Consider the following 72,089-nt stretch of genomic DNA (forward strand, 5'->3'; position numbering starts at 1 on the left):
GAATGTATACTTGTGGGTGGTGACCTCAATGCCAGGTGTGGGGCATATACTCTGAATGTATACTTCTGGGTGGTGACCTCAATGCGAGGTGTGGGGAATATACTCTGATTCTATACTTCTCGGCGGTGACCTCAATGCGAGGTGTGGGGAATATACTATAAATGTATACTTCTGGGCAGTAACCTAAATGCGAGGTGTGGGGAATATACTATAAATGTATACTTCTGGGTGGTGACCTCAATGCGAGGTGTGGGGAATATACTCGGAATGTATACTTCTGGGTGGTGACCTCAATGCGAGGTGTGGGGAATATACTCTGATTGTATCCTTCCGGGTGGTGACCTCAATGCGAGGTGTGGGGAATATACTCTAATTGTATACTGCCGGGTGGTGACCTCAATGCGAGGTGTGGAGAATATACTCTGATTGTATCCTTCTGGGTAGTGGCCTCAATGCGAGGTGTGGGGAATATACTCTGATTGTATACTTCCGTGTGGTGACCTCAATGCGAGGTGTGGGGAATATACTCTGATTGTATACTTCCGTGTGGTGACCTCAATGCTAGGTGTGGAGAATATACTCTGATTGTATACTTCTGGGTGGTGACCTCAATGCGAGGTGTGGGGAATATACTCTGAATGTATACTTCTGGGTGGTGACCTCAATGTGAGGTGTGGGGAATATACTCTGATTGTATACTTCCGGGTGGTGACCTCAATGCGAGGTGTGGGGAATATACTCTGATTGCATACTTCTGGGTGGTGACCTCAATGCGAGGTGTGGAGAATATACTCTGATTGTATCCTTCTGGGTAGTGGCCTCAATGCGAGGTGTGGGGAATATACTCTGATTGTATACTTCCATGTGGTGACCTCAATGCGAGGTGTGGGGAATATATTCTGATTGTATACTTCCGTGTGGTGACCTCAATGCTAGGTGTGGAGAATATACTCTGATTGTATACTTCTGGGTGTTGACCTCAATGCGAGGTGTGGGGAATATCGTCTGAATGTATACTTCTGGGTGGTGACCTCAATGCGAGGTGTGGGGAATATACTCTGATTCTATACTTCTGGGTGGTGACCTCAATGCGAGGTGTGGTGAATATACTCTGTATATTTCTGGGTGGTGACCTCAATGCGAGGTGTGGGGAATATACTGATTCTATACTTCTCGGCGGTGACCTCAATGCGAGGTGTGGGGAATATACACTGAATGTATACTTCTGGGTGGTGACCTCAATGCGAGGTGTGGTGAATATACTCTGTATACTTCTGGGCAGTAACCTAAATGCGAGGTGTGGGGAATATACTCTAAATGTATACTTCTGGGTGGTGACCTCAATGTGAGGTGTGGGGAATATACTCTGAATGTATACTTCTGGGTGGTGACTTCAATGCAAGGTGTGGGGAATATACTCTGATTGTATACTTCTGGGTGGTGACCTCAATGAGAGGTGTGGTGAATATACTCTGTATACTTCTGGGTGGTGACCTCAATGCGAGGTGTGGGAATATTCTTTGATTCTATGCTTCTCGGCGGTGACCTCAATGAGAGGTGTGGGGAATATACTCTAAATGTATTCTTCTGGGTGGTGGCCTCAATGCGAGGTGTGGGAATATACTCTGATTCTATACTTCTCGGAGGTGACCTCAATGCGAGGTGTGGGGAATATACTCTGTATATTTCTGGGTGGTGACCTCAATGCGAGGTGTGGTGAATATACTCTGTATACTTCTGGGTGGTGACCTCAATGAGAGGTGTGGGGAATATACTCTGATTGTATACTTCTGGGTGGTGACCTCAATGAGAGGTGTGGGGAATATACTCTGTATACTTCTGGGTGGTGACCTCAATGCGAGGTGTGGAGAATATACTCTGATTGTATCCTTCTAGGTGGTGATCTCAATGCGAGGTGTGGTGAATATACTCTGTATACTTCTGGGTGGTGACCTCAATGTGAGGTGTGGGGAACATACTCTGTATACTTCTGGGTGATGATCTCAATGAGAGGTGTGGGGAATATACTCTGATTGTATACTTCTGGGTGGTAACCTAAATGCGAGGTGTGGGGAATATACTCTGATTGTATCCTTCTAGGTGGTGATCTCAATGCGAGGTGTGGTGAATATACTCTGTATACTTCTGGGTGGTGACCTCAATGCGAGGTGTGGTGAATATACTCTGTATACTTCTGGGTGGTGACCTCAATGCGAGGTGTGGGAATATTCTTTGATTCTATGCTTCTCGGCGGTGACCTCAATGCGAGGTGTGGGGAATATACTCTGAATGTATACTTCTGGGTGGTGGCCTCAATGCGAGGTGTGGGAATGTACTCTGATTCTATACTTCTCGGAGGTGACCTCAATGCGAGGTGTGGGGAATATACTCTGTATATTTCTGGGTGGTGACCTCAATGCGAGGTGTGGTGAATATACTCTGTATACTTCTGGGTGGTGACCTCAATGAGAGGTGTGGGGAATATACTCTGATTGTATACTTCTGGGTGGTGACCTCAATGCGAGGTGTGGAGAATATACTCTGATTGTATCCTTCTGGGTGGTGACCTCAATGCAAGGTGTAGGGAATATACTCTGATTATATACTTCTGGGTGGTGACCTCAATGCGAGGTGTGGGGAATATACTCCGTATGCTTCCGGGTGGTGACCTCAATGCGAGGTGTGGGGAATATACTGTGATTGTATCCTTCTGCGCGGTGGCCTCAATGCGAGGTGTGGTGAATATACTCTGATTGTATCCTTCTGGGTGGTGACCTCAATGCGAGGTGTGGGGAATATACTCTGATTGTATACTTCTGGGTGGTGACCTCAATGCGAGGTGTGGGGAATAAACTCTGATTGTATACTTCTGGGTGGTGACCTCAATGCGAGGTGTGGGGAATATACTCTGATTGTATACTTCTTGGTGATGACCTCAATGCGAGGTGTGGAGTATATACTCTGATTGTATCCTTCTGGGTGGTGGCCTCAATGCGAGGTGTGGAGAATATACTCTGATTGTATCCTTCTGGGTGGTGGCCTCAATGCGAGGTGTGGGGAATATACTCTGATTGTATACTTCCGTGTGGTGACCTCAATGCGAGGTGTGGGATATATACTCTGATTGTATACTTCTGGGTGGTGACCGCAATGCGAGGTGTGGGGAATATACTCTGAATGTATACTTCTGGGTGATGACCTCAATACGAGGTGTGGGGAATATACTCTGAATATATACTTCTGTGTGGTGACCTCAATGCGAGGTGTGGTGAATATACTTCTGATTGTATACTTCTGGGTGGTGACCTCAATGCAAGGAGTGGTGAATATACTCTGTATACTTCTGGGTGTTGACCACAATGCGAGGTGTGTGGAATATACTCTGATTCTATACTTCTCGGCAGTGACCTCAATGCGAGTTGTGGGTAATATACTCTGAATGTATACTTCTGTGTGGTGACCTCAATGCAAGGTGTCTGGAATATACTCTGAATGTATACTTCTGGGTGGTGACCTCAATGCCAGGTGTGGGGAATATACTCTGAATGTATACTTCTGGGTGGTAACCTCAATGTGAGGTGTGGGGAATATACTCTAATTCTATACTTCTGGGTGGTGACCTCAATGCGAGGTGTGGTGAATATACTCTTTATACTTCTGGGTGGTGACCGCAATGCGAGGTGTGGGGAATATACTCTGATTCTATACTTCTCTGCGGTGACCTCAATGCGAGGTGTGGGGAATATACTCTGAATGTATACTTCTGGATGGAAACCTCAATGCGAGGTGTGGGGAATATACTCTGTATACTTCTGGGCAGTAACCTAAATGCGAGGTGTGGGGAATATACTCTAAATGCATACTTCTGGGTGGTGACCTCAATGCGAGGTGTGGGGAATATACTCTGAATGTATACTTCTGGGTGGTGACCTCAATGCAAGGTGTGGGGAATATACTCTGATTGTATACTTCTGGGTGGTGACCTCAATGCGAGGTGTGGTGAATATACTCTGTATACTTCTGGGTGGTGACCTCAATGCCAGGTGTGGGAATATTCTTTGATTCTATACTTCTCGGCGGTGACCTCAATGCGAGGTGTGGGAAATATACTCTGAATGTATACTTCTGGGTGGTGGCCTCAATGCGAGGTGTGGGAATATACTCTGATTGTATACTTCTGGGTGGTGACCTCAATGCGAGGTGTGGTAATATACTCTGTATAGATCTGGGTGTTGACCTCAATGCGAGGTGTGGGGAATATACTCTGATTCTATACTTCTGGGTGGTGACCTCAATTCGAGGTGTGGGGAATATACTCTGTATACTTCCGGGTGGTGACCTCAATGCGAGGTGTGGGGAATATACTGTGATTGTATCCTTCTGGGCGGTGGCCTCAATGCAAGGTGTAGGGAATATACTCTGATTATATACTTCTGGGTGGTGACCTCAATGCGAGGTGTGGGGAATATACTCTGTATACTTCCGGGTGGTGACCTCAATGCGAGGTGTGGGGAATATACTGTGATTGTATCCTTCTGGGCGGTGGCCTCAATGCGAGGTGTGGTGAATATACTCTGATTGTATCCTTCTGGGTGGTGACCTCAATGCTAGGTGTGGGGAATATACTCTGATTGTATACTTCTGGGTGGTGACCTCAATGCGAGGTGTGGGGAATATACTCTGATTGTATACTTCTGGGTGGTGACCTCAATGCGAGGTGTGGGGAATATACTCTGATTGTATACTTCTGGGTGGTGACCTCAATGCGAGGTGTGGGGAATATACTCTGATTGTATACTTCTTGGTGATGACCTCAATGCGAGGTGTGGAGAATATACTCTGATTGTATCCTTCTGGGTGGTGGCCTCAATGCGAGGTGTGGAGAATATACTCTGATTGTATCCTTCTGGGTGGTGGCCTCAATGCGAGGTCTGGGGAATATACTCTGATTGTATACTTCCGGGTGGTGACCTCAATGCGAGGTGTGGGATATATACTCTGATTGTATACTTCTGGGTGGTGACCGCAATGCGAGGTGTGGGGAATATACTCTGAATGTATACTTCTGGGTGATGACCTCAATACGAGGTGTGGGGAATTTACTCTGATTGTATACTTCTGGGTGGTGACCTCAATGCGAGGTGTGGGGAATATACTCTGAATATATACTTCTGTGTGGTGACCTCAATGCGAGGTGTGGTGAATATACTTCTGATTGTATACTTCTTGGTGGTGACCTCAATGCAAGGAGTGGTGAATATACTCTGTATACTTCTGGGTGTTGACCACAATGCGAGGTGTGTGGAATATACTCTGATTCTATACTTCTCGGCAGTGACCTCAATGCGAGTTGTGGGTAATATACTCTGAATGTATACTTCTGTGTGGTGACCTCAATGCAAGGTGTGGGGAATATACTCTGAATGTATACTTCTGGGTGGTGACCTCAATGCCAGGTGTGGGGAATATACTCTGAATGTATACTTCTGGGTGGTAACCTCAATGTGAGGTGTGGGGAATATACTCTGATTCTATACTTCTGGGTGGTGACCTCAATGCGAGGTGTGGTGAATATACTCTTTATACTTCTGGGTGGTGACCGCAATGCGAGGTGTGGGGAATATACTCTGATTCTATACTTCTCTGCGGTGACCTCAATGCGAGGTGTGGGGAATATACTCTGAATGTATACTTCTGGATGGAGACCTCAATGCGAGGTGTGGGGAATATACTCTGTATACTTCTGGGCAGTAACCTAAATGCGAGGTGTGGGGAATATACTCTGATTGTATACTTCCGGGTGGTGGCCTCAATGCGAGGTGTGGAGAATATACTCTGATTGTATCCTTCTGGGTGGTGGCCTCAATGCGAGGTGTGGGGAATATACTCTGATTGTATACTTCCGTGTGGTGACCTCAATGCGAGGTGTGGGATATATACTCTGATTGTATACTTCTGGGTGGTGACCGCAATGCGAGGTGTGGGGAATATACTCTGAATGTATACTTCTGGGTGATGACCTCAATACGAGGTGTGGGGAATTTACTCTGATTGTATACTTCTGGGTGGTGACCTCAATGCGAGGTGTGGTGAATATACTCTGTATACTTCTGGGTGGTGACCTCAATGCGAGGTGTGGGAATATTCTTTGATTCTATAATTCTCGGCAGTGACCTCAATGCGAGTTGTGGGGAATATACTCTGAATGTATACTTCTGGGTGGTGACCTCAAAGAGAGGTGTGGGGAATGTACTCTGAATGTATACTTCTGGGTGGTGACCTCAATGCGAGGTGTGGAGAATATACTCTGATTGTATCCTTCTGGGTGGTGACCTCAATGCAAGGTGTAGGGAATATACTCTGATTATATACTTCTGGGTGGTGACCTCAATGCGAGGTGTGGGGAATATACTCTGTATACTTCCGGGTGGTGACCTCAATGCGAGGTGTGGGGAATATACTGTGATTGTATCCTTCTGAGTGGTGGCCTCAATGCGAGGTGTGGTGAATATACTCTGATTGTATTCTTCTGGGTGGTGACCTCAATGCGAGGTGTGGGGAATATACTCTGATTGTATACTTCTGGGTGGTGACCTCAATGCGAGGTGTGGGGAATATACTCTGATTGTATACGTCTGGGTGGTGACCTCAATGCGAGGTGTGGGGAATATACTCTGATTGTATACTTCTGGGTGATGACCTCAATGCGAGGTGTGGAGAATATACTCTGATTGTATCCTTCTGGGTGGTAGCCTCAATGCGAGGTGTGGTGAATATACTCTGATTGTATCCTTCTGGTTGGTGGCCTCAATGCGAGGTGTGGGGAATATACTCTGATTGTATACTTCCGGGTGGTGACCTCAATGCGAGGTGTGGGGAATATACTCTGATTGTATACTTCTGGGTGGTGACCTCAATGCGAGGTGTGGGGAATATACTCTGAATGTATACTTCTGGGTGGTGACCTCAATACTAGGTGTGGGGAATTTACTCTGATTGTATACTTCTGGGTGGTGACCTCAATTTGAGGTGTAATGAATATACTCTGTATACTTCTGGGTGGTGATCTCAATACGAGGTGTGGGGAATATACTCTGATTCTATACTTCTCGGCTGTGACCTCAATGCGAGGTGTGGGGAATGTACTCTGAATGTATACTTGTGGGTGATGACCTCAATGCCAGGTGTGGGGCATATACTCTGAATGTATACTTCTGGGTGGTGACCTCAATGCGAGGTGTGTGGAATATACTCTGATTCTATACTTCTCGGCGGTGACCTCAATGCGAGGTGTGGGGAATATACTATAAATGTATACTTCTGGGCAGTAACCTAAATGCGAGGTGTGGGGAATATACTATAAATGTATACTTCTGGGTGGTGACCTCAATGCGAGGTGTGGGGAATATACTCGGAATGTATACTTCTGGGTGGTGACCTCAATGCGAGGTGTGGGGAATATACTCTGATTGTATCCTTCCGGGTGGTGACCTCAATGCGAGGTGTGGGGAATATACTCTGATTGTATCCTTCTGGGTAGTGGCCTCAATGCGAGGTGTGGGGAATATACTCTGATTGTATACTTCCGTGTGGTGACCTCAATGCGAGGTGTGGGGAATATACTCTGATTGTATACTTCCGTGTGGTGACCTCAATGCTAGGTGTGGAGAATATACTCTGATTGTATACTTCTGGGTGGTGACCTCAATGCGAGGTGTGGGGAATATACTCTGAATGTATACTTCTGGGTGGTGACCTCAATGCGAGGTGTGGGGAATACACTCTGATTGTATACTTCCGGGTGGTGACCTCAATGCGAGGTGTGGGGAATATACTCTGATTGCATACTTCTGGGTGGTGACCTCAATGCGAGGTGTGGGGAATATACTCTGTATACTTCTGGGTGGTGGCGTCAATGCGAGGTGTGGGGAATAAACTTGATTGTATACTTCTGGGTGGTGACCTCAATGCGAGGTGTGGGGAATATACTCTGATTGTATCCTTCTGGGTAGTGGCTTCAATGCAAGGTGTGGGGAATATACTCTGATTGTATACTTCTGGGTGGTGGCCTCAATGCGAGGTGTGGGGAATATACTCTGATTGTATCCTTCTGGGTAGTGGCTTCAATGCGAGGTATGGGGAATATACTCTGTATACTTCTGGGTGGTGACCTAAATGTGAGGTGTGGTGAATATACTCTGATTCTATACTTCCGGGTGATGACCTCAATGCGAATGTGTGGAGAATATACTCTGATTGTATACTTCTGGGTGGTGACCTCAATGCGAGGTGTGGGGAATATACTCTGATTTATACTTCCGGGTGGTAACCTCAATGCGAAGTGTGGGGAATATACTCTGATTCTATACTTCCGGGTGGTGACCTCAATGCAAGGTGTGGAGAATATAATCTGATTGTATACTTCTGGGTGGTGACCTCAATGCGAGGTGTGGGGAATATATGCTGTAAACTTCCGGGTGGTGACCTCAATGCAAGGTGTGGGGAATATACTCTGATTGCATACTTCCGGGTGGTGACCTCAATGCGAGGTGTGGGGAATATACTCTGATTGCATACTTCCGGGTGGTGACCTCAATGCGAGGTGTGGAGATTATGATCTGATTGTATCCTTCTGGGTAATGGCCTCAATGCGAGGTGTGGGGATTATACTCTGTACACTTCCGGGTGGTGACCTCGATGCGAGGTGTGGGGAATATACTCTGATTGTATACTTCCGGGTGGTGACCTCAATGTGAGGTGTGGAGAATATACTCTGATTGTATACTTCTGGGTGGTGTTCTCAATACAAGGTGTGGGGAATATACTCTGATTGTATACTTCCGGGTGGTGACCTCAATGCGAGGTGTGGGGAATATACTCTGATTCTATACTTCCGGGTGGTGACCTCAATGGGAGGTGTGGGGAATATACTCTGATTGTATACTTCTGGGTGGTGACCTCAATGCGAGGTGTGGGGAATATACGCTGTACACTTCCGGGTGGTGACCTCAATGCGAGGTGTGGGGAATATACTCTGATTGCATACTTCCGGGTGGTGACCTCAAAGCGATGTGTGGGGAATATACTCTGATTCTTTACTTCCAGGTGGTGACCTCAATGCGAGTTGTGGAGAATATACTCTGATTGTATCCTTCTGGGTAGTGGCCTCAATGCGAGGTGTGGGGAATATACTCTGTACACTTCCGGGTGGTGACCTCAATGCGAGGTGTGGGGAATAAACTCTGATTGTATACTTCCGGGTGGTGTCCTCAATGCGAGGTGTGGGGAATATACTCTGATTCTATACTTCCGGGTGGTGACCTCAATGCGAGGTGTGGAGAATATACTCTGATTGTATACTTTCGGGTGGTGACCTCAATGCGAGGTGTAGGGAATATACTCTGATTGTATACTGCCGGGTGGTGACCTCAATGCGAGGTGTGGAGAATATACTCTGATTGTATCCTTCTGGGTAGTGGCCTCAATGCGAGGTGTGGGGAATATACTCTGATTGTATACTTCCATGTGGTGACCTCAATGCGAGGTGTGGGGAATATATTCTGATTGTATACTTCCGTGTGGTGACCTCAATGCTAGGTGTGGAGAATATACTCTGATTGTATACTTCTGGGTGTTGACCTCAATGCGAGGTGTGGGGAATATACTCTGATTGTATACTTCTGGGTGGTGACCTCAATGCGAGGTGTGGGGAATATACTCTGATTGTATACTTCCGGGTGGTGACCTCAATGCGAGGTGTGGGGAATATACTCTGATTGTATACTTCCGGGTGGTGACCTCAATGCGAGGTGTGGGGAATATACTCTGATTTTATACTTCCGGGTGGTGACCTCAATGCAAGGTGTGGGGAATATACTCTGTATACTTCTGGGTGGTGACATCAATGCGAGGTGTGGGGAATATACTCTGATTGTATCCTTCTGGGTAGTGGCCTCAATGCGAGGTGTGGGGAATATACTCTGATTGTATACTGTCGGGTGGTGACCTCAATGCGAGGTGTGGGGAATATACTCTGATTGTATCCTTCTGGGTGGGGCCTCAATGCGAGGTGTGGGGAATATACTCTGAATGTATACTTCCGGGTGGTGACCTCAATGCGAGGTGTCGGGAATATACTCTGATTGTATCCTTCTGGGTAGTGGCTTCAATGCGAGGTGTGGGGAATATACTCTGATTGTATACTTCTGGGTGGTGACCTCAATGCGAGGTGTGGGGAATATACTCTGATTGTATACTTCCGGGTGGTGACCTCAATGCGAGGTGTGGGGAATATACTCTGATTCTATACTTCCGGGTGGTGACCTCAATGGGAGGTGTGGAGAATATACTCTGATTGTATACTTCTGGGTGGTGTCCTCAATGCGAGGTGTGGGGAATATACGCTGTACACTTCCGTGTGGTGACCTCAATGCGAGGTGTGGGGAATATACTCTGATTGCATACTTCCGGGTGGTGACCTCAAAGCGAGGTGTGGGGAATATACTCTGATTCTATACTTCCGGGTGGTGACCTCAATGCGAGTTGTGGAGAATATACTCTGATTGTATCCTTCTGGGTAGTGGCCTCAATGCGAGGTGTGGGGAATATACTCTGTAAACTTCCGGGTGGTGACGTCAATGCTAGGTGTGGGGAATATACTCTGATTGTATCCTTCTGGGTAGTGTCCTCAATGCGAGGTGTGGGGAATATACTCTGATTCTATACTTCCGGGTGGTGACCTCAATGGGAGGTGTGGGGAATATACTCTGATTGTATACTTCTGGGTGGTGACCTCAATGCGAGGTGTGGGGAATATACGCTGTACACTTCCGGGTGGTGACCTCAATGCGAGGTATGGGGAATATACTCTGATTGCATACTTCCGGGTGGTGACCTCAAAGCGATGTGTGGGGAATATACTCTGATTCTTTACTTCCGGGTGGTGACCTCAATGCGAGTTGTGGAGAATATACTCTGATTGTATCCTTCTGGGTAGTGGCCTCAATGCGAGGTGTGGGGAATATACTCTGTACACTTCCGGGTGGTGACCTCAATGCGAGGTGTGGGGAATATACTCTGATTGTATACTTCCGGGTGGTGTCCTCAATGCGAGGTGTGGGGAATATACTCTGATTCTATACTTCCGGGTGGTGACCTCAATGCGAGGTGTGGAGAATATACTCTGATTGTATACTTTCGGGTGGTGACCTCAATGCGAGGTGTGGGGAATATACTCTGATTGTATACTGCCGGGTGGTGACCTCAATGCGAGGTGTGGAGAATATACTCTGATTGTATCCTTCTGGGTAGTGGCCTCAATGCGAGGTGTGGGGAATATACTCTGATTGTATACTTCCATGTGGTGACCTCAATGCGAGGTGTGGGGAATATATTCTGATTGTATACTTCCGTGTGGTGACCTCAATGCTAGGTGTGGAGAATATACTCTGATTGTATACTTCTGGGTGTTGACCTCAATGCGAGGTGTGGGGAATATACTCTGATTGTATACTTCTGGGTGGTGACCTCAATGCGAGGTGTGGGGAATATACTCTGATTGTATACTTCCGGGTGGTGACCTCAATGCGAGGTGTGGGGAATATACTCTGATTGTATACTTCCGGGTGGTGACCTCAATGCGAGGTGTGGGGAATATACTCTGATTTTATACTTCCGGGTGGTGACCTCAATGCAAGGTGTGGGGAATATACTCTGTATACTTCTGGGTGGTGACATCAATGCGAGGTGTGGGGAATATACTCTGATTGTATCCATCTGGGTAGTGGCCTCAATGCGAGGTGTGGGGAATATACTCTGATTGTATACTGTCGGGTGGTGACCTCAATGCGAGGTGTGGGGAATATACTCTGATTGTATCCTTCTGGGTGGGGCCTCAATGCGAGGTGTGGGGAATATACTCTGAATGTATACTTCCGGGTGGTGACCTCAATGCGAGGTGTCGGGAATATACTCTGATTGTATCCTTCTGGGTAGTGGCTTCAATGCGAGGTGTGGGGAATATACTCTGATTGTATACTTCTGGGTGGTGACCTCAATGCGAGGTGTGGGGAATATACTCTGATTGTATACTTCCGGGTGGTGACCTCAATGGGAGGTGTGGAGAATATACTCTGATTGTATACTTCTGGGTGGTGTCCTCAATGCGAGGTGTGGGGAATATACGCTGTACACTTCCGTGTGGTGACCTCAATGCGAGGTGTGGGGAATATACTCTGATTGCAAACTTCCGGGTGGTGACCTCAAAGCGAGGTGTGGGGAATATACTCTGATTCTATACTTCCGGGTGGTGACCTCAATGCGAGTTGTGGAGAATATACTCTGATTGTATCCTTCTGGGTAGTGGCCTCAATGCGAGGTGTGGGGAATATACTCTGTAAACTTCCGGGTGGTGACCTCAATGCTAGGTGTGGGGAATATACTCTGATTGTATCCTTCTGGGTAGTGTCCTCAATGCGAGGTGTGGAGAATATACTCTGATTCTATACTTCCGGGTGGTGACCTCAATGCGAGGTGTGGAGAATATACTCTGATTGTATACTTCCGGGTGGTGACCTCAATGCGAGGTGTGGGGAATATACTCTGATTGTATACTGCCGGGTGGTGACCTCAATGCGAGGTGTGGAGAATATACTCTGATTGTATCCTTCTGGGTAGTGGCCTCAATGCGAGGTGTGGGGAATATACTCTGATTGTATACTTCCGTGTGGTGACCTCAATGCGAGGTGTGGGGAATATACTCTGATTGTATACTTCTGTGTGGTGACCTCAATGCTAGGTGTGGAGAATATACTCTGATTGTATACTTCTGGGTGGTGACCTCAATGCGAGGTGTGGGGAATATACTCTGATTGTATACTTCTGGGTGGTGACCTCAATGCGAGGTGTGGGGAATATACTCTGATTGTATACTTCCGGGTGGTGGCCTCAATGCGAGGTGTGGAGAATATACTCTGATTGTATCCTTCTGGGTGGTGGCCTCAATGCGAGGTGTGGGGAATATACTCTGATTGTATACTTCCGTGTGGTGACCTCAATGCGAGGTGTAGGATATATACTCTGATTGTATACTTCTGGGTGGTGACCGCAATGCGAGGTGTGGGGAATATACTCTGAATGTATACTTCTGGGTGATGACCTCAATACGAGGTGTGGGGAATTTACTCTGATTGTATACTTCTGGGTGGTGACCTCAATGCGAGGTGTGGGGAATATACTCTGAATATATACTTCTGTGTGGTGACCTCAATGCGAGGTGTGGTGAATATACTTCTGATTGTATACTTCTGGGTGGTGACCTCAATGCAAGGAGTGGTGAATATACTCTGTATACTTCTGGGTGTTGACCACAATGCGAGGTGTGTGGAATATACTCTGATTCTATACTTCTCGGCAGTGACCTCAATGCGAGTTGTGGGTAATATACTCTGAATGTATACTTCTGTGTGGTGACCTCATTGCAAGGTGTCTGGAATATACTCTGAATGTATACTTCTGTGTGGTGACCTCAATGCAAGGTGTCTGGAATATACTCTGAATGTATACTTCTGGGTGGTGACCTCAATGCCAGGTGTGGGGAATATACTCTGATTCTATACTTCTCTGCGGTGACCTCAATGCGAGGTGTGGGGAATATACTCTGTATACTTCTGGGCAGTAACCTAAATGCGAGGTGTGGGGAATATACTCTAAATGTATACTTCTGGGTGGTGACCTCAATGCGAGGTGTGGGGAATATACTCTGAATGTATACTTCTGGGTGGTGACCTCAATGCAAGGTGTGGGGAATATACTCTGATTGTATGCTTCTGGGTGGTGACCTCAATGCGAGGTGTGGTGAATATACTCTGTATACTTCTGGGTGGTGACCTCAATGCGAGGTGTGGGGAATATACTCTGATTCTATACTTCTCTGCGGTGACCTCAATGCGAGGTGTGGGGAATATACTCTGTATACTTCTGGGCAGTAACCTAAATGCGAGATGTGGGGAATATACTCTAAATGTATACTTCTGGGTGGTGACCTCAATGCGAGGTGTGGGGAATATACTCTGAATGTATACTTCTGGGTGGTGACCTCAATGCAAGGTGTGGGGAATATACTCTGATTGTATACTTCTGGGTGGTGACCTCAATGCGAGGTGTGGTGAATATACTCTGTATACTTCTGGGTGGTGACCTCAATGCGAGGTGTGGGAATATTCTTTGGTTCTATACTTCTCGGCGGTGACCTCAATGCGAGGTGTGGGAAATATACTCTGAATGGATACTTCTGGGTGGTGGCCTCAATGCGAGGTGTGGGAATATACTCTGTATAGATCTGGGTGTTGACCTCAATGCGAGGTGTGGGGAATATACTCTGATTGTATCCTTCTGGGTGGTGACCTCAATGCGAGGTGTGGGGAATATACTCTGATTGTATACTTCTGGGTGGTGACCTCAATGCGAGGTGTGGTAATATACTCTGTATAGATCTGGGTGTTGACCTCAATGCGAGGTGTGGGGAATATACTCTGATTGTATCCTTCTGGGTGGTGACCTCAATGCGAGGTGTGGGGAATATACTCTGATTGTATACTTCTGGGTGGTGACCTCAATGCGAGCTGTGGGGAATATACTCTGATTGTATCCTTCTGGGTGGTGACCTCAATGCGAGGTGTGGTGAATATACTCTGATTGTATCCTTCTGGGTGGTGACCTCAATGCGAGGTATGGGGAATATACTCTGATTGTATACTTCTGGGTGATGACCTCAAAGCGAGGTGTGGGGAATATACGCTGTATACTTCCGGGTGGTGACCTCAATGCGAGATGTGGGGAATATACTCTGATTGTATCCTTCTGGCTGGTGACCTCAATGCGAGGTATGGGGAATATACTCTGATTGTATACTTCTGGGTGATGACCTCACTGTGAGGTGTGGGGAATATACTCTGTATACTTCCGGGTGGTGACCTCAATGCGAGATGTGGGGAATAAACTCTGATTGTATCCTTCTGGGTGGTGACCTGATTGTAAACTTCTGGGTGATGACCTCAATGTGAGGTGTGGGGAATATACTCTGTATACTTCTGGGTGGTGACCTCAATGCGAGGTGCGGTGAATATACTCTGATTGTATACTTCTGGGTGGTGACCTCAATGCGAGGTGTGGAGAATATACTCTGATTGTATCCTTCTGGGTGGTGGCCTCAATGCGAGGTGTGGTGAATATACTCTGTTTGTATCCTTCTGGGTGATGACCTCAATGCGAGGTGTGGTGAATATACTCTGATTGTATGCTTCTGGGTGGTGGCCTCAATGCGAGGTGTGGTGAATATACTCTGATTGTATCCTACTTGGTGGTGGCTTCAATGCGAGGTGTAGGAAATATACTCTGATTGTATACTTCTGGGTGGTGACATCAATGCGAGGTGTGGTAATATACTCTGTATACATCTGGGTGTTGACCTCAATGCGAGGTGTGGGGAATATACTCTGATTCTATACTTCTCTGCAGTGACCTCAATGCGAGTTGTGTGTAATATACTCTGAATGTATACTTCTGTGTGGTGACCTCAATGCGAAGTGTGGGGAATATACTCTGAATGTATCCTTCTGGGTGGTGGCCTCAATGCGAGGTGTGGTGAATATACTCTGATTGTATCCTTCTGGGTGGTGGCCTCAATGCGAGGTGTGGAGAATATACTCTGATTGTATCCTTCTGGGTGATGACCTCAATGCGAGGTGTGGTGAATATACTCTGATTGTATCCTTCTGGGTGGTGGCCTCAATGCGAGGTGTGGTGAATATACTCTGATTGTATCCTACTTGGTGGTGGCCTCAATGCGAGGTGTAGGGAATATACTCTGATTGTATACTTCCGGGTGGTGACCTCAATGCGAGGTGTGGGGAATATACTCTGATTCTATACTGACGGGTGGTGACCTCAATGCAAGGTGTGGAGAATATACTCTGATTGTATCCTTCTGGGTGGTGACCTCAATGCGAGGTGTGGGGAATAGTCTCTGAATGTATACTTCTGGGTGGTGGCCTCAATGCGAGGTGTGGGAATATACTCTGATTGTATACTTCTGGGTGGTGACATCAATGCGAGGTGTGGTAATATACTCTGTATACATCAGGGTGTTGACCTCAATGCGAGGTGTGGGGAATATACTCTGATTCTATACTTCTCTGCAGTGACCTCAATGCGAGTTGTGGGTAATATACTCTGAATGTATACTTCTGTGTGGTGACCTCAATGCGAGCTGTGGGGAATATACTCTGAATGTATTCTTCTGGGTGGTGAACTCAATGCGAGGTGTGGGGAATATACTCTGATTCTATACTTCTCTGCAGTGACCTCAATGCGAGTTGTGGGGAATATACTCTGAATGTATACTTCTGGGTGGTGACCTCAAAGCGAGGTGTGGGGAATGTACTCTGAATGTATACTTCTGGGTGGTGACCTCAATGCGAGGTGTGGGGAATTTACTCTGATTGTATACTTCTGGGTGGTGACCTCAATGTGAGGTGTGGTGAATATACTCTGTATACTTCTGGGTGGTGACCTCAATGCGAGGTGTGGGGAATGTACTCTAAATGTATACTTCTGGGTGGTGACCTCAAAGCGAGGTGTGGGGAATGTACTCTGAATGTATACTTCTGGGTGGTGACCTTAATGCGAGGTGTGGGGAATATACTCTGATTCTATACTTCTCTGCAGTGACCTCAATGCGAGTTGTGGGGAATATACTCTGAATGTATACTTCTGGGTGGTGACCTCAAAGCGAGGTGTGGGGAATGTACTCTGAATGCATACTTCTGGGTGGTGACCTCAATGTGAGGTGTGGGGAATTTACTCTGATTGTATACTTCTGGGTGGTGACCTCAATGTGAGGTGTGGTGAATATACTCTGTATACTTCTGGGTGGTGACCTCAATGCGAGGTGTGGGGAATGTACTCTAAATGTGTACTTCTGGGTGGTGACCTCAAAGCGAGGTGTGGGGAATGTACTCTGAATGTATACTTCTGGGTGGTGGCCTCAATGCGAGGTGTGGGAATATACTCTGATTGTATACTTCTGGGTGGTGACATCAATGCGAGGTGTGGTAATATACTCTGTATACATCTGGGTGTTGACCTCAATGCGAGGTGTGGGGAATATACTCTGATTCTATACTTCTCTGCAGTGACCTCAATGCGAGTTGTGGGTAATATACTCTGAATGTATACTTCTGTGTGGTGACCTCAATGCGAGGTGTGGGGAATATACTCTGAATGTATTCTTCTGGGTGGTGAACTCAATGCGAGGTGTGGGGAATATACTCTGATTGTATACTTCTGGGTGGTGACCTCAATGCGAGGTGTGGTGAATATACTCTGTATACTTCTGGGTGGTGACCTCAATGCGAGGTGTGGGGAATATACTCTGATTCTATACTTCTCTGCAGTGACCTCAATGCGAGTTGTGGGGAATATACTCTGAATGTATACTTCTGGGTGGTGACCTCAAAGCAAGGTGTGGGGAATGTACTCTGAATGTATACTTCTGGGTGGTGACCTCAATGCGAGGTGTGGGGAATTTACTCTGATTGTATACTTCTGGGTGGTGACCTCAATGTGAGGTGTGGTGAATATACTCTGATTGTATCCTACTTGGTGGTGGCCTCAATGCGAGGTGTATGGAATATACTCTGATTGTATACTTCCGGTTGGTGACCTCAATGCGAGGTGTAGGGAATATACTCTGATTGTATACTTCCGGTTGGTGACCTCAATGCGAGGTGTGGAGAATATACTCTGATTGTATCCTTCTGGGTGGTGACCTCAATGCGAGGTGTGGGGAATAGTCTCTGAATGTATACTTCTGGGTGGTGGCCTCAATGTGAGGTGTGGGAATATACTCTGATTGTATACTTCTGGGTGGTGACATCAATGCAAGGTGTGGTAATATACTCTGTATACATCAGGGTGTTGACCTCAATGCGAGGTATGGGGAATATACTCTGATTCTATACTTCTCTGCAGTGACCTCAATGCGAGTTGTGGGTAATATACTCTGAATGTATACTTCTGTGTGGTGACCTCAATGCGAGGTGTGGGGAATATACTCTGAATGTATTCTTCTGGGTGGTGAACTCAATGCGAGGTGTGGGGAATATACTCTGATTCTATACTTCTCTGCAGTGACCTCAATGCGAGTTGTGGGGAATATACTCTGAATGTATACTTCTGGGTGGTGACCTCAAAGCGAGGTGTGGGGAATGTACTCTGAATGTATACTTCTGGGTGGTGACCTCAATGCGAGGTGTGGGGAATTTACTCTGATTGTATACTTCTGGGTGGTGACCTCAATGTGAGGTGTGGTGAATATACTCTGTATACTTCTGGGTGGTGACCTCAATGCGAGGTGTGGGGAATGTACTCTAAATGTATACTTCTGGGTGGTGACCTCAAAGTGAGGTGTGGGGAATGTACTCTGAATGTATACTTCTGGGTGGTGACCTCAATGCGAGGTGTGGGGAATATACTCTGATTCTATACTTCTCTGCAGTGACCTCAATGTGAGGTGTGGTGAATATACTCTGTATACTTCTGGGTGGTGACCTCAATGCGAGGTGTGGGGAATGTACTCTAAATGTATACTTCTGGGTGGTGACCTCAAAGCGAGGTGTGGGGAATGTACTCTGAATGTATACTTCTGGGTGATGACCTCAATGCGAGGTGTGGAGAATATAATCTGATTGTATCCTTCTGGGTGGTGGCCTCAATGCGAGGTGTGGTGAATATACTCTGATTGTATCCTTCTGGGTGGTGGCCTCAATGCGAGGTGTGGGGAATATACTCTGATTGTATACTTCCGGGTGGTGACCTCAATGTGAGGTGTGGGGAATATACTCTGATTGTATACTTCTGGGTGGTGACCTCAATGCGAGGTGTGGTGAATATACTCTGTATACTTCTGGGTGGTGGCCTCAATGCGAGGTGTGGGATATACTCTGATTGTATACTTCTGGGTGGTGACCTCAATGCGAGGTGTGGTAATATACTCTGTATACATCTGGGTGTTGACCTCAATGCGAGGTGTGGGGAATATACTCTGATTCTATACTTCTCGGCAGTGACCTCAATGCGAGTTGTGGGTAATATACTCTGAATGTATACTTCTGTGTGGTGACCTCAATGCGAGGTGTGGGGAATATACTCTGAATGTATAATTCTGGGTGGTGAACTCAATGCAAGGTGTGGGGAATGTACTCTGAATGTATACTTCAGGGTGGTGACCTCATTGCGAGGTGTGGGGAATATACTCTGATTCTATACTTTTCGGCGGTGACCTCAATTCGAGGTGTGGGGCAGGTACTCTGAATGTATACTTCTGGGTGGTGACCTCAATGACAGGTGTGGAGAATATACTGTGAATGTATACTTCTGGGTGGGGACCTCAATGCGAGGTGTGGGGAATATACTCTGATTCTATACTTCTGGGTGGTGACCTCAATGCGAGGTGTTGTGAATATACGCTGTATACTTCTGGGTGGTGACCTCAATGCGAGGTGTGGGGAATATACTCTGATTGTATACTTCTGGGTGATGACCTCAATGCGAGGTGTGGAGAATATACTCTGAATTTATACTTCTGGGTGGTGACCTCAATGCGAGGTGTGGTGAATATACTCTGCATACTTCTGGGCAGTAACCTAAATGCGAGGTGTGGGGAATATACTCTAAATGTATACTTCTGGGTGGTGACCTCGATGCGAGGTGTGGGAATATACTCTGAATGTATACTTCTGGGTGGTGACTTCAATGCAAGGTGTGGGGAATATACTCTGATTGTATACTTCTGGGTGGTGACCTCAATGCGAGGTGTGGTGAATATACTCTGTATACTTCTGGGTGGTGACCTCAATGCGAGTAGTGGGAATATTCTTTGATTCTATACTTCTCGGCGGTGACCTCAATGCGAGGTGTGGGGAATATACTCTGAATGTATACTTCTGGGTGGTGGCCTCAATGCGAGTTGTGGGAATATACTCTGATTCTATACTTCTCGGCGGTGACCTCAATGCGAGGTGTGGGGAATATACTCTGTATATTTCTGGGTGGTGACCTCAATGCGAGGTTTGGTGAATATACTCTGTATACTTCTGGGTGGTGACCTCAATGAGAGGTTTGGTGAATATACTCTGTATACTTCTGGGTGGTGACCTCAATGAGAGGTGTGGGGAATATACTCTGATTGTATACTTCTGGGTGGTGACCTCAATGCGAGGTGTGGAGAATATACTCTGATTGTATCCTTCTGGGTGGTGACCTCAATGCAAGGTGTAGGGAATATACTCTGATTATATACTTCTGGGTGGTGACCTCAATGCGAGGTGTGGGGAATATACTCTGTATACTTCCGGGTGGTGACCTCAATGCGAGGTATGGGGAATATACTGTGATTGTATGATTCTGGGTGGTGGCCTCAATGCGAGGTGTGGTGAATATACTCTGATTGTATACTTCTGGGTGGTGGCCTCAATGTGAGGTGTGGGGAAAATACTCTGATTGTATACTTCTGGGTGGTGGACTCAATGCGAGGTGTGGTGAATATACTCTGATTGTATCCTTCTGGGTGATGCCCTCAATGCGAGGTGTGGTGAATATACTCTGATTGTATCCTTCTGGGTGGTGGCCTCAATGCGAGGTGTGGTGAATATACTCTGATTGCATCCTTCTGGGTGGTGGCTTCAATGTGAGGTGTGGGAATATACTCTGATTGTATACTTCTGGGTGGTGACATCAATGCGAGGTGTGGTAATATACTCTGTATACATCTGGGTGTTGACCTCAATGCGAGGTGTGGGGAATATACTCTGATTCTATACTTCTCTGCAGTGACCTCAATGCGAGTTGTGGGTAATATACTCTGAATGTATACTTCTGTGTGGTGACCTCAATGCGAGGTGTGGAGAATATACTCTGAATGTATTCTTCTGGGTGGTGAACTCAATGCGAGGTGTGGGGAATATACTCTGATTGTATACTTCTGGGTGGTGACCTCAATGCGAGGTGTGGTGAATATACTCTGTATACTTCTGGGTGGTGACCTCAATGCGAGGTGTGGGGAATATACTCTGATTCTATACTTCTCTGCAGTGACCTCAATGCGAGTTATGGGGAATATACTCTGAATGTATACTTCTGGGTGGTGACCTCAAAGCGAGGTGTGGGGAATGTACTCTGAATGTATACTTCTGGGTGGTGACCTCAATGCGAGGTGTGGGGAATTTACTCTGATTGTATACTTCTGGGTGGTGACCTCAATGTGAGGTGTGGTGAATATACTCTGTATACTTCTGGGTGGTGACCTCAATGCGAGGTGTGGGGAATGTACTCTAAATGTATACTTCTGGGTGGTGACCTCAAAGCGAGGTGTGGGGAATGTACTCTGAATGTATACTTCTGGGTGGTGGCCTCAATGCGAGGTGTGGGAATATACTCTGATTGTATACTTCTGGGTGGTGACATCAATGCGAGGTGTGGTAATATACTCTGTATACATCTGGGTGTTGACCTCAATGCGAGGTGTGGGGAATATACTCTGATTCTATACTTCTCTGCAGTGACCTCAATGCGAGTTGTGGGTAATATACTCTGAATGTATACTTCTGTGTGGTGACCTCAATGTGAGGTGTGGGGAATATACTCTGAATGTATTCTTCTGGGTGGTGAACTCAATGCGAGGTGTGGGGAATATACTCTGATTGTATACTTCTGGGTGGTGACCTCAATGCGAGGTGTGGTGAATATACTCTGTATACTTCTGGGTGGTGACCTCAATGCGAGGTGTGGGGAATATACTCTGATTCTATACTTCTCTGCAGTGACCTCAATGCGAGTTGTGGGGAATATACTCTGAATGTATACTTCTGGGTGGTGACCTCAAAGCGAGGTGTGGGGAATGTACTCTGAATGTATACTTCTGGGTGGTGACCTCAATGCGAGGTGTGGGGAATTTACTCTGATTGTATACTTCTGGGTGGTGACCTCAATGTGAGGTGTGGTGAATATACTCTGTATACTTCTGGGTGGTGACCTCAATGCGAGGTGTGGGGAATGTACTCTAAATATATACTTCTGGGTGGTGACCTCAATGCGAGGTGTGGGGAATATACTCTGATTCTATACTTCTGGGTGGTGACCTCAATGCGAGGTGTGGTGAATATACTCTGTATGCTTCTGGGTGGTGACCTCAATGCGAGGTGTGGGGAATATACTCTGATTCTATACTTCTCGGAGGTGACCTCAATGCGAGGTGTGGGGAATGTACTCTAAATGTATACTTCTGGGTGGTGACCTCAATGCCAGGTGTGGGGAATATACTCTGACTGTATACTTCTGGGTGGTGACCTCAATGCGAGGTGTGGGGAATATACTCTGATTGTATACTTCTGGGTGATGACCTCAATGCGAGGTGTGGAGAATATACTCTGATTGTATCCTTCTGGGTGGTGGCCTCAATGCGAGGTGTGGTGAATATACTCTGATTGTATCCTTCTGGGTGGTGGCCTCAATGCGAGGTGTGGGGAATATACTCTGATTGTATCCTTCCGGGTGGTGACCTCAATGCGAGGTGTGGGGAATATACTCTGATTGTATGCTTCTGGGTGGTGACCTCAATGCGAGGTGTGGTGAATATACTCTGTATACTTCTGGGTGGTGGCCTCAATGCGAGGTGTGGGAATATACTCTGATTGTATACTTCTGGGTAGTGACCTCAATGCGAGGTGTGGGGAATATACTCTGATTGTATACTTCTGGGTGGTGACCTCAATGCGAGGTATGGGGAATATACTCTGAATGTATACTTCTGGGTGGTGACCTCAATGCGAGGTGTGGGGAATATACTCTGATTCTATACTTCTGGGTGGTGACCTCAATGCGAGGTGTTGTGAATATACGCTGTATACTTCTGGGTGGTGACCTCAATGCGAGGTGTGGGGAATATACTCTGTATACTTCTGGGCAGTAACCTAAATGCGAGGTGTGGGGAATATACTCTAAATGTATACTTCTGGGTGGTGACCTCGATGCGAGGTGTGGGAATATACTCTGAATGTATACTTCTGGGTGGTGACTTCAATGCAAGGTGTGGGGAATATACTCTGATTGTATACTTCTGGGTGGTGACCTCAATGCGAGGTGTGGTGAATATACTCTGTATACTTCTGGGTGGTGACCTCAATGCGAGTAGTGGGAATATTCTTTGATTCTATACTTCTCGGCGGTGACCTCAATGTGAGGTGTGGGGAATATACTCTGAATGTATACTTCTGGGTGGTGGCCTCAATGCGAGGTGTGGGAATATACTCTGATTCTATACTTCTCGGCGGTGACCTCAAAGCGAGGTGTGGGGAATATACTCTGTATATTTCTGGGTGGTGACCTCAATGCGAGGTTTGGTGAATATACTCTGTATACTTCTGGGTGGTGACCTCAATGAGAGGTTTGGTGAATATACTCTGTATACTTCTGGGTGGTGACCTCAATGAGAGGTGTGGGGAATATACTCTGATTGTATACTTCTGGGTGGTGACCTCAATGCGAGGTGTGGAGAATATACTCTGATTGTATCCTTCTGGGTGGTGACCTCAATGCAAGGTGTAGGGAATATACTCTGATTATATACTTCTGGGTGGTGACCTCAATGCGAGGTTTGGGGAATATACTCTGTATACTTCCGGGTGGTGACCTCAATGCGAGGTATGGGGAATATACTGTGATTGTATCCTTCTGGGTGGTGGCCTCAATGCGAGGTGTGGTGAATATACTCTGATTGTATACTTCTGGGTGGTGGCCTCAATGCGAGGTATGGAGAATATACTCTGATTGTATACTTCTGGGTGGTGACCTCAATGCGAGGTGTGGGGAAAATACTCTGATTGTATACTTCTGGGTGGTGGACTCAATGCGAGGTGTGGTGAATATACTCTGATTGTATCCTTCTGGGTGATGACCTCAATGCGAGGTGTGGTGAATATACTCTGATTGTATCCTTCTGGGTGGTGACCTCAATGCGAGGTGTGGTGAATATACTCTGATTGCATCCTTCTGGGTGGTGGCTTCAATGCGAGGTGTGGTGAATATACTCTGTATACTTCTGGGTGGTGACCTCAATGCGAGGTGTGGGGAATATACTCTGATTCTATACTTCTCGGCAGTGACCTCAATGCGAGTTGTGGGAATATACTCTGAATGTATACTTCTGGGTGGTGACCTCAATGTGAGGTGTGGGGAATTTACTCTGATTGTATACTTCTGGGTGGTGACCTCAATGTGAGGTGTGGTGAATATACTCTGTATACTTCTCGGTGGTGACCTCAATGCGAGGTGTGGGGAACATACTCTGATTCTATACTTCTCGGCGGTGACCTCAATGCGAGGTGTGGGGAATGTACTCTGAATGTATACTTCTGGGTGGTGACCTCAATGACAGGTGTGCGGAATATACTCTGAATGTATACTTCTGGGTGGTGACCTCAATGCGAGGTGTGGGGAATATACTCTGATTCTATACTTCTGGGTGGTGACCTCAATGCGAGGTGTGGTGAATATACTCTGTATACTTCTGGGTGGTGACCTCAATGCGAGGTGTGGGGAATATACTCTGATTCTATACTTCTCGGCGGTGACCTCAATGCGCGGTGTGGATAATATACTCTGAATTTATACTTCTGGGTGGTGACCTCAATGCGAGGTGTGGTGAATATACTCTGTATACTTCTGGGCAGTAACCTCAATGCGAGGTGTGGGGAATATACTCTAAATGTATACTTCTGGGTGGTGACCTCGATGCGAGGTGTGGGGAATATACTCTGATTCTATACTTCTCGGCGGTGACCTCAATGCGAGGTGTGGGGAATATACTCTGTATATTTCTGGGTGGTGACCTCAATGCGAGGTTTGGTGAATATACTCTGTATGCTTCTGGGTGGTGACCTCAATGAGAGGTTTGGTGAATATAATCTGTATACTTCTGGGTGGTGACCTCAATGCGAGTAGTGGGAATATTCTTTGATTCTATACTTCTCGGCGGTGACCTCAATGTGAGGTGTGGGGAATATACTCTGAATGTATACTTCTGGGTGGTGGCCTCAATGCGAGGTGTGGGAATATACTCTGATTCTATACTTCTCGGCGGTGACCTCAATGCGAGGTGTGGGGAATATACTCTGTATATTTCTGGGTGGTGACCTCAATGCGAGGTTTGGTGAATATACTCTGTATACTTCTGGGTGGTGACCTCAATGAGAGGTTTGGTGAATATACTCTGTATACTTCTGGGTGGTGACCTCAATGAGAGGTGTGGGGAATATACTCTGATTGTATACTTCTGGGTGGTGACCTCAATGCGAGGTGTGGAGAATATACTCTGATTGTATCCTTCTGGGTGGTGACCTCAATGCAAGGTGTAGGGAATATACTCTGATTATATACTTCTGGGTGGTGACCTCAATGCGAGGTTTGGGGAATATACTCTGTATACTTCCGGGTGGTGACCTCAATGCGAGGTATGGGGAATATACTGTGATTGTATCCTTCTGGGTGGTGGCCTCAATGCGAGGTGTGGTGAATATACTCTGATTGTATACTTCTGGGTGGTGGCCTCAATGCGAGGTATGGAGAATATACTCTGATTGTATACTTCTGGGTGGTGACCTCAATGCGAGGTGTGGGGAAAATACTCTGATTGTATACTTCTGGGTGGTGGACTCAATGCGAGGTGTGGTGAATATACTCTGATTGTATCCTTCTGGGTGATGACCTCAATGCGAGGTGTGGTGAATATACTCTGATTGTATCCTTCTGGGTGGTGACCTCAATGCGAGGTGTGGTGAATATACTCTGATTGCATCCTTCTGGGTGGTGGCTTCAATGCGAGGTGTGGTGAATATACTCTGTATACTTCTGGGTGGTGACCTCAATGCGAGGTGTGGGGAATATACTCTGATTCTATACTTCTCGGCAGTGACCTCAATGCGAGTTGTGGGAATATACTCTGAATGTATACTTCTGGGTGGTGACCTCAATGTGAGGTGTGGGGAATTTACTCTGATTGTATACTTCTGGGTGGTGACCTCAATGTGAGGTGTGGTGAATATACTCTGTATACTTCTCGGTGGTGACCTCAATGCGAGGTGTGGGGAACATACTCTGATTCTATACTTCTCGGCGGTGACCTCAATGCGAGGTGTGGGGAATGTACTCTGAATGTATACTTCTGGGTGGTGACCTCAATGACAGGTGTGCGGAATATACTCTGAATGTATACTTCTGGGTGGTGACCTCAATGCGAGGTGTGGGGAATATACTCTGATTCTATCCTTCTGGGTGGTGACCTCAATGCGAGGTGTGGTGAATATACTCTGTATACTTCTGGGTGGTGACCTCAATGCGAGGTGTGGGGAATATACTCTGATTCTATACTTCTCGGCGGTGACCTCAATGCGCGGTGTGGGTAATATACTCTGAATTTATACTTCTGGGTGGTGACCTCAATGCGAGGTGTGGTGAATATACTCTGTATACTTCTGGGCAGTAACCTCAATGCGAGGTGTGGGGAATATACTCTAAATGTATACTTCTGGGTGGTGACCTCGATGCGAGGTGTGGGGAATATACTCTGATTCTATACTTCTCGGCGGTGACCTCAATGCGAGGTGTGGGGAATATACTCTGTATATTTCTGGGTGGTGACCTCAATGCGAGGTTTGGTGAATATACTCTGTATACTTCTGGGTGGTGACCTCAATGAGAGGTTTGGTGAATATAATCTGTATACTTCTGGGTGGTGACCTCAATGCGAGTAGTGGGAATATTCTTTGATTCTATACTTCTCGGCGGTGACCTCAATGCGATGTGTGGGGAATATACTCTGTATACTTCTGGGTGGTGACCTCAATGCGAGTAGTGGGAATATTCTTTGATTCTATACTTCTCGGCGGTGACCTCAATGCGAGGTGTGGGGAATATACTCTGAATGTATACTTCTCGGCGGTGACCTCAATGCGAGGTGTGGGGAATATACTCTGAATGTATACTTCTGGGTGGTGACCTCAATGCGAGGTGTGGGGAATATACTCTGATTCTATACTTCTGGGTGGTGACCTCAATGCGAGGTGTGGTGAATATACTCTGTATACTTCTGGGTGGTGACCTCAATGCGAGGTGTGGGGAATATACTCTGATTCTATACTTCTCGGCGGTGACCTCAATGCGCGGTGTGGGTAATATACTCTGAATTTATACTTCTGGGTGGTGACCTCAATGCGAGGTGTGGTGAATATACTCTGTATACTTCTGGGCAGTAACCTCAATGCGAGGTGTGGGGAATATACTCTAAATGTATACTTCTGGGTGGTGACCTCGATGCAAGGTGTGGGGAATATACTCTGATTCTATACTTCTCGGCGGTGACCTCAATGCGAGGTGTGGGGAATATACTCTGTATATTTCTGGGTGGTGACCTCAATGCGAGGTTTGGTGAATATACTCTGTATACTTCTGGGTGGTGACCTCAATGAGAGGTTTGGTGAATATAATCTGTATACTTCTGGGTGGTGACCTCAATGCGAGTAGTGGGAATATTCTTTGATTCTATACTTCTCGGCGGTGACCTCAATGCGATGTGTGGGGAATATACTCTGTATACTTCTGGGTGGTGACCTCAATGCGAGTAGTGGGAATATTCTTTGATTCTATACTTCTCGGCGGTGACCTCAATGCGAGGTGTGGGGAATATACTCTGAATGTATACTTCTCGGCGGTGACCTCAATGCGAGGTGTGGGGAATATACTCTGTATATTTCTGGGTGGTGACCTCAATGCGAGGTTTGGTGAATATACTCTGTATACTTCTGGGTGGTGACCTCAATGAGAGGTTTGGTGAATATACTCTGTATACTTCTGGGTAGTGACCTCAATGAGAGGTGTGGGGAATATACTCTGATTGTATACTTCTGGGTGGTGACCTCAATGCGAGGTGTGGAGAATATACTCTGATTGTATCCTTCTGGGTGGTGACCTTAATGCAAGGTGTAGGGAATATACTCTGATTATATACTTCTGGGTGGTGACCTCAATGCGAGGTGTGGGGAATATACTCTGTATACTTCCGGGTGGTGACCTCAATGCGAGGTGTGGGGAATATACTGTGATTGTATCCTTCTGGGTGGTGGCCTCAATGCGAGGTGTGGTGAATATACTCTGATTGTATCCTTCTGGGTGGTGGCCTCAATGCGAGGTGTGGAGAAAATACTCTATTTGTATATTTCTGGGTGGTGACCTCAATGCGAGGTGTGGGGAAAATACTCTGATTGTATCCTTCTGGGTGGTGGACTCAATGCGAGGTGTGGTGAATATACTCTGTATACTTCCAGGTGGTGACCTCAATGCGAGGTGTGGGGAATATACTGTGATTGTATCCTTCTGGGCGGTGGCCTCAATGCAAGGTGTGGTAATATACTCTGTATACATCTGGGTGTTGACCTCAATGCGAGGTGTGGGGAATATACTCTGATTCTATACTTCTCGGCAGTGACCTCAATGCGAGATGTGGGTAATATACTCTGAATGTATACTTCTGTGTGGTGACCTCAATGCGAGGTGTGGGGAATATACTCTGAATGTATATTTCTGGGTGGTGAACTCAATGCGAGGTGTGGGGAATATACTCTGATTGTATACTTCTGGGTGGTGACCTCAATGCGAGGTGTGGGGAATATACCCTGAATGTATACTTCTGGGTGGTGACCTCAAAGCAAGGTGTGGGGAATGTACTCTGAATGTATACTTCTGGGTGGTGACCTCAATGCGAGGTGAGGGGAATTTACTCTGATTGTATACTTCTGGGTGGTGACCTCAATGTGAGGTGTGGTGAATATACTCTGTATACTTATGGGTGGTAACCTCAATGCGAGGTGTGGGGAATGTACTCTAAATTTATACTTCTGGGTGGTGATCTCAATGCGAGGTGTGGGGAATATACTCTGATTCTATACTTCTGGGGGGTGACCTCAATGCGAGGTGTGGTGAATATACTCTGTATACTTCTGGGTGGTGACCTCAATGCGAGGTGTGGGGAATATACTCTGATTCTATACTTCTCGGCGGTGACCTCAATGCGAGGTGTGGGGAATGTACTCTAAATGTATACTTCCGGGTGGTGACCTCAATGCGAGTTGTGGGTAATATACTCTGAATGTATACTTCTGTGTGGTGACCTCAATGCAAGGTGTGGGGAATATACTCTGAATGTATACTTCTGGGTGGTGACCTCAATGCCAGGTGTGGGGAATATCCTCTGAATGTATACTTCTGGGTGGTGACCTCAATGCGAGGTGTGGGGAATATACTCTGATTCTATACTTCTGGGTGGTGACCTCAATGCGAGGTGTGGGGAATTTACTCTGATTGTATACTTCTGGGTGGTGACCTCAATGTGAGGTGTGGTGAATATACTCTGTATACTTCTGGGTGGTGACCTCAATGCGAGGTATGGGGAATGTACTCTAAATGTATACTTCTGGGTGGTGACCTCAAAGCGAGGTGTGGGGAATGTACTCTAAATGTATACTTCTGGGTGGTGACCTCAAAGCGAGGTGTGGGGAATGTACTCTGAATGTATACTTCTGGGTGGTGACCTCAAAGCGAGGTGTGGGGAATGTACTCTGCATGTATACTTCTGGGTGATGACCTCAATGCGAGGTGTGGAGAATATAATCTGATTGTATCCTTCTGGGTGGTGGCCTCAATGCGAGGTGTGGTGAATATACTCTGATTGTATCCTTCTGGGTGGTGGCCTCAATGCGAGGTGTGGGGAATATACTCTGATTGTATACTTCCGGGTGGTGACCTCAATGTGAGGTGTGGGGAATATACTCTGATTGTATACTTCTGGGTGGTGACCTCAATGCGAGGTGTGGTGAATATACTCTGTATACTTCTGGGTGGTGGCCTCAATGCGAGGTGTGGGATATACTCTGATTGTATACTTCTGGGTGGTGACCTCAATGCGAGGTGTGGTAATATACTCTGTATACATCTGGGTGTTGACCTCAATGCGAGGTGTGGGGAATATACTCTGATTCTATACTTCTCGGCAGTGACCTCAATGCAAGTTGTGGGTAATATACTCTGAATGTATACTTCTGTGTGGTGACCTCAATGCGAGGTGTGGGGAATATACTCTGAATGTATAATTCTGGGTGGTGAACTCAATGCGAGGTGTGGGGAATGTACTCTGAATGTATACTTCTGGGTGGTGACCTCAATGTGAGGTGTGGGAAATTTACTCTGATTGTATACTTCTGGGTGGTGACCTCAATGTGAGGTGTGGTGAATATACTCTGTATACTTCTGGGTGGTGACCTCATTGCGAGGTGTGGGGAATATACTCTGATTCTATACTTTTCGGCGGTGACCTCAATTCGAGGTGTGGGGCAGGTACTCTGAATGTATACTTCTGGGTGGTGACCTCAATGACAGGTGTGGAGAATATACTGTGAATGTATACTTCTGGGTGGGGACCTCAATGCGAGGTGTGGGGAATATACTCTGATTCTATACTTCTGGGTGGTGACCTCAATGCGAGGTGTTGTGAATATACGCTGTATACTTCTGGGTGGTGACCTCAATGCGAGGTGTGGGGAATATACTCTGATTGTATACTTCTGGGTGATGACCTCAATGCGAGGTGTGGAGAATATACTCTGAATTTATACTTCTGGGTGGTGACCTCAATGCGAGGTGTGGTGAATATACTCTGCATACTTCTGGGCAGTAACCTAAATGCGAGGTGTGGGGAATATACTCTAAATGTATACTTCTGGGTGGTGACCTCGATGCGAGGTGTGGGAATATACTCTGAATGTATACTTCTGGGTGGTGACTTCAATGCAAGGTGTGGGGAATATACTCTGATTGTATACTTCTGGGTGGTGACCTCAATGCGAGGTGTGGTGAATATACTCTGTATACTTCTGGGTGGTGACCTCAATGCGAGTAGTGGGAATATTCTTTGATTCTATACTTCTCGGCGGTGACCTCAATGCGAGGTGTGGGGAATATACTCTGAATGTATACTTCTGGGTGGTGGCCTCAATGCGAGTTGTGGGAATATACTCTGATTCTATACTTCTCGGCGGTGACCTCAATGCGAGGTGTGGGGAATATACTCTGTATATTTCTGGGTGGTGACCTCAATGCGAGGTTTGGTGAATATACTCTGTATACTTCTGGGTGGTGACCTCAATGAGAGGTTTGGTGAATATACTCTGTATACTTCTGGGTGGTGACCTCAATGAGAGGTGTGGGGAATATACTCTGATTGTATACTTCTGGGTGGTGACCTCAATGCGAGGTGTGGAGAATATACTCTGATTGTATCCTTCTGGGTGGTGACCTCAATGCAAGGTGTAGGGAATATACTCTGATTATATACTTCTGGGTGGTGACCTCAATGCGAGGTGTGGGGAATATACTCTGTATACTTCCGGGTGGTGACCTCAATGCGAGGTATGGGGAATATACTGTGATTGTATCCTTCTGGGTGGTGGCCTCAATGCGAGGTGTGGTGAATATACTCTGATTGTATACTTCTGGGTGGTGGCCTCAATGTGAGGTGTGGGGAAAATACTCTGATTGTATACTTCTGGGTGGTGGACTCAATGCGAGGTGTGGTGAATATACTCTGATTGTATCCTTCTGGGTGATGACCTCAATGCGAGGTGTGGTGAATATACTCTGATTGTATCCTTCTGGGTGGTGGCCTCAATGCGAGGTGTGGTGAATATACTCTGATTGCATCCTTCTGGGTGGTGGCTTCAATGCGAGGTGTGGGAATATACTCTGATTGTATACTTCTGGGTGGTGACATCAATGCGAGGTGTGGTAATATACTCTGTATACATCTGGGTGTTGACCTCAATGCGAGGTGTGGGGAATATACTCTGATTCTATACTTCTCTGCAGTGACCTCAATGCGAGTTGTGGGTAATATACTCTGAATGTATACTTCTGTGTGGTGACCTCAATGCGAGGTGTGGGGAATATACTCTGAATGTATTCTTCTGGGTGGTGAACTCAATGCGAGGTGTGGGGAATATACTCTGATTGTATACTTCTGGGTGGTGACCTCAATGCGAGGTGTGGTGAATATACTCTGTATACTTCTGGGTGGTGACCTCAATGCGAGGTGTGGGGAATATACTCTGATTCTATACTTCTCTGCAGTGACCTCAATGCGAGTTATGGGGAATATACTCTGAATGTATACTTCTGGGTGGTGACCTCAAAGCGAGGTGTGGGGAATGTACTCTGAATGTATACTTCTGGGTGGTGACCTCAATGCGAGGTGTGGGGAATTTACTCTGATTGTATACTTCTGGGTGGTGACCTCAATGTGAGGTGTGGTGAATATACTCTGTATACTTCTGGGTGGTGACCTCAATGCGAGGTGTGGGGAATGTACTCTAAATGTATACTTCTGGGTGGTGACCTCAAAGCGAGGTGTGGGGAATGTACTCTGAATGTATACTTCTGGGTGGTGGCCTCAATGCGAGGTGTGGGAATATACTCTGATTGTATACTTCTGGGTGGTGACATCAATGCGAGGTGTGGTAATATACTCTGTATACATCTGGGTGTTGACCTCAATGCGAGGTGTGGGGAATATACTCTGATTCTATACTTCTCTGCAGTGACCTCAATGCGAGTTGTGGGGAATATACTCTGAATGTATACTTCTGGGTGGTGACCTCAAAGCGAGGTGTGGGGAATGTACTCTGAATGTATACTTCTGGGTGGTGACCTCAATGCGAGGTGTGGGGAATTTACTCTGATTGTATACTTCTGGGTGGTGACCTCAATGTGAGGTGTGGTGAATATACTCTGTATACTTCTGGGTGGTGACCTCAATGCGAGGTGTGGGGAATGTACTCTAAATATATACTTCTGGGTGGTGACCTCAATGCGAGGTGTGGGGAATATACTCTGATTCTATACTTCTGGGTGGTGACCTCAATGCGAGGTGTGGTGAATATACTCTGTATGCTTCTGGGTGGTGACCTCAATGCGAGGTGTGGGGAATATACTCTGATTCTATACTTCTCGGAGGTGACCTCAATGCGAGGTATGGGGAATGTACTCTAAATGTATACTTCTGGGTGGTGACCTCAATGCCAGGTGTGGGGAATATACTCTGACTGTATACTTCTGGGTGGTGACCTCAATGCGAGGTGTGGGGAATATACTCTGATTGTATACTTCTGGGTGATGACCTCAATGCGAGGTGTGGAGAATATACTCTGATTGTATCCTTCTGGGTGGTGGCCTCAATGCGAGGTGTGGTGAATATACTCTGATTGTATCCTTCTGGGTGGTGGCCTCAATGCGAGGTGTGGGGAATATACTCTGATTGTATCCTTCCGGGTGGTGACCTCAATGCGAGGTGTGGGGAATATACTCTGATTGTATGCTTCTGGGTGGTGACCTCAATGCGAGGTGTGGTGAATATACTCTGTATACTTCTGGGTGGTGGCCTCAATGCGAGGTGTGGGAATATACTCTGATTGTATACTTCTGGGTGGTGACCTCAATGCGAGGTGTGGGGAATATACTCTGATTGTATACTTCTGGGTGGTGACCTCAATGCGAGGTATGGGGAATATACTCTGAATGTATACTTCTGGGTGGTGACCTCAATGCGAGGTGTGGGGAATATACTCTGATTCTATACTTCTGGGTGGTGACCTCAATGCGAGGTGTTGTGAATATACGCTGTATACTTCTGGGTGGTGACCTCAATGCGAGGTGTGGGGAATATACTCTGTATACTTCTGGGCAGTAACCTAAATGCGAGGTGTGGGGAATATACTCTAAATGTATACTTCTGGGTGGTGACCTCGATGCGAGGTGTGGGAATATACTCTGAATGTATACTTCTGGGTGGTGACTTCAATGCAAGGTGTGGGGAATATACTCTGATTGTATACTTCTGGGTGGTGACCTCAATGCGAGGTGTGGTGAATATACTCTGTATACTTCTGGGTGGTGACCTCAATGCGAGTAGTGGGAATATTCTTTGATTCTATACTTCTCGGCGGTGACCTCAATGTGAGGTGTGGGGAATATACTCTGAATGTATACTTCTGGGTGGTGGCCTCAATGCGAGGTGTGGGAATATACTCTGATTCTATACTTCTCGGGGGTGACCTCAATGCGAGGTGTGGGGAATATACTCTGTATATTTCTGGGTGGTGACCTCAATGCGAGGTTTGGTGAATATACTCTGTATACTTCTGGGTGGTGACCTCAATGAGAGGTTTGGTGAATATACTCTGTATACTTCTGGGTGGTGACCTCAATGAGAGGTGTGGGGAATATACTCTGATTGTATACTTCTGGGTGGTGACCTCAATGCGAGGTGTGGAGAATATACTCTGATTGTATCCTTCTGGGTGGTGACCTCAATGCAAGGTGTAGGGAATATACTCTGATTATATACTTCTGGGTGGTGACCTCAATGCGAGGTTTGGGGAATATACTCTGTATACTTCCGGGTGGTGACCTCAATGCGAGGTATGGGGAATATACTGTGATTGTATCCTTCTGGGTGGTGGCCTCAATGCGAGGTGTGGTGAATATACTCTGATTGTATACTTCTGGGTGGTGGCCTCAATGCGAGGTATGGAGAATATACTCTGATTGTATACTTCTGGGTGGTGACCTCAATGCGAGGTGTGGGGAAAATACTCTGATTGTATACTTCTGGGTGGTGGACTCAATGCGAGGTGTGGTGAATATACTCTGATTGTATCCTTCTGGGTGATGACCTCAATGCGAGGTGTGGTGAATATACTCTGATTGTATCCTTCTGGGTGGTGACCTCAATGCGAGGTGTGGTGAATATACTCTGATTGCATCCTTCTGGGTGGTGGCTTCAATGCGAGGTGTGGTGAATATACTCTGTATACTTCTGGGTGGTGACCTCAATGCGAGGTGAGGGGAATATACTCTGATTCTATACTTCTCGGCAGTGACCTCAATGCGAGTTGTGGGAATATACTCTGAATGTATACTTCTGGGTGGTGACCTCAATGTGAGGTGTGGGGAATTTACTCTGATTGTATACTTCTGGGTGGTGACCTCAATGTGAGGTGTGGTGAATATACTCTGTATACTTCTCGGTGGTGACCTCAATGCGAGGTGTGGGGAACATACTCTGATTCTATACTTCTCGGCGGTGACCTCAATGCGAGGTGTGGGGAATGTACTCTGAATTTATACTTCTGGGTGGTGACCTCAATGACAGGTGTGCGGAATATACTCTGAATGTATACTTCTGGGTGGTGACCTCAATGCGAGGTGTGGGGAATATACTCTGATTCTATACTTCTGGGTGGTGACCTCAATGCGAGGTGTGGTGAATATACTCTGTATACTTCTGGGTGGTGACCTCAATGCGAGGTGTGGGGAATATACTCTGATTCTATACTTCTCGGCGGTGACCTCAATGCGCGGTGTGGGTAATATACTCTGAATTTATACTTCTGGGTGGTGACCTCAATGCGAGGTGTGGTGAATATACTCTGTATACTTCTGGGCAGTAACCTCAATGCGAGGTGTGGGGAATATACTCTAAATGTATACTTCTGGGTGGTGACCTCGATGCGAGGTGTGGGGAATATACTCTGATTCTATACTTCTCGGCGGTGACCTCAATGCGAGGTGTGGGGAATATACTCTGTATATTTCTGGGTGGTGACCTCAATGCGAGGTTTGGTGAATATAATCTGTATACTTCTGGGTGGTGACCTCAATGCGAGTAGTGGGAATATTCTTTGATTCTATACTTCTCGGCGGTGACCTCAATGCGATGTGTGGGGAATATACTCTGTATACTTCTGGGTGGTGACCTCAATGCGAGTAGTGGGAATATTCTTTGATTCTATACTTCTCGGCGGTGACCTCAATGCGAGGTGTGGGGAATATACTCTGAATGTATACTTCTTGGCGGTGACCTCAATGCGAGGTGTGGGGAATATACTCTGTATATTTCTGGGTGGTGACCTCAATGCGAGGTTTGGTGAATATACTCTGTATACTTCTGGGTGGTGACCTCAATGAGAGGTTTGGTGAATATACTCTGTATACTTCTGGGTAGTGACCTCAATGAGAGGTGTGGGGAATATACTCTGATTGTATACTTCTGGGTGGTGACCTCAATGCGAGGTGTGGAGAATATACTCTGATTGTATCCTTCTGGGTGGTGACCTTAATGCAAGGTGTAGGGAATATACTCTGATTATATACTTCCGGGTGGTGACCTCAATGCGAGGTGTGGGGAATATACTGTGATTGTATCCTTCTGGGTGGTGGCCTCAATGCGAGGTGTGGTGAATATACTCTGATTGTATCCTTCTGGGTGGTGGCCTCAATGCGAGGTGTGGAGAAAATACTCTATTTGTATATTTCTGGGTGGTGACCTCAATGCGAGGTGTGGGGAAAATACTCTGATTGTATCCTTCTGGGTGGTGGACTCAATGCGAGGTGTGGTGAATATACTCTGTATACTTCCAGGTGGTGACCTCAATGCGAGGTGTGGGGAATATACTGTGATTGTATCCTTCTGGGCGGTGGCCTCAATGCAAGGTGTGGTAATATACTCTGTATACATCTGGGTGTTGACCTCAATGCGAGGTGTGGGGAATATACTCTGATTCTATACTTCTCGGCAGTGACCTCAATGCGAGTTGTGGGTAATATACTCTGAATGTATACTTCTGTGTGGTGACCTCAATGCGAAGTGTGGGGAATATACTCTGAATGTATATTTCTGGGTGGTGAACTCAATGCGAGGTGTGGGGAATATACTCTGATTGTATACTTCTGGGTGGTGACCTCAATGCGAGGTGTGGGGAATATACCCTGAATGTATACTTCTGGGTGGTGACCTCAAAGCAAGGTGTGGGGAATGTACTCTGAATGTATACTTCTGGGTGGTGACCTCAATGCGAGGTGAGGGGAATTTACTCTGATTGTATACTTCTGGGTGGTGACCTCAATGTGAGGTGTGGTGAATATACTCTGTATACTTATGGGTGGTAACCTCAATGCGAGGTGTGGGGAATGTACTCTAAATTTATACTTCTGGGTGGTGATCTCAATGCGAGGTGTGGGGAATATACTCTGATTCTATACTTCTGGGGGGTGACCTCAATGCGAGGTGTGGTGAATATACTCTGTATACTTCTGGGTGGTGACCTCAATGCGAGGTGTGGGGAATATACTCTGATTCTATACTTCTCGGCGGTGACCTCAATGCGAGGTGTGGGGAATGTACTCTAAATGTATACTTCCGGGTGGTGACCTCAATGCGAGTTGTGGGTAATATACTCTGAATGTATACTTCTGTGTGGTGACCTCAATGCAAGGTGTGGGGAATATACTCTGAATGTATACTTCTGGGTGGTGACCTCAATGCCAGGTGTGGGGAATATCCTCTGAATGTATACTTCTGGGTGGTGACCTCAATGCGAGGTGTGGGGAATATACTCTGATTCTATACTTCTGGGTGGTGACCTCAATGCGAGGTGTGGTGAATATACTCTGTATATTTCTGGGTGGTGACCTCAATGCGAGGTGTGGGGAATATACTGATTCTATACTTCTCGGCGGTGACCTCAATGCGAGGTGTGGGGAATATACACTGAATGTATACTTCTGGGTGGTGACCTCAATGCGAGGTGTGGTGAATATACTCTGTATACTTCTGGGCAGTAACCTAAATGCGAGGTGTGGGGAATATACTCTAAATGTATACTTCTGGGTGGTGACCTCAATGTGAGGTGTGGGGAATATACTCTGAATGTATACTTCTGGGTGGTGACTTCAATGCAAGGTGTGGGGAATATACTCTGATTGTATACTTCTGGGTGGTGACCTCAATGCGAGGTGTGGTGAATATACTCTGTATACTTCTGGGTGGTGACCTCAATGCGAGGTGTGGGAATATTCTTTGATTCTATGCTTCTCGGCGGTGACCTCAATGCGAGGTGTGGGGAATATACTCTGAATGTATTCTTCTGGGTGGTGGCCTCAATGCGAGGTGTGGGAATATACTCTGATTCTATACTTCTCGGAGGTGACCTCAATGCGAGGTGTGGGGAATATACTCTGTATATTTCTGGGTGGTGACCTCAATGCGAGGTGTGGTGAATATACTCTGTATACTTCTGGGTGGTGACCTCAATGAGAGGTGTGGGGAATATACTCTGATTGTATACTTCTGGGTGGTGACCTCAATGTGAGGTGTGGGGAATATACTCTGTATACTTCTGGGTGGTGACCTCAATGCGAGGTGTGGTGAATATACTCTGTATACTTCTGGGTGGTGACCTCAATGAGAGGTGTGGGGAATATACTCTGATTGTATACTTCTGGGTGGTGACCTCAATGCGAGGTGTGGAGAATATACTCTGATTGTATCCTTCTAGGTGGTGATCTCAATGCGAGGTGTGGTGAATATACTCTGTATACTTCTGGGTGGTGACCTCAATGTGAGGTGTGGGGAATATACTCTGTATACTTCTGGGTGGTGATCTCAATGAGAGGTGTGGGGAATATACTCTGATTGTATACTTCTGGGTGGTAACCTAAATGCGAGGTGTGGGGAATATACTCTAAATGTATACTTCTGGGTGGTGACCTCAATGTGAGGTGTGGGGAATATACTCTGAATGTATACTTCTGGGTGGTGACTTCAATGCAAGGTGTGGGGAACATACTCTGATTGTATACTTCTGGGTGGTGACCTCAATGCGAGGTGTGGTGAATATACTCTGTATACTTCTGGGTGGTGACCTCAATGCGAGGTGTGGGAATATTCTTTGATTCTATGCTTCTCGGCGGTGACCTCAATGCGAGGTGTGGGGAATATACTCTGAATGTATACTTCTGGGTGGTGGCCTCAATGCGAGGTGTGGGAATATACTCTGATTCTATACTTCTCGGAGGTGACCTCAATGCGAGGTGTGGGGAATATACTCTGTATATTTCTGGGTGGTGACCTCAATGCGAGGTGTGGTGAATATACTCTGTATACTTCTGGGTGGTGACCTCAATGAGAGGTGTGGGGAATATACTCTGATTGTATACTTCTGGGTGGTGACCTCAATGCGAGGTGTGGAGAATATACTCTGATTGTATCCTTCTGGGTGGTGACCTCAATGCAAGGTGTAGGGAATATACTCTGATTATATACTTCTGGGTGGTGACCTCAATGCGAGGTGTGGGGAATATACTCCGTATGCTTCCGGGTGGTGACCTCAATGCGAGGTGTGGGGAATATACTGTGATTGTATCCTTCTGCGCGGTGGCCTCAATGCGAGGTGTGGTGAATATACTCTTATTGTATCCTTCTGGGTGGTGACCTCAATGCGAGGTGTGGGGAATATACTCTGATTGTATACTTCTGGGTGGTGACCTCAATGCGAGGTGTGGGGAATAAACTCTGATTGTATACTTCTGGGTGGTGACCTCAATGCGAGGTGTGGGGAATATACTCTGATTGTATACTTCTTGGTGATGACCTCAATGCGAGGTGTGGAGTATATACTCTGATTGTATCCTTCTGGGTGGTGGCCTCAATGCGAGGTGTGGAGAAAATACTCTGATTGTATCCTTCTGGGTGGTGGCCTCAATGCGAGGTGTGGGGAATATACTCTGATTGTATACTTCCGTGTGGTGACCTCAATGCGAGGTGTGGGATATATACTCTGATTGTATACTTCTGGGTGGTGACCGCAATGCGAGGTGTGGGGAATATACTCTGAATGTATACTTCTGGGTGATGACCTCAATACGAGGTGTGGGGAATTTACTCTGATTGTATACTTCTGGGTGGTGACCTCAATGCGAGGTGTGGGGAATATACTCTGAATATATACTTCTGTGTGGTGACCTCAATGCGAGGTATGGTGAATATACTTCTGATTGTATACTTCTGGGTGGTGACCTCAATGCAAGGAGTGGTGAATATACTCTGTATACTTCTGGGTGTTGACCACAATGCGAGGTGTGTGGAATATACTCTGATTCTATACTTCTCGGCAGTGACCTCAATGCGAGTTGTGGGTAATATACTCTGAATGTATACTTCTGGGTGGTGACCTCAATGCCAGGTGTGGGGAATATACTCTGAATGTATACTTCTGGGTGGTAACCTCAATGTGAGGTGTCGGGAATATACTCTGATTCTATACTTCTGGGTGGTGACCTCAATGCGAGGTGTGGTGAACATACTCTTTATACTTCTGGGTGGTGACCGCAATGCGAGGTGTGGGGAATATACTCTGATTCTATACTTCTCTGCGGTGACCTCAATGCGAGGTGTGGGGAATATACTCTGAATGTATACTTCTGGATGGAGACCTCAATGCGAGGTGTGGGGAATATACTCTGTATACTTCTGGGCAGTAACCTAAATGCGAGATGTTGGGAATATACTCTAAATGTATACTTCTGGGTGGTGACCTCAATGCGAGGTGTGGGGAATATACTCTGAATGTATACTTCTGGGTGGTGACCTCAATGCAAGGTGTGGGGAATATACTCTGATTGTATACTTATGGGTGGTGACCTCAATGCGAGGTGTGGTGAATATACTCTGTATACTTCTGGGTGGTGACCTCAATGCGAGGTGTGGGAATATTCTTTGATTCTATACTTCTCGGCGGTGACCTCAATGCGAGGTGTGGGAAATATACTCTGAATGTATACTTCTGGGTGGTGACCTCAATGCGAGGTGTGGGAATATTCTTTGATTCTATGCTTCTCGGCGGTGACCTCAATGCGAGGTGTGGGGAATATACTCTGAATGTATTCTTCTGGGTGGTGGCCTCAATGCGAGGTGTGGGAATATACTCTGATTCTATACTTCTCGGAGGTGACCTCAATGCGAGGTGTGGGGAATATACTCTGTATATTTCTGGGTGGTGACCTCAATGCGAGGTGTGGTGAATATACTCTGTATACTTCTGGGTGGTGACCTCAATGAGAGGTGTGGGGAATATACTCTGATTGTATACTTCTGGGTGGTGACCTCAATGTGAGGTGTGGGGAATATACTCTGTATACTTCTGGGTGGTGACCTCAATGAGAGGTGTGGGGAATATACTCTGATTGTATACTTCTGGGTGGTGACCTCAATGCGAGGTGTGGAGAATATACTCTGATTGTATCCTTCTAGGTGGTGATCTCAATGCGAGGTGTGGTGAATATACTCTGTATACTTCTGGGTGGTGACCTCAATGTGAGGTGTGGGGAATATACTCTGTATACTTCTGGGTGGTGATCTCAATGAGAGGTGTGGGGAATATACTCCGATTGTATACTTCTGGGTGGTAACCTAAATGCGAGGTGTGGGGAATATACTCTAAATGTATACTTCTGGGTGGTGACCTCAATGTGAGGTGTGGGGAATATACTCTGAATGTATACTTCTGGGTGGTGACTTCAATGCAAGGTGTGGGGAACATACTCTGATTGTATACTTCTGGGTGGTGACCTCAATGTGAGGTGTGGTGAATATACTCTGTATACTTCTGGGTGGTGACCTCAATGCGAGGTGTGGGAATATTCTTTGATTCTATGCTTCTCGGCGGTGACCTCAATGCGAGGTGTGGGGAATATACTCTGAATGTATACTTCTGGGTGGTGGCCTCAATGCGAGGTGTGGGAATATACTCTGATTCTATACTTCTCGGAGGTGACCTCAATGCGAGGTGTGGGGAATATACTCTGTATATTTCTGGGTGGTGACCTCAATGCGAGGTGTGGTGAATATACTCTGTATACTTCTGGGTGGTGACCTCAATGAGAGGTGTGGGGAATATACTCTGATTGTATACTTCTGGGTGGTGACCTCAATGCGAGGTGTGGAGAATATACTCTGATTGTATCCTTCTGGGTGGTGACCTCAATGCAAGGTGTAGGGAATATACTCTGATTATATACTTCTGGGTGGTGACCTCAATGCGAGGTGTGGGGAATATACTCCATATGCTTCCGGGTGGTGACCTCAATGCGAGGTGTGGGGAATATACTGTGATTGTATCTTTCTGCGCGGTGGCCTCAATGCGAGGTGTGGTGAATATACTCTTATTGTATCCTTCTGGGTGGTGACCTCAATGCGAGGTGTGGGGAATATACTCTGATTGTATACTTCTGGGTGGTGACCTCAAAGCGAGGTGTGGGGAATAAACTCTGATTGTATACTTCTGGGTGGTGACCTCAATGCGAGGTGTGGGGAATATACTCTGATTGTATACTTCTTGGTGATGACCTCAATGCGAGGTGTGGAGTATATACTCTGATTGTATCCTTCTGGGTGGTGGCCTCAATGCGAGGTGTGGAGAAAATACTCTGATTGTATCCTTCTGGGTGGTGGCCTCAATGCGAGGTGTGGGGAATATACTCTGATTGTATACTTCCGTGTGGTGACCTCAATGCGAGGTGTGGGATATATACTCTGATTGTATACTTCTGGGTGGTGACCGCAATGCGAGGTGTGGGGAATATACTCTGAATGTATACTTCTGGGTGATGACCTCAATACGAGGTGTGGGGAATTTACTCTGATTGTATACTTCTGGGTGGTGACCTCAATGCGAGGTGTGGTGAATATACTTCTGATTGTATACTTCTGGGTGGTGACCTCAATGCAAGGAGTGGTGAATATACTCTGTATACTTCTGGGTGTTGACCACAATGCGAGGTGTGTGGAATATACTCTGATTCTATACTTCTCGGCAGTGACCTCAATGCGAGTTGTGGGTAATATACTCTGAATGTATACTTCTGGGTGGTGACCTCAATGCCAGGTGTGGGGAATATACTCTGAATGTATACTTCTGGGTGGTAACCTCAATGTGAGGTGTCGGGAATATACTCTGATTCTATACTTCTGGGTGGTGACCTCAATGCGAGGTGTGGTGAATATACTCTTTATACTTCTGGGTGGTGACCGCAATGCGAGGTGTGGGGAATATACTCTGATTCTATACTTCTCTGCGGTGACCTCAATGCGAGGTGTGGGGAATATACTCTGAATGTATACTTCTGGATGGAGACCTCAATGCGAGGTGTGGGGAATATACTCTGTATACTTCTGGGCAGTAACCTAAATGCGAGATGTGGGGAATATACTCTAAATGTATACTTCTGGGTGGTGACCTCAATGCGAGGTGTGGGGAATATACTCTGAATGTATACTTCTGGGTGGTGACCTCAATGCAAGGTGTGGGGAATATACTCTGATTGTATACTTATGGGTGGTGACCTCAATGCGAGGTGTGGTGAATATACTCTGTATACTTCTGGGTGGTGACCTCAATGCGAGGTGTGGGAATATTCTTTGATTCTATACTTCTCGGCGGTGACCTCAATGCGAGGTGTGGGAAATATACTCTGAATGTATACTTCTGGGTGGTGGCCTCAATGCGAGGTGTGGGAATATACTCTGATTGTATACTTCTGGGTGGTGACCTCAATGCGAGGTGTGGTAATATACTCTGTATAGATCTGGGTGTTGACCTCAATGCGAGGTGTGGGGAATATACTCTGATTCTATACTTCTGGGTGGTGACCTCAATTCGAGGTGTGGGGAATATACTCTGTATACTTCCGGTGGGTGACCTCAATGCGAGGTGTGGGGAATATACTGTGATTGTATCCTTCTGGGCGGTGGCCTCAATGCGAGGTGTGGTGAATATACTCTGATTGTATCCTTCTGGGTGGTGACCTCAATGCGAGGTGTGGGGAATATACTCTGATTGTATACTTCTGGGTGGTGACCGCAATGCGAGGTGTGGGGAATATACTCTGTATACTTCCGGGTGGTGACCTCAATGCGAGGTGTGGGGAATATACTGTGATTGTATCCTTCTGGGCGGTGGCCTCAATGCGAGGTGTGGTGAATATACTCTGATTGTATCCTTCTTAGTGGTGACCTCAATGCGAGGTGTGGGGAATATACTCTGATTGTATACTTCTGGGTGGTGACCTCAATGCGAGGTGTGGGGAATATACTCTGATTGTATACTTCTGGGTGGTGACCTCAATGCGAGGTGTGGGGAATATACTCTGATTGTATACTTCTTGGTGATGACCTCAATGCGAGGTGTGGAGAATATACTCTGATTGTATCCTTCTGGGTGGTGGCCTCAATGCGAGGTGTGGAGAATATACTCTGATTGTATCCTTCTGGGTGGTGGCCTCAATGCGAGGTCTGGGGAATATACTCTGATTGTATACTTCCGGGTGGTGACCTCAATGCGAGGTGTGGGATATATACTCTGATTGTATACTTCTGGGTGGTGACCGCAATGCGAGGTGTGGGGAATATACTCTGAATGTATACTTCTGGGTGATTACCTCAATACGAGGTGTGGGGAATTTGCTCTGATTGTATACTTCTGGGTGGTGACCTCAATGCGAGGTGTGGGGAATATACTCTGAATATACTTCTGTGTGGTGACCTCAATGCGAGGTGTGGTGAATATACTTCTGATTGTATACTTCTGGGTGGTGACCTCAATGCAAGGAGTGGTGAATATACTCTGTATACTTCTGGGTGTTGACCACAATGCGAGGTGTGTGGAATATACTCTGATTCTATACTTCTCGGCAGTGACCTCAATGCGAGTTGTGGGTAATATACTCTGAATGTATACTTCTGTGTGGTGACCTCAATGCAAGGTGTGGGGAATATACTCTGAATGTATACTTCTGGGTGGTGACCTCAATGCCAGGTGTGGGGAATATACTCTGAATGTATACTTCTGGGTGGTAACCTCAATGTGAGGTGTGGGGAATATACTCTGATTCTATACTTCTGGGTGGTGACCTCAATGCGAGGTGTGGTGAATATACTCTTTATACTTCTGGGTGGTGACAGCAATGCGAGGTGTGGGGAATATACTCTGATTCTATACTTCTCTGCGGTGACCTCAATGCGAGGTGTGGGGAATATACTCTGAATGTATACTTCTGGATGGAGACCTCAATGCGAGGTGTGGGGAATATACTCTGTATACTTCTGGGCAGTAACCTAAATGCGAGGTGTGGGGAATATACTCTAAATGTATACTTCTGGGTGGTGACCTCAATGCAAGGTGTGGGGAATATACTCTGATTGTATACTTCTGGGTGGTGACCTCAATGCGAGGTGTGGTGAATATACTCTGTATACTTCTGGGTGGTGACCTCAATGCGAGGTGTGGGAATATTCTTTGATTCTATACTTCTCGGCGGTGACCTCAATGCGAGGTGTGGGAAATATACTCTGAATGTATACTTCTGGGTGGTGGCCTCAATGCGAGGTGTGGGAATATACTCTGATTGTATACTTCTGGGTGGTGACCTCAATGCGAGGTGTGGTAATATACTCTGTATAGATCTGGGTGTTGACCTCAATGCGAGGTGTGGGGAATATACTGATTCTATACTTCTCGGCAGTGACCTAAATGCGAGTTGTGGGTAATATACTCTGAATGTATACTTCTGTGTGGTGATCTCAATGCGAGGTGTGGGGAATATACTCTGAATGTATAATTCTGGGTGGTGAACTCAATGCGAGGTGTGGGGAATATACTCTGATTGTATACTTCTGGGTGGTGACCTCAATGCGAGGTGTAGTGAATATACTCTGTATACTTCTGGGTGGTGACCTCAATGCGAGATGTGGGGAATATACTCTGATTCTATAATTCTCGGCAGTGACCTCAATGCGAGTTGTGGGGAATATACTCTGAATGTATACTTCTGGGTGGTGACCTCAAAGAGAGGTGTGGGGAATGTACTCTGAATGTATACTTCTGGGTGGTGACCTCAATGCGAGGTGTGGAGAATATACTCTGATTGTATCCTTCTGGGTGGTGACCTCAATGCAAGGTGTAGGGAATATACTCTGATTATATACTTCTGGGTGGTGACCTCAATGCGAGGTGTGGGGAATATACTCTGTATACTTCCGGGTGGTGACCTCAATGCGAGGTGTGGGGAATATACTGTGATTGTATCCTTCTGAGTGGTGGCCTCAATGCGAGGTGTGGTGAATATACTCTGATTGTATTCTTCTGGGTGGTGACCTCAATGCGAGGTGTGGGGAATATACTCTGATTGTATACTTCTGGGTGGTGACCTCAATGCGAGGTGTGGGGAATATACTCTGATTGTATACGTCTGGGTGGTGACCTCAATGCGAGGTGTGGGGAATATACTCTGATTGTATACTTCTGGGTGATGACCTCAATGCGAGGTGTGGAGAATATACTCTGATTGTATCCTTCTGGGTGGTGGCCTCAATGCGAGGTGTGGTGAATATACTCTGATTGTATCCTTCTGGTTGGTGGCCTCAATGCGAGGTGTGGGGAATATACTCTGATTGTATACTTCCGGGTGGTGACCTCAATGCGAGGTGTGGGGAATATACTCTGATTGTATACTTCTGGGTGGTGACCTCAATGCGAGGTGTGGGGAATATACTCTGAATGTATACTTCTGGGTGGTGACCTCAATACGAGGTGTGGGGAATTTACTCTGATTGTATACTTCTGGGTGGTGACCTCAATTTGAGGTGTAATGAATATACTCTGTATACTTCTGGGTGTTGATCTCAATGCGAGGTGTGGGGAATATACTCTGATTCTATACTTCTCGGCGGTGACCTCAATACGAGGTGTGGGGAATGTACTCTGAATGCATACTTGTGGGTGGTGACCTCAATGCCAGGTGTGGGGCATATACTCTGAATGTATACTTCTGGGTGGTGACCTCAATGCGAGGTGTGGGGAATATACTCTGATTCTATACTTCTCGGCGGTGACCTCAATGCGAGGTGTGGGGAATATACTATAAATGTATACTTCTGGGCAGTAACCTAAATGCGAGGTGTGGGGAATATACTATAAATGTATACTTCTGGGTGGTGACCTCAATGCGAGGTGTGGGGAATATACTCGGAATGTATACTTCTGGGTGGTGACCTCAATGCGAGGTATGGGGAATATACTCTGATTGTATACTTCTGGGTGATGACCTCAAAGCGAGGTGTGGGGAATATACGCTGTATACTTCCGGGTGGTGACCTCAATGCGAGATGTGGGGAATATACTCTGATTGTATCCTTCTGGCTGGTGACCTCAATGCGAGGTATGGGGAATATACTCTGATTGTATACTTCTGGGCGATGACCTCACTGTGAGGTGTGGGGAATATACTCTGTATACTTCCGGGTGGTGACCTCAATGCGAGATGTGGGGAATAAACTCTGATTGTAAACTTCTGGGTGATGACCTCAATGTGAGGTGTGGGGAATATACTCTGTATACTTCTGGGTGGTGACCTCAATGCGAGGTGCGGTGAATATACTCTGATTGTATACTTCTGGGTGGTGACCTCAATGCGAGGTGTGGAGAATATACTCTGATTGTATCCTTCTGGGTGGTGGCCTCAATGCGAGGTGTGGTGAATATACTCTGATTGGATCCTTCTGGGTGATGACCTCAATGCGAGGTGTGGTGAATATACTCTGATTGTATGCTTCTGGGTGGTGGCCTCAATGCGAGGTGTGGTGAATATACTCTGATTGTATCCTACTTGGTGGTGGCCTCAATGCGAGGTGTAGGGAATATACTCTGATTGTATACTTCTGGGTGGTGACATCAATGCGAGGTGTGGTAATATACTCTGTATACATCTGGGTGTTGACCTCAATGCGAGGTGTGGGGAATATACTCTGATTCTATACTTCTCTGCAGTGACCTCAATGCGAGTTGTGTGTAATATACTCTGATTGTATACTTCTGGGTGGTGACCTCAATTTGAGGTGTAATGAATATACTCTGTATACTTCTGGGTGTTGATCTCAATGCGAGGTGTGGGGAATATACTCTGATTCTATACTTCTCGGCGGTGACCTCAATACGAGGTGTGGGGAATGTACTCTGAATGCATACTTGTGGGTGGTGACCTCAATGCCAGGTGTGGGGCATATACTCTGAATGTATACTTCTGGGTGGTGACCTCAATGCGAGGTGTGGGGAATATACTCTGATTCTATACTTCTCGGCGGTGACCTCAATGCGAGGTGTGGGGAATATACTATAAATGTATACTTCTGGGCAGTAACCTAAATGCGAGGTGTGGGGAATATACTGTAAATGTATACTTCTGGGTGGTGACCTCAATGCGAGGTGTGGGGAATATACTCGGAATGTATACTTCTGGGTGGTGACCTCAATGCGAGGTATGGGGAATATACTCTGATTGTATACTTCTGGGTGCAGACCTCAAAGCGAGGTGTGGGGAATATACGCTGTATACTTCCGGGTGGTGACCTCAATGCGAGATGTGGGGAATATACTCTGATTGTATCCTTCTGGCTGGTGACCTCAATGCGAGGTATGGGGAATATACTCTGATTGTATACTTCTGGGTGATGACCTCACTGTGAGGTGTGGGGAATATACTCTGTATACTTCCGGGTGGTGACCTCAATGCGAGATGTGGGTAATAAACTCTGATTGTAAACTTCTGGGTGATGACCTCAATGTGAGGTGTGGGGAATATACTCTGTATACTTCTGGGTGGTGACCTCAATGCGAGGTGCGGTGAATATACTCTGATTGTATACTTCTGGGTGGTGACCTCAATGCGAGGTGTGGAGAATATACTCTGATTGTATCCTTCTGGGTGGTGGCCTCAATGCGAGGTGTGGTGAATATACTCTGATTGGATCCTTCTGGGTGATGACCTCAATGCGAGGTGTGGTGAATATACTCTGATTGTATGCTTCTGGGTGGTGGCCTCAATGCGAGGTGTGGTGAATATACTCTGATTGTATCCTACTTGGTGGTGGCCTCAATGCGAGGTGTAGGGAATATACTCTGATTGTATACTTCTGGGTGGTGACATCAATGCGAGGTGTGGTAATATACTCTGTATACATCTGGGTGTTGACCTCAATGCGAGGTGTGGGGAATATACTCTGATTCTATACTTCTCTGCAGTGACCTCAATGCGAGTTGTGTGTAATATACTCTGAATGTATACTTCTGTGTGGTGACCTCAATGCGAAGTGTGGGGAATATACTCTGAATGTATCCTTCTGGGTGGTGGCCTCAATGCGAGGTGTGGTGAATATACTCTGATTGTATCCTTCTGGGTGGTGGCCTCAATGCGAGGTGTGGACAATATACTCTGATTGTATCCTTCTGGGTGATGACCTCAATGCGAGGTGTGGTGAATATACTCTGATTGTATCCTTCTGGGTGGTGGCCTCAATGCGAGGTGTGGTGAATATACTCTGATTGTATCCTACTTGGTGGTGGCCTCAATGCGAGGTGTAGGGAATATACTCTGATTGTATACTTCCGGGTGGTGACCTCAATGCGAGGTGTGGGGAATATACTCTGATTCTATACTTCCGGGTGGTGACCTCAATGCAAGGTGTGGAGAATATACTCTGATTGTATCCTTCTGGGTGGTGACCTCAATGCGAGGTGTGGGGAATAGTCTCTGAATGTATACTTCTGGGTGGTGGCCTCAATGCGAGGTGTGGGAATATACTCTGATTGTATACTTCTGGGTGGTGACATCAATGCGAGGTGTGGTAATATACTCTGTATACATCAGGGTGTTGACCTCAATGCGAGGTGTGGGGAATATACTCTGATTCTATACTTCTCTGCAGTGACCTCAATGCGAGTTGTGGGTAATACACTCTGAATGTATACTTCTGTGTGGTGACCTCAATGCGAGCTGTGGGGAATATACTCTGAATGTATTCTTCTGGGTGGTGAACTCAATGCGAGGTGTGGGGAATATACTCTGATTCTATACTTCTCTGCAGTGACCTCAATGCGAGTTGTGGGGAATATACTCTGAATGTATACTTCTGGGTGGTGACCTCAAAGCGAGGTGTGGGGAATGTACTCTGAATGTATACTTCTGGGTGGTGACCTCAATGCGAGGTGTGGGGAATTTACTCTGATTGTATACTTCTGGGTGGTGACCTCAATGTGAGGTGTGGTGAATATACTCTGTATACTTCTGGGTGGTGACCTCAATGCGAGGTGTGGGGAATGTACTCTAAATGTATACTTCTGGGTGGTGACCTCAAAGCGAGGTGTGGGGAATGTACTCTGAATGTATACTTCTGGGTGGTGACCTCAATGCGAGGTGTGGGGAATATACTCTGATTCTATACTTCTCTGCAGTGACCTCAATGCGAGTTGTGGGGAATATACTCTGAATGTATACTTCTGGGTGGTGACCTCAAAGCGAGGTGTGGGGAATGTACTCTGAATGCATACTTCTGGGTGGTGACCTCAATGCGAGGTGTGGGGAATTTACTCTGATTGTATACTTCTGGGTGGTGACCTCAATGTGAGGTGTGGTGAATATACTCTGTATACTTCTGGGTGGTGACCTCAATGCGAGGTGTGGGGAATATACTCTGATTCTATACTTCTCTGCGGTGACCTCAATGCGAGGTGTGGGGAATATACTCTGTATACTTCTGGGCAGTAACCTAAATGCGAGGTGTGGGGAATATACTCTAAATGTATACTTCTGGGTGGTGACCTCAATGCGAGGTGTGGGGAATATACTCTGAATGTATACTTCTGGGTGGTGACCTCAATGCAAGGTGTGGGGAATATACTCTGATTGTATACTTCTGGGTGGTGACCTCAATGCGAGGTGTGGTGAATATACTCTGTATACTTCTGGGTGGTGACCTCAATGCGAGGTGTGGGAATATTCTTTGATTCTATACTTCTCGGCGGTGACCTCAATGCGAGGTGTGGGAAATATACTCTGAATGGATACTTCTGGGTGGTGACCTCAATGCGAGGTGTGGGAATATACTCTGATTGTATACTTCTGGGTGGTGACCTCAATGCGAGGTGTGGTAATATACTCTGTATAGATCTGGGTGTTGACCTCAATGCGAGGTGTGGGGAATATACTCTGATTGTATCCTTCTGGGTGGTGACCTCAATGCGAGGTGTGGAGAATATACTCTGATTGTATCCTTCTGGGTGGTGGCCTCAATGCGAGGTCTGGGGAATATACTCTGATTGTATACTTCCGGGTGGTGACCTCAATGCGAGGTGTGGGATATATACTCTGATTGTATACTTCTGGGTGGTGACCGCAATGCGAGGTGTGGGGAATATACTCTGAATGTATACTTCTGGGTGATTACCTCAATACGAGGTGTGGGGAATTTGCTCTGATTGTATACTTCTGGGTGGTGACCTCAATGCGAGGTGTGGGGAATATACTCTGAATATATACTTCTGTGTGGTGACCTCAATGCGAGGTGTGGTGAATATACTTCTGATTGTATACTTCTGGGTGGTGACCTCAATGCAAGGAGTGGTGAATATACTCTGTATACTTCTGGGTGTTGACCACAATGCGAGGTGTGTGGAATATACTCTGATTCTATACTTCTCGGCAGTGACCTCAATGCGAGTTGTGGGTAATATACTCTGAATGTATACTTCTGTGTGGTGACCTCAATGCAAGGTGTGGGGAATATACTCTGAATGTATACTTCTGGGTGGTGACCTCAATGCCAGGTGTGGGGAATATACTCTGAATGTATACTTCTGGGTGGTAACCTCAATGTGAGGTGTGGGGAATATACTCTGATTCTATACTTCTGGGTGGTGACCTCAATGCGAGGTGTGGTGAATATACTCTTTATACTTCTGGGTGGTGACAGCAATGCGAGGTGTGGGGAATATACTCTGATTCTATACTTCTCTGCGGTGACCTCAATGCGAGGTGTGGGGAATATACTCTGAATGTATACTTCTGGATGGAGACCTCAATGCGAGGTGTGGGGAATATACTCTGTATACTTCTGGGCAGTAACCTAAATGCGAGGTGTGGGGAATATACTCTAAATGTATACTTCTGGGTGGTGACCTCAATGCAAGGTGTGGGGAATATACTCTGATTGTATACTTCTGGGTGGTGACCTCAATGCGAGGTGTGGTGAATATACTCTGTATACTTCTGGGTGGTGACCTCAATGCGAGGTGTGGGAATATTCTTTGAATCTATACTTCTCGGCGGTGACCTCAATGCGAGGTGTGGGAAATATACTCTGAATGTATACTTCTGGGTGGTGGCCTCAATGCGAGGTGTGGGAATATACTCTGATTGTATACTTCTGGGTGGTGACCTCAATGCGAGGTGTGGTAATATACTCTGTATAGATCTGGGTGTTGACCTCAATGCGAGGTGTGGGGAATATACTGATTCTATACTTCTCGGCAGTGACCTAAATGCGAGTTGTGGGTAATATACTCTGAATGTATACTTCTGTGTGGTGATCTCAATGCGAGGTGTGGGGAATATACTCTGATTGTATACTTCTGGGTGGTGACCTCAATGCGAGGTGTAGTGAATATACTCTGTATACTTCTGGGTGGTGACCTCAATGCGAGATGTGGGGAATATACTCTGATTCTATAATTCTCGGCAGTGACCTCAATGCGAGTTGTGGGGAATATACTCTGAATGTATACTTCTGGGTGGTGACCTCAAAGAGAGGTGTGGGGAATGTACTCTGAATGTATACTTCTGGGTGGTGACCTCAATGCGAGGTGTGGAGAATATACTCTGATTGTATCCTTCTGGGTGGTGACCTCAATGCAAGGTGTAGGGAATATACTCTGATTATATACTTCTGGGTGGTGACCTCAATGCGAGGTGTGGGGAATATACTCTGTATACTTCCGGGTGGTGACCTCAATGCGAGGTGTGGGGAATATACTGTGATTGTATCCTTCTGAGTGGTGGCCTCAATGCGAGGTGTGGTGAATATACTCTGATTGTATTCTTCTGGGTGGTGACCTCAATGCGAGGTGTGGGGAATATACTCTGATTGTATACTTCTGGGTGGTGACCTCAATGCGAGGTGTGGGGAATATACTCTGATTGTATACGTCTGGGTGGTGACCTCAATGCGAGGTGTGGGGAATATACTCTGATTGTATACTTCTGGGTGATGACCTCAATGCGAGGTGTGGAGAATATACTCTGATTGTATCCTTCTGGGTGGTGGCCTCAATGCGAGGTGTGGTGAATATACTCTGATTGTATCCTTCTGGTTGGTGGCCTCAATGCGAGGTGTGGGGAATATACTCTGATTGTATACTTCCGGGTGGTGACCTCAATGCGAGGTGTGGGGAATATACTCTGATTGTATACTTCTGGGTGGTGACCTCAATGCGAGGTGTGGGGAATATACTCTGAATGTATACTTCTGGGTGGTGACCTCAATACGAGGTGTGGGGAATTTACTCTGATTGTATACTTCTGGGTGGTGACCTCAATTTGAGGTGTAATGAATATACTCTGTATACTTCTGGGTGTTGATCTCAATGCGAGGTGTGGGGAATATACTCTGATTCTATACTTCTCGGCGGTGACCTCAATACGAGGTGTGGGGAATGTACTCTGAATGCATACTTGTGGGTGTTGACCTCAATGCCAGGTGTGGGGCATATACTCTGAATGTATACTTCTGGGTGGTGACCTCAATGCGAGGTGTGGGGAATATACTCTGATTCTATACTTCTCGGCGGTGACCTCAATGCGAGGTGTGGGGAATATACTATAAATGTATACTTCTGGGCAGTAACCTAAATGCGAGGTGTGGGGAATATACTATAAATGTATACTTCTGGGTGGTGACCTCAATGCGAGGTGTGGGGAATATACTCGGAATGTATACTTCTGGGTGGTGACCTCAATGCGAGGTATGGGGAATATACTCTGATTGTATACTTCTGGGTGATGACCTCAAAGCGAGGTGTGGGGAATATACGCTGTATACTTCCGGGTGGTGACCTCAATGCGAGATGTGGGGAATATACTCTGATTGTATCCTTCTGGCTGGTGACCTCAATGCGAGGTATGGGGAATATACTCTGATTGTATACTTCTGGGTGATGACCTCACTGTGAGGTGTGGGGAATATACTCTGTATACTTCCGGGTGGTGACCTCAATGCGAGATGTGGGGAATAAACTCTGATTGTAAACTTCTGGGTGATGACCTCAATGTGAGGTGTGGGGAATATACTCTGTATACTTCTGGGTGGTGACCTCAATGCGAGGTGCGGTGAATATACTCTGATTGTATACTTCTGGGTGGTGACCTCAATGCGAGGTGTGGAGAATATACTCTGATTGTATCCTTCTGGGTGGTGGCCTCAATGCGAGGTGTGGTGAATATACTCTGATTGGATCCTTCTGGGTGATGACCTCAATGCGAGGTGTGGTGAATATACTCTGATTGTATGCTTCTGGGTGGTGGCCTCAATGCGAGGTGTGGTGAATATACTCTGATTGTATCCTACTTGGTGGTGGCCTCAATGCGAGGTGTAGGGAATATACTCTGATTGTATACTTCTGGGTGGTGACATCAATGCGAGGTGTGGTAATATACTCTGTATACATCTGGGTGTTGACCTCAATGTGAGGTGTGGGGAATATACTCTGATTCTATACTTCTCTGCAGTGACCTCAATGCGAGTTGTGTGTAATATACTCTGATTGTATACTTCTGGGTGGTGACCTCAATTTGAGGTGTAATGAATATACTCTGTATACTTCTGGGTGTTGATCTCAATGCGAGGTGTGGGGAATATACTCTGATTCTATACTTCTCGGCGGTGACCTCAATACGAGGTGTGGGGAATGTACTCTGAATGCATACTTGTGGGTGGTGACCTCAATGCCAGGTGTGGGGCATATACTCTGAATGTATACTTCTGGGTGGTGACCTCAATGCGAGGTGTGGGGAATATACTCTGATTCTATACTTCTCGGCGGTGACCTCAATGCGAGGTGTTGGGAATATACTATAAATGTATACTTCTGGGCAGTAACCTAAATGCGAGGTGTGGGGAATATACTATAAATGTATACTTCTGGGTGGTGACCTCAATGCGAGGTGTGGGGAATATACTCGGAATGTATACTTCTGGGTGGTGACCTCAATGCGAGGTATGGGGAATATACTCTGATTGTATACTTCTGGGTGATGACCTCAAAGCGAGGTGTGGGGAATATACGCTGTATACTTCCGGGTGGTGACCTCAATGCGAGATGTGGGGAATATACTCTGATTGTATCCTTCTGGCTGGTGACCTCAATGCGAGGTATGGGGAATATACTCTGATTGTATACTTCTGGGTGATGACCTCACTGTGAGGTGTGGGGAATATACTCTGTATAGTTCCGGGTGGTGACCTCAATGCGAGATGTGGGGAATAAACTCTGATTGTAAACTTCTGGGTGATGACCTCAATGTGAGGTGTGGTGAATATACTCTGATTGTATACTTCTGGGTGGTGACCTCAATGCGAGGTGTGGAGAATATACTCTGATTGTATCCTTCTGGGTGGTGGCCTCAATGCGAGGTGTGGTGAATATACTCTGATTGGATCCTTCTGGGTGATGACCTCAATGCGAGGTGTGGTGAATATACTCTGATTGTATGCTTCTGGGTGGTGGCCTCAATGCGAGGTGTGGTGAATATACTCTGATTGTATCCTACTTGGTGGTGGCCTCAATGCGAGGTGTAGGGAATATACTCTGATTGTATACTTCTGGGTGGTGACATCAATGCGAGGTGTGGTAATATACTCTGTATACATCTGGGTGTTGACCTCAATGCGAGGTGTGGGGAATATACTCTGATTCTATACTTCTCTGCAGTGACCTCAATGCGAGTTGTGTGTAATATACTCTGAATGTATACTTCTGTGTGGTGACCTCAATGCGAAGTGTGGGGAATATACTCTGAATGTATCCTTCTGGGTGGTGGCCTCAATGCGAGGTGTGGTGAATATACTCTGATTGTATCCTTCTGGGTGGTGGCCTCAATGCGAGGTGTGGAGAATATACTCTGATTGTATCCTTCTGGGTGATGACCTCAATGCGAGGTGTGGTGAATATACTCTGATTGTATCCTTCTGGGTGGTGGCCTCAATGCGAGGTGTGGTGAATATACTCTGATTGTATCCTACTTGGTGGTGGCCTCAATGCGAGGTGTAGGGAATATACTCTGATTGTATACTTCCGGGTGGTGACCTCAATGCGAGGTGTGGGGAATATACTCTGATTCTATACTTCCGGGTGGTGACCTCAATGCAAGGTGTGGAGAATATACTCTGATTGTATCCTTCTGGGTGGTGACCTCAATGCGAGGTGTGGGGAATAGTCTCTGAATGTATACTTCTGGGTGGTGGCCTCAATGCGAGGTGTGGGAATATACTCTGATTGTATACTTCTGGGTGGTGACATCAATGCGAGGTGTGGTAATATACTCTGTATACATCAGGGTGTTGACCTCAATGCGAGGTGTGGGGAATATACTCTGATTCTATACTTCTCTGCAGTGACCTCAATGCGAGTTGTGGGTAATATACTCTGAATGTATACTTCTGTGTGGTGACCTCAATGCGAGCTGTGGGGAATATACTCTGAATGTATTCTTCTGGGTGGTGAACTCAATGCGAGGTGTGGGGAATATACTCTGATTCTATACTTCTCTGCAGTGACCTCAATGCGAGTTGTGGGGAATATACTCTGAATGTATACTTCTGGGTGGTGACCTCAAAGCGAGGTGTGGGGAATGTACTCTGAATGTATACTTCTGGGTGGTGACCTCAATGCGAGGTGTGGGGAATTTACTCTGATTGTATCCTTCTGGGTGGTGACCTCAATGTGAGGTGTGGTGAATATACTCTGTATACTTCTGGGTGGTGACCTCAATGCGAGGTGTGGGGAATGTACTCTAAATGTATACTTCTGGGTGGTGACCTCAAAGCGAGGTGTGGGGAATGTACTCTGAATGTATACTTCTGGGTGGTGACCTCAATGCGAGGTGTGGGGAATATACTCTGATTCTATACTTCTCTGCAGTGACCTCAATGCGAGTTGTGGGGAATATACTCTGAATGTATACTTCTGGGTGGTGACCTCAAAGCGAGGTGTGGGGAATGTACTCTGAATGCATACTTCTGGGTGGTGACCTCAATGCGAGGTGTGGGGAATTTACTCTGATTGTATACTTCTGGGTGGTGACCTCAATGTGAGGTGTGGTGAATGTACTCTGTATACTTCTGGGTGGTGACCTCAATGCGAGGTGTGGGGAATGTACTCTAAATGTATACTTCTGGGTGGTGACCTCAAAGCGAGGTGTGGGGAATTTACTCTGAATGTATACTTCTGGGTGGTGGCCTCAATGCGAGGTGTGGGAATATACTCTGATTGTATACTTCTGGGTGGTGACATCAATGCGAGGTGTGGTAATATACTCTGTATACATCTGGGTGTTGACCTCAATGCGAGGTGTGGGGAATATACTCTGATTCTATACTTCTCTGCAGTGACCTCAATGCGAGTTGTGGGTAATATACTCTGAATGTATACTTCTGTGTGGTGACCTCAATGCGAGGTGTGGGGAATATACTCTGAATGTATTCTTCTGGGTGGTGAACTCAATGCGAGGTGTGGGGAATATACTCTGATTGTATACTTCTGGGTGGTGACCTCAATGCGAGGTGTGGTGAATATACTCTGTATACTTCTGGGTGGTTACCTCAATGCGAGGTGTGGGGAATATACTCTGATTCTATACTTCTCTGCAGTGACCTCAATGCGAGTTGTGGGGAATATACTCTGAATGTATACTTCTGGGTGGTGACCTCAAAGCAAGGTGTGGGGAATGTACTCTGAATGTATACTTCTGGGTGGTGACCTCAATGCGAGGTGTGGGGAATTTACTCTGATTGTATACTTCTGGGTGGTGACCTCAATGTGAGTTGTGGTGAATATACTCTGATTGTATCCTACTTGGTGGTGGCCTCAATGCGAGGTGTAGGGAATATACTCTGATTGTATACTTCCGGGTGGTGACCTCAATGCGAGGTGTGGGGAATATACTCTGATTCTATACTTCCGGGTGGTGACCTCAATGCAAGGTGTGGAGAATATACTCTGATTGTATCCTTCTGGGTGGTGACCTCAATGCGAGGTGCGGGGAATAGTCTCTGAATGTATACTTCTGGGTGGTGGCCTCAATGCGAGGTGTGGGAATATACTCTGATTGTATACTTCTGGGTGGTGACATCAATGCAAGGTGTGGTAATATACTCTGTATACATCAGGGTGTTGACCTCAATGCGAGGTGTGGGGAATATACTCTGATTCTATACTTCTCTGCAGTGACCTCAATGCGAGTTGTGGGTAATATACTCTGAATGTATACTTCTGTGTGGTGACCTCAATGCGAGGTGTGGGGAATATACTCTGAATGTATTCTTCTGGGTGGTGAACTCAATGCGAGGTGTGGGGAATATACTCTGATTCTATACTTCTCTGCAGTGACCTCAATGCGAGTTGTGGGGAATATACTCTGAATGTATACTTCTGGGTGGTGACCTCAAAGCGAGGTGTGGGGAATGTACTCTGAATGTATACTTCTGGGTGGTGACCTCAATGCGAGGTGTGGGGAATTTACTCTGATTGTATACTTCTGGGTGGTGACCTCAATGTGAGGTGTGGTGAATATACTCTGTATACTTCTGGGTGGTGACCTCAATGCGAGGTGTGGGGAATGTACTCTAAATGTATACTTCTGGGTGGTGACCTCAAAGCGAGGTGTGGGGAATGTACTCTGAATGTATACTTCTGGGTGGTGACCTCAATGCGAGGTGTGGGGAATATACTCTGATTCTATACTTCTCTGCAGTGACCTCAATGTGAGGTGTGGTGAATATACTCTGTATACTTCTGGGTGGTGACCTCAATGCGAGGTGTGGGGAATGTACTCTAAATGTATACTTCTGGGTGGTGACCTCAAAGCGAGGTGTGGGGAATGTACTCTGAATGTATACTTCTGGGTGATGACCTCAATGCGAGGTGTGGAGAATATAATCTGATTGTATCCTTCTGGGTGGTGGCCTCAATGCGAGGTGTGGTGAATATACTCTGATTGTATCCTTCTGGGTGGTGGCCTTAATGCGAGGTGTGGGGAATATACTCTGATTGTATACTTCCGGGTGGTGACCTCAATGTGAGGTGTGGGGAATATACTCTGATTGTATACTTCTGGGTGGTGACCTCAATGCGAGGTGTGGTGAATATACTCTGTATACTTCTGGGTGGTGGCCTCAATGCGAGGTGTGGGATATACTCTGATTGTATACTTCTGGGTGGTGACCTCAATGCGAGGTGCGGGGAATAGTCTCTGAATGTATACTTCTGGGTGGTGGCCTCAATGCGAGGTGTGGGAATATACTCTGATTGTATACTTCTGGGTGGTGACATCAATGCAAGGTGTGGTAATATACTCTGTATACATCAGGGTGTTGACCTCAATGCGAGGTGTGGGGAATATACTCTGATTCTATACTTCTCTGCAGTGACCTCAATGCGAGTTGTGGGTAATATACTCTGAATGTATACTTCTGTGTGGTGACCTCAATGCGAGGTGTGGGGAATATACTCTGAATGTATTCTTCTGGGTGGTGAACTCAATGCGAGGTGTGGGGAATATACTCTGATTCTATACTTCTCTGCAGTGACCTCAATGCGAGTTGTGGGGAATATACTCTGAATGTATACTTCTGGGTGGTGACCTCAAAGCGAGGTGTGGGGAATGTACTCTGAATGTATACTTCTGGGTGGTGACCTCAATGCGAGGTGTGGGGAATTTACTCTGATTGTATACTTCTGGGTGGTGACCTCAATGTGAGGTGTGGTGAATATACTCTGTATACTTCTGGGTGGTGACCTCAATGCGAGGTGTGGGGAATGTACTCTAAATGTATACTTCTGGGTGGTGACCTCAAAGCGAGGTGTGGGGAATGTACTCTGAATGTATACTTCTGGGTGGTGACCTCAATGCGAGGTGTGGGGAATATACTCTGATTCTATACTTCTCTGCAGTGACCTCAATGTGAGGTGTGGTGAATATACTCTGTATACTTCTGGGTGGTGACCTCAATGCGAGGTGTGGGGAATGTACTCTAAATGTATACTTCTGGGTGGTGACCTCAAAGCGAGGTGTGGGGAATGTACTCTGAATGTATACTTCTGGGTGATGACCTCAATGCGAGGTGTGGAGAATATAATCTGATTGTATCCTTCTGGGTGGTGGCCTCAATGCGAGGTGTGGTGAATATACTCTGATTGTATCCTTCTGGGTGGTGGCCTTAATGCGAGGTGTGGGGAATATACTCTGATTGTATACTTCCGGGTGGTGACCTCAATGTGAGGTGTGGGGAATATACTCTGATTGTATACTTCTGGGTGGTGACCTCAATGCGAGGTGTGGTGAATATACTCTGTATACTTCTGGGTGGTGGCCTCAATGCGAGGTGTGGGATATACTCTGATTGTATACTTCTGGGTGGTGACCTCAATGCGAGGTGTGGTAATATACTCTGTATACATCTGGGTGTTGACCTCAATGCGAGGTGTGGGGAATATACTCTGATTCTATACTTCTCGGCAGTGACCTAAATGCGAGTTGTGGGTAATATACTCTGAATGTATACTTCTGTGTGGTGACCTCAATGCGAGGTGTGGGGAATATACTCTGAATGTATAATTCTGGGTGGTGAACTCAATGCGAGGTGTGGGGAATGTACTCTGAATGTATACTTCTGGGTGGTGACCTCAATGTGAGGTGTGGGGAATTTACTCTGATTGTATACTTCTGGGTGGTGACCTCAATGTGAGGTGTGGTGAATATACTCTGTATACTTCTGGGTGGTGACCTCATTGCGAGGTGTGGGGAATATACTCTGATTCTATACTTTTCGGCGGTGACCTCAATTCGAGGTGTGGGGCATGTACTCTGAATGTATACTTCTGGGTGGTGACCTCAATGACAGGTGTGGAGAATATACTGTGAATGTATACTTCTGGGTGGGGACCTCAATGCGAGGTGTGGGGAATATACTCTGATTCTATACTTCTGGGTGGTGACCTCAATGCGAGGTGTTGTGAATATACGCTGTATACTTCTGGGTGGGGACCTCAATGCGAGGTGTGGGGAATATACTCTGATTGTATACTTCTGGGTGATGACCTCAATGCGAGGTGTGGAGAATATACTCTGAATTTATACTTCTGGGTGGTGACCTCAATGCGAGGTGTGGTGAATATACTCTGCATACTTCTGGGCAGTAACCTAAATGCGAGGTGTGGGGAATATACTCTAAATGTATACTTCTGGGTGGTGACCTCGATGCGAGGTGTGGGAATATACTCTGAATGTATACTTCTGGGTGGTGACTTCAATGCAAGGTGTGGGGAATATACTCTGATTGTATACTTCTGGGTGGTGACCTCAATGCGAGGTGTGGTGAATATACTCTGTATACTTCTGGGTGGTGACCTCAATGCGAGTAGTGGGAATATTCTTTGATTCTATACTTCTCGGCGGTGACCTCAATGCGAGGTGTGGGGAATATACTCTGAATGTATACTTCTGGGTGGTGGCCTCAATGCGAGTTGTGGGAATATACTCTGATTCTATACTTCTCGGCGGTGACTTCAATGCGAGGTGTGGGGAATATACTCTGTATATTTCTGGGTGGTGACCTCAATGCGAGGTTTGGTGAATATACTCTGTATACTTCTGGGTGGTGACCTCAATGAGAGGTTTGGTGAATATACTCTGTATACTTCTGGGTGGTGACCTCAATGAGTGGTGTGGGGAATATACTCTGATTGTATACTTCTGAGTGGTGACCTCAATGCGAGGTGTGGAGAATATACTCTGATTGTATCCTTCTGGGTGGTGACCTCAATGCAAGGTGTAGGGAATATACTCTGATTATATACTTCTGGGTGGTGACCTCAATGCGAGGTGTGGGGAATATACTCTGTATACTTCCGGGTGGTGACCTCAATGCGAGGTATGGGGAATATACTGTGATTGTATCCTTCTGGGTGGTGGCCTCAATGCGAGGTGTGGTGAATATACTCTGATTGTATACTTCTGGGTGGTGGCCTCAATGTGAGGTGTGGGGAAAATACTCTGATTGTATACTTCTGGGTGGTGGACTCAATGCGAGGTGTGGTGAATATACTCTGATTGTATCCTTCTGGGTGATGACCTCAATGCGAGGTGTGGTGAATATACTCTGATTGTATCCTTCTGGGTGGTGGCCTCAATGCGAGGTGTGGTGAATATACTCTGATTGCATCCTTCTGGGTGGTGGCTTCAATGCGAGGTGTGGGAATATACTCTGATTGTATACTTCTGGGTGGTGACATCAATGCGAGGTGTGGTAATATACTCTGTATACATCTGGGTGTTGACCTCAATGCGAGGTGTGGGGAATATACTCTGATTCTATACTTCTCTGCAGTGACCTCAATGCGAGTTGTGGGTAATATACTCTGAATGTATACTTCTGTGTGGTGACCTCAATGCGAGGTGTGGGGAATATACTCTGAATGTATTCTTCTGGGTGGTGAACTCAATGCGAGGTGTGGGGAATATACTCTGATTGTATACTTCTGGGTGGTGACCTCAATGCGAGGTGTGGTGAATATACTCTGAATACTTCTGGGTGGTGACCTCAATGCGAGGTGTGGGGAATATACTCTGATTCTATACTTCTCTGCAGTGACCTCAATGCGAGTTATGGGGAATATACTCTGAATGTATACTTCTGGGTGGTGACCTCAAAGCGAGGTGTGGGGAATGTACTCTGAATGTATACTTCTGGGTGGTGACCTCAATGCGAGGTGTGGGGAATTTACTCTGATTGTATACTTCTGGGTGGTGACCTCAATGTGAGGTGTGGTGAATATACTCTGTATACTTCTGGGTGGTGACCTCAATGCGAGGTGTGGGGAATGTACTCTAAATGTATACTTCTGGGTGGTGACCTCAAAGCGAGGTGTGGGGAATGTACTCTGAATGTATACTTCTGGGTGGTGGCCTCAATGCGAGGTGTGGGAATATACTCTGATTGTATACTTCTGGGTGGTGACATCAATGCGAGGTGTGGTAATATACTCTGTATACATCTGGGTGTTGACCTCAATGCGAGGTGTGGGGAATATACTCTGATTCTATACTTCTCTGCAGTGACCTCAATGCGAGTTGTGGGTAATATACTCTGAATGTATACTTCTGTGTGGTGACCTCAATGCGAGGTGTGGGGAATATACTCTGAATTTATTCTTCTGGGTGGTGAACTCAATGCGAGGTGTGGGGAATATACTCTGATTGTATACTTCTGGGTGGTGACCTCAATGCGAGGTGTGGTGAATATACTCTGTATACTTCTGGGTGGTGACCTCAATGCGAGGTGTGGGGAATATACTCTGATTCTATACTTCTCTGCAGTGACCTCAATGCGAGTTGTGGGGAATATACTCTGAATGTATACTTCTGGGTGGTGACCTCAAAGCGAGGTGTGGGGAATGTACTCTGAATGTATACTTCTGGGTGGTGACCTCAATGCGAGGTGTGGGGAATTTACTCTGATTGTATACTTCTGGGTGGTGACCTCAATGTGAGGTGTGGTGAATATACTCTGTATACTTCTGGGTGGTGACCTCAATGCGAGGTGTGGGGAATGTACTCTAAATATATACTTCTGGGTGGTGACCTCAATGCGAGGTGTGGGGAATATACTCTGATTCTATACTTCTGGGTGGTGACCTCAATGCGAGGTGTGGTGAATATACTCTGTATGCTTCTGGGTGGTGACCTCAATGCGAGGTGTGGGGAATATACTCTGATTCTATACTTCTCGGAGGTGACCTCAATGCGAGGTGTGGGGAATGTACTCTAAATGTATACTTCTGGGTGGTGACCTCAATGCCAGGTGTGGGGAATATACTCTGACTGTATACTTCTGGGTGGTGACCTCAATGCGAGGTGTGGGGAATATACTCTGATTGTATACTTCTGGGTGATGACCTCAATGCGAGGTGTGGAGAATATACTCTGATTGTATCCTTCTGGGTGGTGGCCTCAATGCGAGGTGTGGTGAATATACTCTGATTGTATCCTTCTGGGTGGTGGCCTCAATGCGAGGTGTGGGGAATATACTCTGATTGTATCCTTCCGGGTGGTGACCTCAATGCGAGGTGTGGGGAATATACTCTGATTGTATGCTTCTGGGTGGTGACCTCAATGCGAGGTGTGGTGAATATACTCTGTATACTTCTGGGTGGTGGCCTCAATGCGAGGTGTGGGAATATACTCTGATTGTATACTTCTGGGTGGTGACCTCAATGCGAGGTGTGGGGAATATACTCTGATTGTATACTTCTGGGTGGTGACCTCAATGCGAGGTATGGGGAATATACTCTGAATGTATACTTCTGGGTGGTGACCTCAATGCGAGGTGTGGGGAATATACTCTGATTCTATACTTCTGGGTGGTGACCTCAATGCGAGGTGTTGTGAATATACGCTGTATACTTCTGGGTGGTGACCTCAATGCGAGGTGTGGGGAATATACTCTGCATACTTCTGGGCAGTAACCTAAATGCGAGGTGTGGGGAATATACTCTAAATGTATACTTCTGGGTGGTGACCTCGATGCGAGGTGTGGGAATATACTCTGAATGTATACTTCTGGGTGGTGACTTCAATGCAAGGTGTGGGGAATATACTCTGATTGTATACTTCTGGGTGGTGACCTCAATGCGAGGTGTGGTGAATATACTCTGTATACTTCTGGGTGGTGACCTCAATGCGAGTAGTGGGAATATTCTTTGATTCTATACTTCTCGGCGGTGACCTCAATGTGAGGTGTGGGGAATATACTCTGAATGTATACTTCTGGGTGGTGGCCTCAATGCGAGGTGTGGGAATATACTCTGATTCTATACTTCTCGGCGGTGACCTCAATGCGAGGTGTGGGGAATATACTCTGTATATTTCTGGGTGGTGACGTCAATGTGAGGTTTGGTGAATATACTCTGTATACTTCTGGGTGGTGACCACAATGAGAGGTTTGGTGAATATACTCTGTATACTTCTGGGTGGTGACCTCAATGAGAGGTGTGGGGAATATACTCTGATTGTATACTTCTGGGTGGTGACCTCAATGCGAGGTGTGGAGAATATACTCTGATTGTATCCTTCTGGGTGGTGACCTCAATGCAAGGTGTAGGGAATATACTCTGATTATATACTTCTGGGTGGTGACCTCAATGCGAGGTGTGGGGAATATACTCTGTATACTTCCGGGTGGTGACCTCAATGCGAGGTATGGGGAATATACTGTGATTGTATCCTTCTGGGTGGTGGCCTCAATGCGAGGTGTGGTGAATATACTCTGTATACTTCTGGGTGGTGACCTCAATGCGAGGTGTGGGGAATGTACTCTAAATGTATACTTCTGGGTGGTGACCTCAAAGCGAGGTGTGGGGAATGTACTCTGAATGTATACTTCTGGGTGGTGGCCTCAATGCGAGGTGTGGGAATATACTCTGATTGTATACTTCTGGGTGGTGACATCAATGCGAGGTGTGGTAATATACTCTGTATACATCTGGGTGTTGACCTCAATGCGAGGTGTGGGGAATATACTCTGATTCTATACTTCTCTGCAGTGACCTCAATGCGAGTTGTGGGTAATATACTCTGAATGTATACTTCTGTGTGGTGACCTCAATGCGAGGTGTGGGGAATATACTCTGAATTTATTCTTCTGGGTGGTGAACTCAATGCGAGGTGTGGGGAATATACTCTGATTGTATACTTCTGGGTGGTGACCTCAATGCGAGGTGTGGTGAATATACTCTGTATACTTCTGGGTGGTGACCTCAATGCGAGGTGTGGGGAATATACTCTGATTCTATACTTCTCTGCAGTGACCTCAATGCGAGTTGTGGGGAATATACTCTGAATGTATACTTCTGGGTGGTGACCTCAAAGCGAGGTGTGGGGAATGTACTCTGAATGTATACTTCTGGGTGGTGACCTCAATGCGAGGTGTGGGGAATTTACTCTGATTGTATACTTCTGGGTGGTGACCTCAATGTGAGGTGTGGTGAATATACTCTGTATACTTCTGGGTGGTGACCTCAATGCGAGGTGTGGGGAATGTACTCTAAATATATACTTCTGGGTGGTGACCTCAATGCGAGGTGTGGGGAATATACTCTGATTCTATACTTCTGGGTGGTGACCTCAATGCGAGGTGTGGTGAATATACTCTGTATGCTTCTGGGTGGTGACCTCAATGCGAGGTGTGGGGAATATACTCTGATTCTATACTTCTCGGAGGTGACCTCAATGCGAGGTGTGGGGAATGTACTCTAAATGTATACTTCTGGGTGGTGACCTCAATGCCAGGTGTGGGGAATATACTCTGACTGTATACTTCTGGGTGGTGACCTCAATGCGAGGTGTGGGGAATATACTCTGATTGTATACTTCTGGGTGATGACCTCAATGCGAGGTGTGGAGAATATACTCTGATTGTATCCTTCTGGGTGGTGGCCTCAATGCGAGGTGTGGTGAATATACTCTGATTGTATCCTTCTGGGTGGTGGCCTCAATGCGAGGTGTGGGGAATATACTCTGATTGTATCCTTCCGGGTGGTGACCTCAATGCGAGGTGTGGGGAATATACTCTGATTGTATGCTTCTGGGTGGTGACCTCAATGCGAGGTGTGGTGAATATACTCTGTATACTTCTGGGTGGTGGCCTCAATGCGAGGTGTGGGAATATACTCTGATTGTATACTTCTGGGTGGTGACCTCAATGCGAGGTGTGGGGAATATACTCTGATTGTATACTTCTGGGTGGTGACCTCAATGCGAGGTATGGGGAATATACTCTGAATGTATACTTCTGGGTGGTGACCTCAATGCGAGGTGTGGGGAATATACTCTGATTCTATACTTCTGGGTGGTGACCTCAATGCGAGGTGTTGTGAATATACGCTGTATACTTCTGGGTGGTGACCTCAATGCGAGGTGTGGGGAATATACTCTGTATACTTCTGGGCAGTAACCTAAATGCGAGGTGTGGGGAATATACTCTAAATGTATACTTCTGGGTGGTGACCTCGATGCGAGGTGTGGGAATATACTCTGAATGTATACTTCTGGGTGGTGACTTCAATGCAAGGTGTGGGGAATATACTCTGATTGTATACTTCTGGGTGGTGACCTCAATGCGAGGTGTGGTGAATATACTCTGTATACTTCTGGGTGGTGACCTCAATGCTAGTAGTGGGAATATTCTTTGATTCTATACTTCTCGGCGGTGACCTCAATGTGAGGTGTGGGGAATATACTCTGAATGTATACTTCTGGGTGGTGGCCTCAATGCGAGGTGTGGGAATATACTCTGATTCTATACTTCTCGGCGGTGACCTCAATGCGAGGTGTGGGGAATATACTCTGTATATTTCTGGGTGGTGACCTCAATGTGAGGTTTGGTGAATATACTCTGTATACTTCTGGGTGGTGACCACAATGAGAGGTTTGGTGAATATACTCTGTATACTTCTGGGTGGTGACCTCAATGAGAGGTGTGGGGAATATACTCTGATTGTATACTTCTGGGTGGTGACCTCAATGCGAGGTGTGGAGAATATACTCTGATTGTATCCTTCTGGGTGGTGACCTCAATGCAAGGTGTAGGGAATATACTCTGATTATATACTTCTGGGTGGTGACCTCAATGCGAGGTGTGGGGAATATACTCTGTATACTTCCGGGTGGTGACCTCAATGCGAGGTATGGGGAATATACTGTGATTGTATCCTTCTGGGTGGTGGCCTCAATGCGAGGTGTGGTGAATATACTCTGATTGTATACTTCTGGGTGGTGGCCTCAATGCGAGGTATGGAGAATATACTCTGATTGTATACTTCTGGGTGGTGACCTCAATGCGAGGTGTGGGGAAAATACTCTGATTGTATACTTCTAGGTGGTGGACTCAATGCGAGGTGTGGTGAATATACTCTGATTGTATCCTTCTGGGTGATGACCTCAATGCGAGGTGTGGTGAATATACTCTGATTGTATCCTTCTGGGTGGTGACCTCAATGCGAGGTGTGGTGAATATACTCTGATTGCATCCTTCTGGGTGGTGGCTTCAATGCGAGGTGTGGTGAATATACTCTGTATACTTCTGGGTGGTGACCTCAATGCGAGGTGTGGGGAATATACTCTGATTCTATACTTCTCGGCAGTGACCTCAATGCGAGTTGTGGGAATATACTCTGAATGTATACTTCTGGGTGGTGACCTCAATGTGAGGTGTGGGGAATTTACTCTGATTGTATACTTCTGGGTGGTGACCTCAATGTGAGGTGTGGTGAATATACTCTGTATACTTCTCGGTGGTGACCTCAATGCGAGGTGTGGGGAACATACTCTGATTCTATACTTCTCGGCGGTGACCTCAATGCGAGGTGTGGGGAATGTACTCTGAATGTATACTTCTGGGTGGTGACCTCAATGACAGGTGTGCGGAATATACTCTGAATGTATACTTCTGGGTGGTGACCTCAATGCGAGGTGTGGGGAATATACTCTGATTCTATACTTCTGGGTGGTGACCTCAATGCGAGGTGTGGTGAATATACTCTGTATACTTCTGGGTGGTGACCTCAATGCGAGGTGTGGGGAATATACTCTGATTCTATACTTCTCGGTGGTGACCTCAATGCGCGGTGTGGGTAATATACTCTGAATTTATACTTCTGGGTGGTGACCTCAATGCGAGGTGTGGTGAATATACTCTGTATACTTCTGGGCAGTAACCTCAATGCGAGGTGTGGGGAATATACTCTAAATGTATACTTCTGGGTGGTGACCTCGATGCGAGGTGTGGGGAATATACTCTGATTCTATACTTCTCGGCGGTGACCTCAATGCGAGGTGTGGGGAATATACTCTGTATATTTCTGGGTGGTGACCTCAATGCGAGGTTTGGTGAATATACTCTGTATACTTCTGGGTGGTGACCTCAATGAGAGGTTTGGTGAATATAATCTGTATACTTCTGGGTGGTGACCTCAATGCGAGTAGTGGGAATATTCTTTGATTCTATACTTCTCGGCGGTGACCTCAATGCGATGTGTGGGGAATATACTCTGTATACTTCTGGGTGGTGACCTCAATGCGAGTAGTGGGAATATTCTTTGATTCTATACTTCTCGGCGGTGACCTCAATGCGAGGTGTGAGGAATATACTCTGAATGTATACTTCTCGGCGGTGACCTCAATGCGAGGTGTGGGGAATATACTCTGTATATTTCTGGGTGGTGACCTCAATGCGAGGTTTGGTGAATATACTCTGTATACTTCTGGGTGGTGACCTCAATGAGAGGTTTGGTGAATATACTCTGTATACTTCTGGGTAGTGACCTCAATGAGAGGTGTGGGGAATATACTCTGATTGTATACTTCTGGGTGGTGACCTCAATGCGAGGTGTGGAGAATATACTCTGATTGTATCCTTCTGGGTGGTGACCTTAATGCAAGGTGTAGGGAATATACTCTGATTATATACTTCTGGGTGGTGACCTCAATGTGAGGTGTGGGGAATATACTGTGTATACTTCCGGGTGGTGACCTCAATGCGAGGTGTGGGGAATATACTGTGATTGTATCCTTCTGGGTGGTGGCCTCAATGCGAGGTGTGGGGAATATACTCTGTATACTTCCGGGTGGTGGCCTCAATGCGAGGTGTGGTGAATATACTCTGATTGTATCCTTCTGGGTGGTGGCCTCAATGCGAGGTGTGGAGAATATACTCTATTTGTATATTTCTGGGTGGTGACCTCAATGCGAGGTGTGGGGAAAATACTCTGATTGTATCCTTCTGGGTGGTTGACTCAATGCGAGGTGTGGTGAATATACTCTGTATACTTCCAGGTGGTGACCTCAATGCGAGGTGTGGGGAATATACTGTGATTGTATCCTTCTGGGCGGTGGCCTCAATGCAAGGTGTGGTAATATACTCTGTATACATCTGGGTGTTGACCTCAATGCGAGGTGTGGGGAATATACTCTGATTCTATACTTCTCGGCAGTGACCTCAATGCGAGTTGTGGGTAATATACTCTGAATGTATACTTCTGTGTGGTGACCTCAATGCGAGGTGTGGGGAATATACTCTGAATGTATATTTCTGGGTGGTGAACTCAATGCGAGGTGTGGGGAATATACTCTGATTGTATACTTCTGGGTGGTGACCTCAATGCGAGGTGTGGGGAATATACCCTGAATGTATACTTCTGGGTGGTGACCTCAAAGCGAGGTGTGGGGAATGTACTCTGAATGTATACTTCTGAGTGGTGACCTCAATGCGAGGTGAGGGGAATTTACTCTGATTGTATACTTCTGGGTGGTGACCTCAATGTGAGGTGTGGTGAATATACTCTGTATACTTATGGGTGGTAACCTCAATGCGAGGTGTGGGGAATGTACTCTAAATTTATACTTCTGGGTGGTGATCTCAATGCGAGGTGTGGGGAATATACTCTGATTCTATACTTCTGGGTGGTGACCTCAATGCGAGGTGTGGTGAATATACTCTGTATACTTCTGGGTGGTGACCTCAATGTGAGGTGTGGGGAATATACTCTGATTCTATACTTCTCGGCGGTGACCTCAATGCGAGGTGTGGGGAATGTACTCTAAATGTATACTTCCGGGTGGTGACCTCAATGCGAGTTGTGGGTAATATACTCTGAATGTATACTTCTGTGTGGTGACCTCAATGCAAGGTGTGGGGAATATACTCTGAATGTATACTTCTGGGTGGTGACCTCGATGCCAGGTGTGGGGAATATCCTCTGAATGTATACTTCTGGGTGGTGACCTCAATGCGAGGTGTGGGGAATATACTCTGATTCTATACTTCTGGGTGGTGACCTCAATGCGAGGTGTGGTGAATATACTCTGTATATTTCTGGGTGGTGACCTCAATGCGAGGTGTGGGGAATATACTGATTCTATACTTCTCGGTGGTGACCTCAATGCGAGGTGTGGGGAATATACACTGAATGTATACTTCTGGGTGGTGACCTCAATGCGAGGTGTGGTGAATATACTCTGTATACTTCTGGGCAGTAACCTAAATGTGAGGTGTGGGGAATATACTCTAAATGTATACTTCTGGGTGGTGACCTCAATGTGAGGTGTGGGGAATATACTCTGAATGTATACTTCTGGGTGGTGACTTCAATGCAAGGTGTGGGGAATATACTCTGATTGCATACTTCTGGGTGGTGACCTCAATGCGAGGTGTGGTGAATATACTCTGTATACTTCTGGATGGTGACCTCAATGCGAGGTGTGGGAATATTCTTTGATTCTATGCTTCTCGGCGGTGACCTCAATGCGAGGTGTGGGGAATATACTCTGAATGTATTCTTCTGGGTGGTGGCCTCAATGCGAGGTGTGGGAATATACTCTGATTCTATACTTCTCGGAGGTGACCTCAATGCGAGGTGTGGGGAATATACTCTGTATATTTCTGGGTGGTGACCTCAATGCGAGGTGTGGTGAATATACTCTGTATACTTCTGGGTGGTGACCTCAATGAGAGGTGTGGGGAATATACTCTGATTGTATACTTCTGGGTGGTGACCTCAATGTGAGGTGTGGGGAATATACTCTGTATACTTCTGGGTGGTGACCTCAATGAGAGGTGTGGGGAATATACTCTGATTGTATACTTCTGGGTGGTGACCTCAATGCGAGGTGTGGAGAATATACTCTGATTGTATCCTTCTAGGTGGTGATCTCAATGCGAGGTGTGGTGAATATACTCTGTATACTTCTGGGTGGTGACCTCAATGTGAGGTGTGGGGAATATACTCTGTATACTTCTGGGTGGTGATCTCAATGAGAGGTGTGGGGAATATACTCTGATTGTATACTTCTGGGTGGTAACCTAAATGCGAGGTGTGGGGAATATA

Source organism: Ambystoma mexicanum, chromosome 4p (genome assembly GCF_040938575.1).
Source record: "Ambystoma mexicanum isolate Mex_15411 chromosome 4p, UKY_AmexF1_1, whole genome shotgun sequence".
NCBI classification, from domain to species: domain Eukaryota; kingdom Metazoa; phylum Chordata; class Amphibia; order Caudata; family Ambystomatidae; genus Ambystoma; species Ambystoma mexicanum.